Raw genomic sequence first — 72,089 nt, forward strand, 5'->3', positions numbered from 1 at the left:
CGTGGGGTATATTCGGTTGGGGGGGGGGGGTCCTGTCCACAAGTACCTGTACGTGTTGCAAGTGGATAGATAGAGTTTTGAGTCTTTTCTGTGGTAAAATTAATTTATTGTAGTATGTACACCTTTAATGAACAGGCCCGTAGGAAGCAATTTCAGTTAAAGGTGGGGGGTGGGGGGGGGGGGGGCACAGGCATACATTTTCTGTTTTCAACTACATGTACCAAAAATTTCTTGACGAGCAAAAAAAAAGGTCATCAGACGTTTTTATTTGGGGGGCACAAGCATATGGTAGCTATGTTTTCTATAGTATTCTATATATCGGCAAAATAATTGGGTGGGGGAATGGGGGCTTAAGGAAGCTCTAAACACTGCACACTAAAGGGTACTATTTGTAGGGTAGTTTTATTGAGTTAGAGTGATCTGCCCTTAGAAGAATAATAGAATAAATGGGAATCTACAGTTAGCTAATGACACAGATTGTTATGAATTAAAGTATTCTTAATGTTATGTTAGACTAAGATTAAGTAATTAAATACATCATTTCCATTAATTTTTCCGATGTAAGTAAACAACAGCGATTTCTGTTCACAGATAGTTCATTGTCTTTGAACATTTTTCCTGCAGAAATAGGGCAGGCACCTTATGTTGAAAATGAACTAGATACACTGAATATGTGCACCTTTATCATGTTTATATGATATATTTTTCTCAAAATCCAAAAAGCATTTTTGATTAGTGTTTAGAGCTTCCTTAAGTATTCTATATATCGGCAAAATTATTGGGGGGGGGGGGGGGGCATGGCAACATAATGAAGCGCTGCTTTTTAAATCAGAATATCACAATGTTTTCTGTGCATGTAAAATGAAATGTATCCATCCACAAAAGTTATCTTTCCATTATTATTTTTAGTGAAAAAAGATAGTTATTTGATTATAAAAATTCTGCATCTGAAATTTCTGTAACAATTACAAGACTTATATGTTAAGAGATAGACAAATCTCAATTTTCACAGTATAAATGTTTTAGGTAAACTATTATAAGTAATTAATAAAAATATTGGCAATAGAAAATATAGTTGCAGATTTTTTTTTCCGGAGAGCTACAGTTCTGCAACTATAGAAAATAGAAATCATTACTGTACGATAGAACAACTTGTCTGAGCTATACAGTGAGTTTTGCTAATCTTTTTCACTGACAAACAATTCTATAAAAAATGTAGTGTGTAATGGCATGTCTTTAAGACCTACAGCTTATATACGTAGAATTCACATTTGGCAGTACTAGCATTCAGGTACGAAGTGTCGTTTTGGAGGGGGTGGGGATGGGGGGAGCTGTCTCAAGTTAAAAAAGGAAAATGGAAAAATGTCAAAAAATATTATTATATATTATTTTATTTATCATTATAATTAGATGTAGTAATATCGTGTATGTATTGTGCCTTAACGTAGCCATTTGCGCTAGTACCGCATGTAGCTGTGTCTAATCCTTTATAATCGTAGAAAGATCTAGTCCGTTCGCGAAGTAAATGTCTCAGTCGGTAGTTAAATCGGATCAGTTCGTCCTCCTTCTATCGTATTTTGTGGAACAGAATCGTAGTATCCCGCTCCAGCAAAAAATACCACACCCTATGGAAAAATCGTAAGACTGACCTGGCGAATAACGGCAATCATGGGTAATCTTAGCATAAATCGTGACAATGTAACAGGGTCTAAAGAAAATAATAATTTTTGCGGAAATTTGTAGTCCAAACGACACTGCAAGAACCCACGATATAATGCAAGTGTCCTTTAAACCAACAAAATGTTTACAATAAAAAGATACGGAAAAAGCCGTGCGATTACAGCCAAATAGGGCTATATCGATGCATACGTATCGTATGAGTGAATTTGGCGTGCGATCTGCAGGAATAATGCATTTTTTTACAAATGCATTTTAGGTGTTTTTTTTTAAGTAAAATACAAACATATGACGTTTCAAAATCATGAAGAGATGACCCAGAGATAGCAAATTTTTAGAAAAACGTGTTTAAAAATGTAACTTTTTGTACCAAATGACTCATCTACCCAATTCAATATCGGGAAAATATTTCCCTTTCCTACTTGACAGGAACCCGATACATAAAAAATACTAAAAATTTCATTTGACAAATCAATGAAATTTTCACTTTTTAAGTGCGCTTATATTCTTACCGAATGCCAAACGAAAGCGCCCTCGTTCTTTACTTCCAATATAACTCGGTCTGGCAAAATCAAAGGTATGGAACATTTGATTGAATAAATGATAAAAAAAAATTAAACTTGAAGCCTATGCCTATGGCAAGGACATTTAACAGTTTAAGTACCGTACAGTGCAGACCGTCTCTAGGTTTCTACTTTTTAGGAAAGGGAATGGTGGGAGGGGTCTTGACAGCTATCCCTTGAGCCAGGGAATTTTAAATAAATTGGTACAATTTTTATGGGTTCTTTAAGTTATCCTTTCCATTTAGAATCCATGATTAAAATCTAGAAGTGTTGATTTAAACAAATGAATAATCAATTTAATTTAGTTTGTGAATGTTATTTTCGAAAACTACATACACTGTAGACAGACAAATAAATTACACAAGATGACCATTATAACTTACTAAATTGATGCAGTGTTTTCCTTAACATGGGGGAGGGTGTGCAGATCGGTAGCTGCATGTTAAATAACTACGAAAAGAGAAGAAACAAAATGGAAAGAAGAATAAAAAAAACAACAGATGTATACTTTTTCTTCCCCTATCGATTAAAACGAAGGCACTGTAGGTTTCATCCAAGTCTGTTCGTCTGTCTAGTCTGTCTAGCTGTCCCTTTGTCTGTCTGTTAGTCTGTCTCACTGAGTTTTCCGCACTGTTTCCTTACACGCTGGCAGATATTAAGGTGATTGTCTATTTTACGAAGTTACACGTACATGTAAGTTGAGGTTTAGATTTTTTCCACTTGGATGACTTTTGACGGGATTATGACCTTGTTGAGTTCTAAGATTTTATGTTACATCTTCCGGTAGAGGACTAGTATTGCTCAAGGCAATTCTCGGAAGAATATTTGTTTTATTAGAACTAAATGCATCACTATCAATTTCAAGGGCCGTTTGAAATCACTAAAAATACAGTCAATCTTCGAAAGTAAAATAGAAGTGTGGTGTTTGTGTGTGAGAGATATGGAGTATTACTTCGTTGTGGCAAAAGGGCGGTGGGGAAGTGGGAGGGGGGGCAAGGTCCTTATTAAATAATGTTTTGTGATAGGAGGATTTAGGAGCTGCATACCCCTCCTAGACCTCCCATCCCACTGTTGTTCCAACGTCAATGCATGTTCACAATGTTTTTGACACATTTATTGGACAATCTGATATGATTTTTTTTTTTTGAAATGGCAGGCTCATATTGGTTTAACATTTACATCAATAACTAACTAAGATCTGTATTCAGTACAATCAACATTAATTAAATATTGCATATTAGAATAAATCTATTCATTTAACTAAATAGCGAAACTTGGAGTAAATATCACATCAAGATAAGTCAAAATGCGTGTTCTATATAGTGAAATTAACATATTTTATTTGTGAAGAAGTTTATAACTCGAAATTTTTAATCGATAGGAAAAAAATGTTTAATTACTAGTATCTGTACATGTACATGTACATGTATTACCTATAAAGTGTGATACAGAAATTGTGGTTTAACATACGTGTACATGTGTACGTATGTATCGAAAGTTAAAAATTTACGTATTAAATCGTTCAGAATTTTCAAACAAAAAACATTTTTTGTTACATTTTCACCACATTTCTGTGAGTTTTTTATGTACCCTAACAATTTAGAGCGAGGAGATTCAGGATTTAAGAAATATGTTGTTCACTATTGTTCAAAAGCGTAAAAAAGACCCACGAAGACTTTGAAAATTACGGAAGCCGGTAGGTGCCAGGTAGAAAAATATTTTATCTGGCGGCCGCCAGATAAGTTTCTGGCGGCCGCCAAATAATTATCTGGCGGCCGCCAGATAAATAACTGGCGGCCGCCAGAAACCTATCTGGCGGCCGCCAGAAACTTATCTGGCGGCCGCCATATAATTTTCTGGCGGCCGCCAGATAAAAAGATCTGGCGGCCGCCAGATAACTTATCTGGCGGCCGCCAGAAAGTTATTTGGCGGCCGCCAAAAATTATCTGGCGGCCGCCAAATAATTATCTGGCGGCCGCCAGATAACTTTCTGGCGGCCGCCAGATAAATATTTGGCGGCCGCCAGATAACTTTCTGTCGGCCGCCAGATAACTTATCTGGCGGCCGCCAGAAAGTTATCTGGCGGCCGCCACATAATTTCTGGCGGCCGCCAGATAATTATTTGGCGGCCGCTAGATAATTATTTGGCGGCCGCCAGATAATTTCTGGCGGCCGCCAAATAACTTTATGGCGGCCGCCAGATAAGTTATCTGGCGGCCGCCAGATCTTTTTATCTGGCGGCCGCCAGAAAATTATTTGGCGGCCGCCAGATAAGTTTCTGGCGGCCGCCAGTTATTTATGTGGCGGCCGCCAGATAATTATTTGGCGGCCGCCAGAAAGTTATCTGGCGGCCGCCAGATAAAATATTTTTTCTACCTGGCACCAACCGGCTTCCGTAGAAAATAATTAAACAAGAAGGAAAAATATTACACGTTTCATCAGTAGCGCTTAAATTAATATCAGAGAGAGAGAGAGAGAGAGAGAGAGAGAGAGAGAGAGAGAGAGATTTCCTCTACTAATTGCTTGGATTCAGTTACGATGAAAGTAACACTCACTCATTCGTGCGTGGGAGAAACTCCACGACGCTGGTGATCTAATCATACAATCTTACAATTTACACAAACTATCGGTCATGTATCGTCTGTGCGCATTGGGTGGTCAGTGAATTCAAAGTGACCATAACCGCGCAGAATGTAGTAAAGTGGGTTTTTTTTAACGAACTAGACCATGTTGAACAAATTAACTTTTCATTGACAAAACCGAAACTCTCTGTTTCACAAGTTACCGGAACGATGCAGATCGATGCACATTGACGTGCCACGCATTAAGTACGTGCACTCTCTACCTTTAGCAAAAATGAAAACTTTACTGGGTCAAAATGTCAAGCTTCATTGGCTGCTTAAAAAGTCTGCCAATTTGAACCTGCATATCGACTAATTTATGTTTTGGATGCTGCTATTTGTCGTTTTTGCAATTTATTGCCATTGCCCTATAAACTCTTTTTTCCGAATATACGACTTTTGATGCACTAGATCAAAAACATAAATAAGCTATAAAAATCGAGGAAAGAAGTAAATTAAAAGACATATTACATTGTATTTAATAATTGAATTCTTTGGAACATATCTTTGTAAGTTTTTTTTTTTGGAATGTTTTGAAAAAGAGGAAACGAATTTAAAATCAATATCGAAATTATATATATTTAAGGAGTTACCCATTTTATATGGTACATGTATAAAGTGGTTTGGGGCAGTTTACGCTTTAAAAACTGCGAAGCGGTTCATAAAAAAAGCGTAAACTGTTCTAACCCAGTTTATACCGTATAAGTTAGGTACCTATTGAATTCATTCCTCATAATTTAATTTTCATTCATTTGGTGTAAGAAAAAAAGATGATTGTCCTTAAAAAATGACTTCAATTTGTACAAAATTTGAATGTAACGTCAGGAGGATCGATACGTTTTTGACGCAAGTCATTATGACGTAGGCAACCCATTTTATACGATATAAAGTAAATTTTTTATCCAATCAAATACAGCGTTACAACCATTACAACCACAATATATATATATATATATATATATATATATATATATATATATATATATATATATATATATATATATATATATATATATATATATATATATATATATTGATCTATTTTGCTTTTTTCTGTTGAATGCAGTTTCACTTCAAGCTAGGGTAACGCTTGAAATTTTAAGAAAAAAAATAAATATTTAAGATTCACAGTTTGTTTTTAAGTTTCTAGGAGGTGTAATTAAAGAAAAGCATAATTGTGAAAAATCTCATTTATAAACACACAAGTACATTACTTTTTTTAAAAATGTTATGCTCCGTCTAAGCGAGGAATGTGTTGCGCCCATCGATTAATTAACAAACTGGTCATTTAGACGAAATTAACAGCTTGTATTATATAATTATATGGTCGGAGTGGAAATAAAACGAATGTGCAGACTTTTCCAGTGCTGACGCAAGCTTCAAGCTAGGAGCATTAAAACCACCTGTAAGAATAATTTCTGTGAGACCATATCCTATCGCTGTCATTAGGTCTTTTTCACCAACAGGAGAGTTCACTGGTTGCCGATGTGCGGACAAATTAGAACCAAATGCGTGTTACCTAACTCAAAGAAATTTCTTTACACACTCCAAAGTATCTGTACATTATTGTGTATTCACTAATAATATATTTTTTGGAGTGTTTTATGTTATATTTTACTTTTTATAAAGTTATTATGTTACATTTTAAAACCATTTAAAACCAACATTTCAGAATGAGAAACACAAAAGCATGTATCCTCTTCGTAATCAAGATAAGTCGATCTCTGATGCATGTACTAAAGCTTTGGCGGATTCTATTATTTTGCTTGATGAATGGAAATTTATCACAATAAGTGTGTTTTCTTTTGCTGTACGATTATAAAAACATATGGTTAGATCACCAATATGACAAATTAAATGATTTTTTGTACGTCATTCCAGAACATCCTAAATGTGATCATTATTAGCTCTTCAAATGCAAAGACTCAAGGAGTTAATGCAATGACCTGGCGTGCTTGCGTAAGCCCCCTGCTTTGTAATAATCATTATAAAGCTTATGTTAACAAATCCTGATCAATAAAACTAAGGATTGTGTGTTTATGATATCATTAGACTTAGAATTGAATATCTCATTTAAAACCATTTAAGATGTGATTTAAAAGACATTAGAAATACATTTCATTCTTATTATTCTTACAGGCAGCCTAGCTTAATTAGCTATTTATCCAAGTCAACCCAGTTTACTTTACATTAATTAGCGAGAATAAGGAAATACAAGATCCACATCAGTTTATAGCAGTTCCAACTTCTTGCTCCTTGCAATACATATGACTATTTTTTGTGATAATGAATACTTGAAACTTACAAGTTCATTTAATACACTCACACCAAAAATCAGTGGATGGAACATGAGGTATCGTATTCTAGAAAAGAAATGCTCATGATATTACCTCTTAAAATACTTTTAAATAAATTCTGATACATGTTTTTTTTTTATTGTTCAGAAAATAGACTGATTTTGTTTAGGGATCAGTTAATATAACGTTATAGGGGTGTTGAAGCAGGGAATATCTTTTTGAATGCGAAAGCGTATTATATATTTTTGAAGATGGATTGGAAAAAAGTTAAAATTCAATATTCAAACACCACACTTAACGCAATGTATAATATAGTATAAGGTGGATAAGTTTTTTTCCCCTAAATCGGAGGGAGAGGGGGATCAAGAGGTCCTGAATTTATCCATACGATATCAATGACTTCGTGGCGCAGTGATGTGATTGCTGGAATGTAAAAATGGTGATTGCAAGTTCGAACCCCACATTTTTTTCTATTTATGTGTTTTGATTTTTTTTTTCTTTGTGCATCTTTTCTATGCTTTTCTTTATTATGTTTTATAAATGATTACATACATGTATGTCTTGAATTGAAAAAAAGTACATTTATCTGTAAATAGAAACAGGTGATTTCCTTTTAAATGCTTGAGTCGGCCGTGTCGTCGGTAAGGCAGCTATGGCTCTTTTAGCTATTTTGTTCAAGTTTATTTGCTTCTACCCCCTCCCCGTGTGAGACGCAAAAAGGTTTTATCTAAGCAGAAAAAAAGGTTTTATCTAAGCAGTAAATCCGCCGAAACATGGCTGAAATATTGCCCACTCGGCGTTATAAAAAATAAACAATCAATCTAAGCGGTAAATGTATAAACCGCCTTTATTGTTCAAATTTCTATAATAAGACCTCAAATATTGTGTTATGCGAAAAATGCACCGTGAAATAAACAAGACTCGCATCTAACTTTTAGCAACTTTGATCAAATCTGATTTCCTGTTTATATTATAAGAGTGGTATGAAAATGTCTTACAGCTGCTATGTCGCTTGTTTTCTTCATGTTTATCTTTCACACTAAGTTACTGTAACAGTTGACCGGAAAGTTTGTTGAAGATTTTTTTTTCTCCCAAAGTTATCTTAAATATCCAATTAATAGATAAGTAAAAAGATATACTAATATTTTTCAAATAAAAAATATCATTTGTAACATTTTTTATTCTTACATACACACCTTACAGAACATAATATAAATGTACAAAAGTTATAGAAAAAGAAATTTTTTTGAGAGAGAGTGAGAATGAGAGAGATATTGAGTGATTGTAAGAGTTAAGTTATTTACATGTTCCAACAAAATTTTTTATACTGGAGAAAGGGGGATGAAACTAATAGCAATCTCTGTTGACCATCAGAGCCCGCACGTGTTACAACATCATAATTTGAATCGAATGAGAGTTGGAATTACGCATGTAACAGGAAGTAAGGCTGCGCATGGCATTGTTTATAGTAGACATGGAAGATAAAGTTTATATCTAAGCTTTTTGAATGGAATATACTAAAAACACTCAATGACAACTACCTGAATGATGGCAGAGTTACTGTATACATTGGATCATAATGCATGCAGATGAAAAGGACTCATTTAACATGTTTAAAAAGATGAAGGCATTTGGAAGAATCAAAGAAGAATTTGTTGGTGTTATAATGGTAAGTCGCATTTATTTGGAAAGTTAGAAACGTAATATGAAGAATGTGTTTCTATCTTGTTGGATATTTTGTTGAAAAAGAAGTGAAGAACATTTTTAAAAATATCAAGATAAATAAATGGAACAAGTGAAATTTTTGTAAACGAAATGGGTTTATATTTGATGAAGGTCTACATGTACTTTCCTTTTTTTATTTGTGTGCTCCCTCTACTAGTGTTGGTACACACAATTGTCATGTTAGTACGACGTGCGTCCTTTACTTTGCCCATTTGATTTTTTAAAATTATATATTTGAATACTTTTGAATCATAACAACACATTCTATATAATTTTTTGAATTAACGCATTGATACATGTGACAAAAACACTTATAAAATGGTTAAAACAATCCTCATTTCCGCCAGAAATGTCTGTATATTTTTATATTATTATTGTTATTTATTATTGTCTTATATTTATTATTATATCAAGCACGAATATTTTCGGGTTCTAATGTGAGAAAAACGTTTTCAAAGATTAGCCCGCTCTTTTAAGAACAACGCTTTTGAAATAGGATATACTAGTATTTATTTGTTGAACTGGGGCTATAGGGAATAAGAATGGCAACCTTTCAATTTCATGTATTGTGAAAAAACAAAGTACGATCACTTTAGATCATGAGTACTGAGAGTCAAAGTCTACTGTTGTTTACTCTGTAATTGCTAGAATTTAGGACAAAATTCTGGCAAGTGATTCTCATCAAATTATAAAATTTGGCTTCTATTCTATTGAAATAATTGAAGATTTATTGTAAATCAATTTGTTCACAGGTCCTCAGGAGTGAAAATTAAATAACCCAAATTTTAGAACATTAAAATCCAGAACTCAGGTTTTTAGAATCTGAGAACAAACCTGTTGCAGACAGGCCTATAAGATTTTTTCTTAATGTTCTAATATTAAAAAGAAACAAAATAAATCAAATAACAATATTGTGAAAACTGTGTTGTCAAGCAGAGTCATTTTGTCAAGATAATTTTTTACCCCTCTCCCCTACAACAAACACACACATGTACGATTTGAATGCGTTAATTTATGTATATACGTACAGTATTTAGTTACAAAAATCTTCCGTCATCTTGAATTAAAAGCTATCGTATATTAGTATATTAATTATATAAGATTAAAAATATACGATACGCATTTAATACAATCAAAATCACGACACTTCATCATGGTAATATCAAATCATGACCCCTGCCAGTAATGTGGGGTCACAACAGTTGATCAAAGTTATGCAAAGGAATTTAAGGGATAAGTTAAAAAAAATCAAGAATAAGAAAGCCATAATAAGTAAAATTTATTGAGAAGCATCCTCAGGTGATGTAGATACAAATGTGTTCAATGCATCTGCCTGGGGGTAGGGCAATGCAGTGGAGATTAAATGTCGGGACATTTTTTTTATTTAAACTCTTCAATAATTAACCGATTTAGCGATATGGCCTATCGGCCTCTATTTTAAATTCTGTTTACTTGTTTAAATTTAAGATTCTATAGAATATATATATATATATATAACAGAAAATAAGAGTCATTTAAATTTTGTGCACCATTCATAGACTTTGTACATGTACTTCTATCACAGGGCATAAGATGGAGGTAAACAACCCAGCAGGACCGTAACCACCAAGATGTCTGAGGAGTAAAAACAGAAGACACATAGATGTGTAAAGGATACGTTTATATAGAGACCACAGAAAAGTATTAAACAAGAAATCATCGGTATAATATTCTGATGACGCTTTTAAAGTAAATTGGATATATATAGAATAGTGGTTCCTTTGTTCAAGAAACATCAGGGAGTTCAACAGTTCTTAGTGGAAGGATTGCTAAAACGTGTAAGTGAAATTTCATATCAGATGTCAAATGATACAGATCAAGGCCCAACCACTAGGATTTTACCACAATGTTACCCACGAGCTGGAACTAGGAAACCCACCTTACAAACAGAATTTGGAACAGTCAGTAATTTGGACCTTGACGCAAAGCATGTCAAAGTTGTGAAAAGGGATACAAATATATTTCCATCAATCTTAGGAGTAAAAAATGCATAATATCAACTCTTGCATATTGAGATTGTGTTAGACTTGCATGTATCATTTTAATTCTATTTGGAATTCTACATAATCTATAGAAAACTAATACATGATCTATTTTTTTATTCTTAAAGTGTGTGCTGTGTTCATTATTTAAATGGTGATGATCCTCTCAGCTCATTGTTCCCTTTTACATATGCAGTATGAATTCCTAATGTTTTCTATATCTGTATATGAGAATACTAAGTTAATGTATTTTGATTGCTTCACCCAAAGATTTCATCAGGGGAGTGTATGAATTGAAATGTTTAGCTCAAGATGATTTTTGGGGCTCCTATGTCAAAGTATTAGAGCGTTTGCTCGAGAGTCACTCAGTTAAGTGATAATCCTTACGTCATGGTTTCCCACCCACTGCAGGACAAGCAGACTAGGTGCAGGCAAGGAAAAATTCTCCGATTACAAAGGGACGTTAAAAAAACAAAGAAAAAAATTTTTCGTTTGAAAAAATGAGTTAAAAGAAGTGTTTCATTCAGCTGTGTATTGGGGTGCAGATAAAACAGTACATGGAGGGTTATTTTTATATATTGTTTATATACTAGTGTGCCTTATTGGAGGAAGCACATTTGTTTTTGAAATTGTATACACTTTTTTGACATTGTATTTCATATTTATTTTGATCACATGTTGATAGTACCAATTATTGTTGAATTGCGAACCTATCAACATAAAGAGGGGGTAAGATGGAAATTTTCGACTTTTCTGGTGAATCCACCAGCTTTCTGTCCTTGTGTATAGAAACGAACTTAGTCATTGTAAAGGAAAACTACGAATGCTTTTTGATTTTAATGCTTTTGGTGGATCCACCAAACTCCCCACTTTTAATAAATACACAGGCAATGTTGACAATATACCATTTAAGTATTCTTGAGTATTCCTATTTGCATTTTGGTGGATCCACCAAGTATTTGTTAGTGAAATCGAGAATGCCTTGTTATTTGATTTTTTTTTTACAGTTTGGTGAGTCCACCAAACTCCTCTCTGTATTTAAGGACAATTTAGTTGAACTTTGGGTTACATGTAGATTTTTGACTTTTCTGGTAGATCCACCAGCTTTTTGTCCTTGTGTACATAAATGTATTAAGGAAGTCTCACTAGGTAATTGTAAAGGAAAATTATGAATGCCTTTTGATTTTTAGCTTTTGGTGGATCCACCAAACTGCCCACTATAGATAATTACACGGATAATGTTGACAGTATATCATTCAAGTATTCTTGTGTATTCCTGTTTGTATTTTTGGTGGATCCACCAAGTATTTGTGAGTAAAATTGAGAATGTCTTGTTAGTTGATTTTTTGCATTTTGGTGAGTCCACCGACTCTGTATTAGGGACAATTTTAGTTATACTTTCTTTTTTAGTTTTTGGTGGTTCCTCCACTCAGTTTCTCTCAATGGGTTGTTTCAGTGTCTTAACACTGGTGGATTCACCAACGTCGTTTTTAAAGTATCGTCATTATCAAAAGTAATTGAGAATTTCACCAGATTGCTTTTATAAATTTGAGCTGAATTGTCTATTTGTATTTTTGGTAGAATCACCAAGTTTTCTTGAAGATATTTCAGTTGTTTTGTTGGTAAGTTCACCAATTCTTTTAATGAATTGTAGAATTATGTATGGTCAAATTCACTCTTGTTTTCTTGGTGGAACCACCAAGATCAATCTTTATTTGAAGATATTTGATAATTCAAATTGGTGGATTCACCAATCCGTTGACTGTGAATATGGAATACCGATACATTATTGATCTGTTTTAACATAAATATTGGTGACCACACCAATTCTTAACTTACTCAATAACGAAAATGAATAAAAAAAAAATGTCGATTTCTGAAATTGCATTGTCTTCATTTTTCATTTTGAATTAAAAAAAGAGGACACGAATAGAAAATCCTCTTTCTTAATGGAAACAGTTAAACGTTTGTTACAGGAATAGCTAAGTCAGGATAGAAGACGACACACCAACTTGTTAATTATGCAATCTTGAATCCAGAAATGTCAGAAGTAAAACAGAACCACGATTAGAGAGGAACAAAAGGAGAATCGAAATTTACAGGAAGTAAAATACGTTGAGAATCGAAATTTAAAGAAAAAACATTCAAAAGAGTTGAAAGAGTTGGATAATGAGCCCAACTATCTAAATAGTGTAAAACTTTCTGATTCGGACACATCTGGTTCCAAAAAAATGGCCGGATTATACAACATTCCAGATTAGAAAACATTAAATATACCAACTCGTAAATTACATGAAATGGACTCAATAGATCTATCGTATTAGGCAAGATTTCGGAATACATAACATATGGATTAGATAGTTTTATAGTACATTAACATTACATGCATCAAAAGCTGAATCGTCAGTCTAAGAAAGTAAACTAGCCCTTGAGGAAGCTTCAAACATTCTTATTATAGAATGAAAAAAATAATACAATTCTTAAGTATCTGATAATTGGATATCTTCGCAGACGAATTTAAATATTCATATGATAACATTCTTTTGTCCTTAAAACAGAGACATGTTTCAAAAGATGACAAAGGAAGTTGATAATTTCTGGTATCTTAGGATGATTCATCATTCTAGAAAAATTGTGTGAACCCTAACGTTTTGTTATCATGACTATAAAATGGACTAGAACTATTAACGGTATAATTCAAACTACCGTCTTTTCGTGAATTTTAAAGGCAAGTAGTAATTTTGAAATGTCAGACATGGAAATATGCTAATTGATTAAAACAATATGTTATCATGAATCAGTAATACCAATATTAGTGAGTTATTGCCTTAAATGTACTCTCCTTAGTATATAGGTAACTTGAAAAAAAGCAGGAGTTTTGTTCTATAATTACATAAATATAAATGTATCAAATTGAGCATACAATGCTCATTGAGCATGTGGTCCATGGGCTTCATATATAAACATAAGAATCTCATTGACCACATGCTCACTTTAATTTTCCCATGACTCATTCTATACCAGTTTGTGATTAAAGAAGTTATCGAAGCATTAAATCTGTGGAAAAAAAGAAAGATATACATGTACATGTATTTTATTTTTAAGCCCCTATTTGGTTTTAGTGTTCAAAATGAAATTTCCAAACCTTATTGCACAATAAATTGCATGTGCCAAAAATATTAGGAGATTCCAAAATCATATATTAGGAGATTTCAAAATCATCTTTTGATTGATAGTGACCCGTAGATACAAAATAGGTTTTTGTCATTTTACAGTGGTTCCCATGGGGTTAGGAAAGGTGTCGAAAAAAATATTTTTACGAATGCTTGGTTTTCATAGATTCTTATTATTCAGGAAGTTGTCAAATCATATTTGGAATACGATTGGAGGTGTAATATAGATTGCAATTAGGTTTCGGAATTTTTCTTTCTTACCTGAGGGCTAATAGGGGATTCGAAACACAACATTTTTCAATGTAAACCTAGTTCCTGAAACCCCTCTTAGATTTATGCATAATCCATAACGTATTTCTAGGAAATAGGTTTCAGGAACTACTTATATTTTAACCAAAATCGTTTTGGGAACAAGCGTGTTGGTGTCCTCTAAATGTAAATTAAGCTTTCGGAATTGTCATCTTCATCTTAATGGACAGTATAGAGGGTTGAAAATGATGTCTTTCTACGAAAACATGGTTCCAAATCAGATGACATGGGTTCGAAAAATTCTACTGAAATCATGTTATCATACATTTTACCCAGTAGCCAAATCATCATTCGAAATATGAATGGTGGTGTATGACGGTACATATTGTCATTTTTGTCGTTTTGAACATATTGTCGTCGGCGACAATATGTACCTACCCTCACTGCACATATTGTCGTCCATCGGTACATATTGTCGCCGACTGAAAAGTAACATATGTACATATTGTCGCTGGCGACATTATGTACCTCACCCTCACTGTACATATTGTCGCCCCACAGATATTGTTGTTTAAAGATGTCTTTTGTTGTTTTTTGGTAGTTTTGTGAATGTAATTGGCGTGAGAAGCACACTGACGTGTCTCGTATGCTATTTCATGCAGCGTGATTATGACGGTATATTTTGTCGTCCTGTTCATATTGTCGCCGGCGACAATGTGTACCTTCCCTCACTGCGCATATTGTCGTCCATCAGTGTTATTGTATATGTTATGTTAATTATTTAAGTATGAAATTTTTACCTGTGGACTAAGTGTATACAAGTTAAACAAACAATTTACCAAAGCAAAAAAAAAAAAACAAAAAAAAAAAAAAAAAAACAAAGCAAAACAAAAACAAAAAAAAAAAAAATCAAACCACCTAGCGAAAGGGGGTTGCAACATCTGTCTTTGGTGTTTGAGAAGATTTTTAAAGATTTCTGTATATATTCCTATGAAAAACTTTCACCCATTGTGGCCCCACATTAATATTACCCCTGGGGTCATGATATGAACAATATTGATTTTGTTTTTGTTTGTTTGTTTGTTGTTAAAATGTCCCTCTCGAGAATTTTTTATTCATATTGAGATGTCACCACTTACCGGTGGAGGGCTGCAAATTTAGACCTATACTTGGCACTCAGGATCATTGAGCAGAGAGGGATCTTTTTGTGCCAGCACCTCAAAATTGAATGTACGTTATGAAGCTTTCGCATAAGTATCATCTCTTCTGACCCGTAGTTCTTGAAAAGAAGATTTTGAAAGATTTTTTTTTCTAAATATATTCTATGAAAAACTTAAATCACCTATTGTAGCCACACCTATCCCCCGAGGGACATAATCTGAATAAAACTGAATCTACACTTTTTTAAGCTTTTCACACAAGTTTAAATTTTTCTGGTTGTTGAGAAGATTTTTAGAAGTCACTAAATTTTCACTTATTCTTTACTACTTCCCTTGAAAGAGGGCATGGCTCTTCATTTGAACAAACTTGAATCCCCTTTATCAACGGATGCAAGTGTGGCAAGTTTGGTTGAAATTGACCCAGTAGTTCTTGAGAAGAAGCTGAAATTATGAATAGTTTTCAAACTGACGGACGGTCAGGCAAAATGTGATCAGTAAAGCTCACTTGAACTTCCAGTTCAGGTGATCTAAAAATGTTATTTTTTTGCGTTATTCTTTTATTATTATTATTATTAAATTATGTTTATAATATTATATCGGCATATGGTCGTATATAAGAATAACGCAAAAATAATTTCCAAATAATCATTACTTCTCCAAAAAAATATACCTGTATTCAATTTCCATGTATATATTACGAGAAAAAAAGAATAGCTGATTTATCAGAAATCTCAAGAATTACGGTATCTTGATATGCCATAGTGATGTACATCAATCCTGGACATAATTTTCTGACCAAAAAGTTTTCTCCCTACAGTATTGCGAGTAATGCTCTCTGTCTCCCTCCGTGCGTGTGTGGGTTTGTCAACCTCTCTTTCTTTTCTCAAGATAATATTCGTCAAAACAATATATCGACGACAATATATGCCGACCTTGACTGTACATATTGTCGCCGACGACAATATGTGCTGGTGCTTGACTGTACATTTTGTCGTCCATTATGCAGGAGGAAAATAAGGCTCGTCTCGGTACATACTGTCGCCGGCGACAATATGTACCGATGGGCGACAATATGTGCAGTGAGGGTAGGTACATATTGTCGCCGACGACAATATGTACAAAACGACAATATGTACCGTCACATCGTGCGTGTGTGAGAATTGTACAATAAGGTTTCGGATTTTTCATTTGGGAAAATATTAAACCACATTTTTTGCACCATTTCATTTTTTTTTTTTTTTTTTGGTTTCTGAATGGTAATGAATTTAACCTAACATCAGACATGCATAGGCCATATCTTACCTGATCATTCTATCCTCGCTTGTTATATGTATATTTATGCTAATTATAATAAATCTTTGAAGCCTTTCACTAGTTACTCGGGTATGAAGGAGAGTGCATTAAGAGGCAAACACGTGAGGGTATGACTGTCTTTTGGTTTATTTTTGTTTGCATTGCATTGTTTTTTCTTTTGTTTTTGTTATAAGTAATGCAAAAATCATTAAATGTTTTCTATTTGTCTAATAAAATATAACTTAATCCATTAAGCATTTAGGTAAATTAAAAAAAAATATTTGTAACTTTTATTTACTTACTCTTTTTGCCTATTTTCGTGTTAAATCAACTCCCTCTTAACTAGTTTATTTATTTTTTTCCAACATATGCTACTTGATACACTGCATACCAGATGATTCAGCAATTAAAACACCATTACCTAAGGGTGGAGTTTATTTAAGATCTTATTACAGATGTTTGATATAAATTAAAGAATATTGTATTCAAAATATGTACATAAGCTTAATTCCTTATAATATTTCTTCAGTGCACGTCTCGAGGTCAAGAATATTGTCAATGAGAAAATTCAATATTGGCATAATAACTATTGAAGACACTACTTCAATACCAAGAAATGTAGCTTTGAGAAGCACATTAAGAACGTAAAAAGAGGAGCTATATCTCAGCAACCATTTCTGCATAATATTACTAATAAAAATAAATGTAAGACTTTTTTTTTAAATATTTATATTTATAAAAGAATTAATTTTTAAAGATGCATGTATATGTAACGATAGGAATGTTTTTGTTTTATTTCTTTTAATAAGCAGGTAATTTGATATTGATCATAATAACCAAGAGTTCTCCTGAGTAAAAAAAACAGTCATTTTGTCATTTCTTGTGTAAGGATTCCGGTTTCTTATATACGAGGGGCATTTGAAAAGTTCTGAGAACTGCTTGCTAAAATATTAACCATTTCACGGAAGTTAGTAAGTTTGATACCATTGAAAAGAGCTGGAAAATTTGCACTTATATTAATGTAATTTTCTTACATTTATGACGTAATAATTTCAAAAATGACGCCAGAATCTCGAATGTTTGGCATACTGAAAAGCCGCGTTTTTTGTCCACATGAGAGGATTGGAAAAGTGCTGTCAAAGGCTTATTTGAAATGATATTTCAAAGAAAATTTGCATGGAGGTAGAGTAAGACTGTAAAAATGGGACGGTAAATCAGCAATTCCATATTTTATTTTTTTGCTTGATTAATAAGCACGGTAATGTTATCATACGCGTTCATAAAAGATTTTTATTTATATGACATAGCTGGATTTTCAGTCAATTATTTAGCTCTCCACTATATTAAATAAAAGATATTCTATATAAAACTGATATGTAACAATGCTGTTTTCCACAAATGTATCTTGAGTATCAGGACCCTTATCGTTTACGAGTAAGACGTACAAAAGTCTTCCCCCGGACTTGTTTCTGTGCGTATTTTCTCAGATTATTTCTACTTCGGCGATCCAAAACTCACTATTCTTTTTGACTTTCGACTCAAAAAAATACTTCAAAGTTCCATTACCATGTACAATCTTATTTATTTTCCATGATTTAAAAAGTATGAACATATCGAGTTACAGTGGGGTCAGAACTACACCGGCGCCATTTTGATTTTTACGAGAAAATATAGGACACCCTTTGCTTAACCTTTCTTGAGCTTTAATCGTTCCCGCAAAGGACAAGGTATGGTAAGGGCCGAATGTTGCCCCTTATTTGATTTAAAAATCAGAACACAGTTAAAATTGTGATAGTTTGTATTTAAGAACTTAAAATGATGCTTGTTTTAAAACCAGTACTAATTTTGATTCAAGGCTTACATGCAGGCCACTAGAGGGTGCAGAAGTAGAACATTTTCCCGAATTTCCTCAATTCTGGTGGAATTTCGTCAGATTTGAGATACTTTTCACTTCGGGAAACATAGAGCACAAGCTTGCCTATCTAAGATTTTTGTACATAAGATGCATCTGATACTAGTGTATGAAATATATAAATTTGGTAGATAGGCAAGCTTGTGTTCTATGTTTTCTGAAACAAAGTGTGTCGTAAAATCGATGAAAAATTGCATAAAAATGGGAAAATTGGGAAATTGACATATTTTCTGACCTTCCTGTGACTTCTGTGTATCTCATAACTTAGAACCAATACTCATTTTGTGGCAAGGATGACAACAGGTTTTTATTGATAAACTGTTGCATCATTCTAAAAGACACCCCAAACCAGGGGCCAAAAGGGGGTCTTAGCCTATCTTGTCCTTGGTTAAAACAACTGACAAATTAATGCCAGCAAAGTCTGTAACACCATCCACTATTCTCCTGTGATTGTCAACGTTGTAATTTTCTCACAGCAACGTCTTTTTTATCCAATATTTTGCGCGGGATTCGATAATAACATGCTATGTTTGACACACTCTTAAACCATCTCAGAACTATAGGAGCCCCTGAATATAAGTTCATATGATAGACTGTAGTCTATGTAAACATTTTTCCAACTGGCAGTTGTGTCCTTTAGCGTGCATCCGAGTAATGAGCAAAACTGGACTTTAAAATTTTACTTCACTGAAATTGTGTCTCTTGTTACGTCATTTTTATTTTCAGTATTCTAGACATTCGAGATTCTGACGTCATTTTCGGAGTTATTACGTAATGAAAATTACAAAGTGACGTCATAATATGTGTATATTTTTGTGATCTGTCCAATGATATCAAATTCAGTAATTTCCGTTAAATGGTTAATATTTTATCAAACAGTTCTCAGAACTTTTCAAATGCCCCGCGTACATACAAGTATCAAGAAATATGCAGGTACATAGAGATGTGGGGATATTCAATGAATTGGTTTCAAGCTGAATTCTAGCATTAACAATGGTATAATACATGAACGTATAAATAAAGGAAATTTATTTACAATCTATTGGAATAATTGCAAGATTTAATATTCTTGATAACTATAAAAATAAAAACCAAATCAAAAGAGATTTATCAGGACGATATGAAACAATATCTTATGTCGAACGAAGAGCAAAAAACAGACTATCTTAAGAAGCTTTGAATTCTGACCTCATCGCTCTACTCTGTGGAAGTTTAAACTGGGATCAGGAAAACAATCTTACGTGCACTCTACTACAAGCATCAAGCCAGTTATCCTGAATTTTCATTAAAAGAGGAATGTCAAAAATAATTGCTTGATGTCTCATGAACTCGCCTTTGGTCTCCTCAAGCGTTCAAAAATGATGACAGTATTTTCTTTAGGCTAGTATTTGAAGTTCAATGTTATGTTTAATTTTGCATTTTTTTTTCTTTTTTCCAATTTTATTGAATTTAGGAACGTGACTTACATTTTATGGTTTTATGCTAAATACATATACCATATATGTGTGCTATGTACATATAGAGTCTATGTATAATACTTGAAAACATGTTCTGTTATAATCAAATTTTCGTAATGAAATTATTTTGTTTAAAAAATGTTAAATTAACCAATGTGTGGGGTTTGTTTTCAGAATCTTTTAAGATGTGACACATAAAATTATTTTAAAAGTGCAGGTAAAGCTATTTCTACAATGTCTGTGATGAAAAGCTTTAGTTTATTTGGACAAAGAATATTTATTTTCCTAGAATGTTTATAACATACATTGTATCTTTTAACAGACTGTTGAATATTTATCGACGTTTGAATGTTATTAAAGATTATGATTTTAAGAATGTTATGCATAAAAAAGCCTACCTCGCACATTTCCTGATTCACAGTTGGTAAATGACTTTACATCGTTATTGTGAGCATTAATAGAATAATGTATCTACTACATGTACCAAGCACCTATACAAATCAATCTTGTAGTTAAATACCATGTTTATATGGCGTGCTTTACTCATAAGCAAATGCTGGTTCTCGGATGAGCCCATATAAACCGAGGTCCCATGTCGCAGTTGGTGCTGGCACAAAAAAGATCCCTGACTGCGGAATGGCCCTGATTGATTGATTGTTGTTTTACGTCCCATTTGAGATTTTTTCACTCATATAGAGTCGTCACCATACACCGGTGATAGGGCTTCAAATTTTGACCTTTACTCGGCACTCAAGGCCATTGAGCAGTGAGGAATCTTTATCGTGCCAACGCCTACCGTGACATGGGGCCTCGGTTTTTAAGATCTCATCCGAAGGACCCGCTACTTTCACTTCTAAGTGCCGAGCGCATGGCGAAGGAACAGTTGCTACCCAATTTTAATCGACTTAGATCAGTCGCGGCCGAGATTCGAACTCACGACCTCCCGATCACGGAGCGAGCGCTCTACCGATTGAGCTACTGTGAACGGTTACGTAATGGCCCTGAGTGCCGAGTATAGGTGTAAATTTGCAGCCCTCCACCAGCAAGTGGTGGCGTCTCCTTTTAAGTGAAAAATTCTCGAGAGGGACGTTAAACAAAAAACAAACTAACAAACAAACATAAGCAAATGAATTGTATATGTGTAAATACACTCATGTAAGCATATCCCGATGTATAAACACTTTTACTTATGTGCAAAATACTCTTATAAGCATATTTACTTCTAGTCATGGGCAGGTGCAAATCGGTTTACTCATGTGTGTTAAATGATTCATCTATGGTGTTTCTTGATATAGAAAGCTTTCCATTAAGCCTTCCAAGGATGAAAAGATCAGTCTCTTTCTTAATTTTCAAATTTTCCAACCATTGTTCATCATTCAATTTTACAAGAGTATCTTCTCAAACTAGATATTCGATTGTGTGTTTTTTTTAATCTTACGAACAAATAAGCATCATACTGTAACCCCAATGCTTTATTTATACATATAAAAGAATTCTCTTTCTCCAGAATGAAGCCTTTTTTTATTGAAATCAGGATTTAAAAAATGATATTATTTATTCACAGTACTTAAAATCATAGGAGAACGAGTTGTAAATTTACTTTTGCACACAGTAGCAAATTTGCTCTTGAGTAAATATACTCGTGAGTAAATTTCTCGCCGTATAAAAGTACTCGAAGATACTAAAATTTACATGCTTAAGAAGAAAAGCGAGATCAGTTACTACAAGAAGTTCTTATACTTTGTCTTGAAGTGAGGGTTTCATAATGATTCATAAAAGTGACAGGAATATTCCAAAATTACAAAGACCAATCATTCTAAGTAGACGCACCGAAAGAGGGCCTGCTGATTTCAATGAATCATCTCAGAGGAAGCATACAGTATACACCTTTTGAAAAGTTTGACAAAAGAAGTAAAATTATCTAGCTTCACTAACATTCCTAAAATATTATAAAGTAATGTAATGATTTAACCTTCTCAAACTTATTTCATTTGAAGCAATTGGGCGACTTTCTGCTATACAGTATTGCAAGTAATTAGAAGCTGTTTCAAACTTTTCCTACCCTGTATATATACGGGAAGAGTTATTGAAATTTAAATGAGTTGTTTTAATTGCTTCAATTTATAAAGCGTATCTTACAAGTTTATTTTTTTTTTCGTACGGAATTTAAAGATTTTTTTTTTTTAGAAAATCTGTTGAAAATTTTATGTTAGGTGTTGCATTGTATATATTCTTACCATCTTCGTATGTCGGCCCAGAGGAAGATACGTACTAGTAGAAGTAGTAGTTGTTGTTTTTCGTCATTTATTCGTTGAAAATTCAAAATTGATAATTAGTAAAGGAAAGCAAAAAATGCGTAATTTTTTTCTATTTTGATAAAACTGCACACACCTATTTCATCAATGATTTTTTAAGATATCTTTTCATTTTTAACCAATCTGTTACACTACAGTATTTGTCAATCAATTTGTTTGACAGTTCATAATAAGTAACATGATACGTAAATAGATCCAAGCCAGTGTTACTTAAGATTGATTTTAATTCACTATTTGTGTATGTAAAATAGAGTTAATGTCACAGACTTAGGAGGCCGATTTTTTATGATAGTTCTCTAATAAAAATATGTCCATTTCTACCAGTATTGTCATATACATGTATATGTAAGTCCTTATCCCTGTGAAAGTGGGGGAACCAAATAAAACTGCCAAAAATGTCATCGCAACTGTTGTTCCTCTTGTAAGTGTATTTCTGATTATTTTGACAATTTTGGTTAGTTCTATTCGATTTTTAGCATGGGAGTTATAAGGAGAACAAAGAAGAACAATATATATAGAGGATATTCAATGTTTTGTTGTGAAATATGGAATTTATTTCATGAGTGGGACAGGATTTTTTGACATTTTCACGAGTGAGAAGCATAAGTGAAAATATCAAACAAATCCTCTCTCACGAGTGAAATAAATTCCATAGCCAACTACAAAACATTGAATTTTCTGTTTATTACATCTTTTTATTTTACCTTTGCCTATGTCTTTTCTTAATACAAGTTGTGAGATTGAAAACATTGTAACCTCCATAGATTTTAGTAACATATTTGGGAATGAACTGGCAGTTTTAGACTCTATCAAGATGGTTTCGTTACTATCTCTATCAGATTACGGTCAAGAAATTATTTTATACTTATTTTGATATCCTTTCACACTGTCAAAGAATATCACTTTGGTATCCTTTCACACTGTGAGAGAATATCACTTTTATTCGATAAGTTTATAAATCAGAGTATTTCAATGTTGAAAATGTAATAAAATTTAATTATTCTTCTCCCTCAATATGTTTTCTGACTTAAGTTTTCCTCTTAATTTAAAGGAGAAATACAGAGTTGTCGCGCTTATAATAATTTGGCAATGTATTACCTTTTATAGGTTTCATTTTCAACTTTAATTTGTTGCTTTTCATTATTCAATTTAATGACATCAAGATAAACAACAGAAATGAGTTTTCAAACCTGCTGCTCTACATAAATGTATGATTTTTGAATTCTTTCCGATTGGTCACTTGCGAAACAGCATTGAGCCGAGCTTGGTAGAGACACGCCCTTAACGCGTATTTCAAACAATATCATTTATTATTAAAGCTAAACATCAAAGTGTAATTTCTGATAAAACATATTTCATTAAATTTTGTGTAATCTGGTATTTATCATTTACTTTGATAATTATGAATGGGCAGAATTATATCTTACTTTTCTTTTAAGTTAAAGGCATATAAAGATGTTATTATGCGTAGTTGCATCTTATCTAAGCTCTCAGGTTGACATTAATTCGCAAAATGGTGTATGTTGCATGTGGTGATATTGAAAATTTATGTTCGGGTACAAGTATGGTTTCTACAGTATCCCATAAAGCCCTTGTCACCTTTTAAGTATGTGTATCTAAACGCCCATGCTAATAAAATACTATCTATGTAGATAATAACTTACTTACTTGAAAGTAGAAAGTCAACAGACTTTCCTTAAATTTTTTTTATCCTCTTGGACAGTAAAATAATCCAGAATAGGAATATATTTGTAAGCACAGGAATCGAAAACCCTGGTACGAGAATACGTAGCACCGGTTTCTGCTGGAATGCCGATTCTGCCGAGGTGGGGTCAATACTCAAATTACAGACATGCACTGAAAATCAGTGGGGTATGTCCCTTTGTATTCTTGTTAAAAAACTTCGTGATAATAATGAAATATCGTTTTTACGGTTTCTTTCTTATTTTGGCGATGTTGAAGGAAAAGTTTTCCTAGTTGTAAAGACTTGTGTTGATTAATTATCAGAATAGCAAATTAGTGTACCAGTACTTCAATTGAAACAACGTATCCGTTAAATAAACGTACTTCGGGTAGGTCATACACTGCAAACCGAGAGTGTTAAATAGGTCAGAAGTGAACGATCTCTTCATATGAATAGCGGAAGGATGTAAAAGCCGCCGTCCCTGGTCAAAGCATCGGTTCTTTTTACTGTGGAGAGAACTTTACCATTTAAGTCTCGAAATAAATCGTAAATAGCAAGATGCGCAGTCGGAATATAAAAAAAAAGTAAAAAAAAAAAATGCCTTTGTAAAAAATGTAGATCTATACAATTACCGGGCACTTTGAAATCGAGTATACAATGTCAACTTCGATGTACAAAAATATTATTTATTTTGTATAAACATTTATAAATATATACTTTAAACAACAAAATAAGTATGTAAATGCATTTGATTGAATAAAAAAAGATTATATCACGTTTTATATGAAAGGAAGTATTGAGATATGTATTTATATATTTCAAGACACGCACAGATAAAACAATAGTAATCAAACTCTAACAAACTCTAACAAAGCTAATACATAAATGGAATTTGTCAAGTTTACATATAAAATAAATGATAAAACTCATTAATAAGTTTTGTCGATAATTTTTAGCCTAATATATCGTATAATATCTGAACACAATTTAAAACACGAAAAATTATGCAATAAGATTCATGTTTCCTAGAGAATGCTATTTCCAAATCATTTGATATTCCATCCTTTTAATCAGATAGGGGTTCAAATGTTCCTGAAGGTGAGGCATTGCACTTGGTACCTTATGATATGCATCTCAACGAAAAGAACAGGATGAATTAAATGTCTCAGTGTAAAACCAATGCATACAAACGAATAAACTGTTAATGGAATGACAAATCACAAGATCCTGATGATAGCATTTGACTTGGCACATTTATGGAAGAGTATGGATTTCAGATCAATACCCTGAGTCTAAGGGTCAGATTTTTTCTGCAATAAAATGAAATATTTGGTCATTGTGTAATTTCCTGGTCAATAATGAAATCAAGAAGATACCATGCCCTTAACGTCAGCCAAATTTGGTAAATGCAACGAATTTTTTCCCATTGAAATAGATTGTGTATATATTTTTCCAATTTAAATAACAGAAATATTAAACCATACTTAATTTGATAAGATTTTTCTGTAGTAATTCAAAATCTTACATAAAGTGGATGCGGTCTGGTCTCAGCCTGAGGTCGTTTAATTTGATATTGTGTATTGGGATCTAGTGCTTGATACATAAAATCCCAGGAAAAATTAGATTTTGCTCCATTATCATACACTGAAAATAAAATGTTCCATTTAATATCATCTTATATATAATGCTATCAAAACTTTAGAAAATTACCAATAAAATAGAGTGGTTGATCTTTCAAAATTTACAATAAACAAAACATACATGAAGGCTGAAAACGACTTACTGTAGACTTCTCTTCCCCCACGGTATGTATTATCAAATCCATCCCCGCCTCTTCCCCTTCGTTCATTCATATCTGATATACTTGAGTCATCTCCCCAGTTCCGCAGTGAATAGGGACCACGTCTACCCCAGCTGTCAATCTTTGTGGGGATTCCCGACTTAAAGAAGCCCTCTGTGTGCATTGTCCTGAAAAAAGTTTATTTATTAATTTTTTGGTATGTACTTCTCTTGATAAGACTTGATTTACTTTAGCTTATACATGAATTATGAGGATTCCTCGTAAATTAATGGGACACATTTTTTTTTAATTTCTGATGTCCTTCCACAAAATTATCCATAGACATGAAGAGATATTTTATAAATATTGCAAAGAAAATACATGTGCTTGAAATGAAATTTAACAGGTAACAAAAATATTGTTGTAAACGTCATGGTTAGCGGGTACCTGCAGCAGACTTTAAAAATTGCTTGAAACAAACAAACAAAATAAAACATTGAAATAGCAGGAAGAAATATAGTACATTAATTAGTTCTGTATCAAAAAGATAAAATCATGGTTTTAACATTTCAAATGTTCAACCTGTAACACAAATAAAGGAATTGTATTTTGTTTGAAGTGTTGGAATAGTAAATAACAATGCCATGAGACGTTCGAGTGGAGTATGGTGCATTTAAAGCATTTTATGCACGGAAATAATAAATAATAAAAGAGCCGTTGCAAACTAAACAAGGAACACCAAAAGACTATCTGTCGTCTTCTTGGTCCTAGTTTATTGCAGGCATAATTTAGAGATTTAATCTGGCAACTTGTCCGCCCAACGAGCAACCCAGATCTGGCTCAGACTGTCTTCACAGGTTTCCCAAAAAATCAAAGTTGTGCAAATTATAGGTTTAATTACTGTCAAGAATGTTTGGGTGGCTGTTGTGTACTTCGAGAAGGAAAAAGTTTGTCTTATTTTGTCGCTCAGTAATATCAACATCAGATGGATAGCTAGCTGCAGAACTGTAGCTCTCCGCAAAAAAATTGACAGACCGGAGAACTACAGTGCCACCCATAGAAAAAACTGTATATTTATTGCGCACAAAAAATTTGGCTCGGTTCTGGATTTATTTCTCCAATTCTTACCTCACCTGCACAAAAGCTCGATTTCAAAAAAATTCCTTAGACCTCTATCAATTAATCTTGTAGTTGACATCTTTACGAAGCACGTTTGGCCAAATTGTCTAGCCACGCAAAGTGGCAGTATAAACAAGCGAAATTTTGGATTGTCTTAATTTCAGGTCCAGGAGGGCTATTAACAACGGCTATAGGAAATGTTTTGACGTGGGAATAGTGCAAAAATGTGTTAGGAACACACGGTCAGTAATATGTAAAGATTGCAGTTTAAAAATACGGAGAAATAAATCGAGAAACAGCGCACTTTTTTGTGCGCAATAAATATACAGTTTTTTCTATAGGTGGCACTGTAGCTCTCCGGTCTGTCGATTTTTTTTTTCGGAGAGCTACAGTTCTGCAGCTAATGGATAGTGACATCTCAAATCTGCTTCTGGGACATGTTCATCAGCATACAGAAAATACATATATCTGCATTTTAATCGAGTATCATTTTATTTGTTAATAATTTTATGTCTTTCGGCTCTAAAGTTACATGTAATAACATCTCAATAATTTACAGATAAACTGTGTTCAATGATATACATGTATTCATAATTAAGAATCATGAATATTCTTTTTTCTTTGAAAAATACTTAAAATGTCTTTTTCAGGAACAAAAGCAAAGCATTTTGATATACAACGCGTAGTTATGTATCATTTTAACGACATACCTATCTAGGTCATCTTCCTCAGAACTTAATGAGCTCTTTCTGTACTTCCGTCTACGGTAGTATATACAAATAATCGCTAGAACTAGGATAGCTATAAAGAACAGAGGGATTCCTACGCCAAGTCCCACAATCAGCTTAAAGGAGTCTGTCAAAGAAATAGCATTTCAATACTAATTGTCATTTTCTTAAATACATGACGTTTATTATCACCATGCTTTAAAATAGACAGTATAATTTTTCTTCAATATACTGAGAAAAAAATGCCCTTCATATCATATTTTAGCAAAGCAAAACTTTCTTACCGTCACTTTCTATTTCCCTGCAAAAGAATAAAGAAGTATTAAAATCACAAAATCACTCAAACACTCATAGGTGAATGAGTTATCAAATAGACAATCAGTAACTGGCTTTACCTGCACTTAACTAATCCATCTATTTCAGAGCAACGTTGACCAGCTGGACACGTATTGATAGTGTCAAATACTGTACAGCTAGTGGAACTGGACGATATACTAATAGCTACAAAGAAAGACATATGAATAAACAACCAATGATAAGGGAGTGATTTATATAACCTAATGTAGAAATAATTCAAGTGCATTTCACATCAATGTTAAGCTTTACAGCAGAGACAGATAGACTTTATTTATAATTGATTAACATCCATTCCATTAAAGCGAGGATTGACCTGAATTTTTAAGATGAAGTAACCTACTTTTGGTATTCCCGTTAGAGTCTGTGACGTTTATAGATTGCAAGGGGATTTGTGTGCTATTGTATGTTACTGTCAGACTTCCAGTAGCCAAACTATTCAATGTCTTTGCAAAATCGCTCCGTGTCTGATCCACAGATGAACTTGACGTCACGACGCTGTGTTGGACAATCACACTTCCAAATCTACAAGAGAAAGGGAGTAAATTTGTAGAAAGATATGACATATTGTACTTAACCATATACACAATAATTGGGAAATCCATTGGGATCATTTTTATCAATCTAAATCATATATATCGAATTGAAATAACATATTAGTAATTAATAACAATTTTTGCTTCCATTTTCATGTGCGAACCTGTTGCATTGTTTGTGTTTACAGAATGGTATTAACCAAGATGTTTTACAGGCAACTCATGCAGTCTTTATTATTCGGTCTTATAATCATTACCAAGCTGAGCAGACCGTTAAAATGTATTCAATACTATTGTCTACATAACAAATTGTCTAGCCTTGAAGTTTTAAATAGAATTAAAAATCAACATTTATATACTTTACAGGGATGATATTCGATTAAAATTGGTTGTTCAGATAAATAATTCATGCAAATTCTTCGATAATAACATGTAGCAAATTAGCAAAAAATTAGTAATAGCAATTTTTTCCATAAATCATAATCTTAGGTCTAGACAACTCACCATTTTGATCTGTGGAAATTTAAGTAGAAAATTTTTTTATTTTACTTTTCAAATTAAAAACAAGAGGCCCATGGGCCATATCGCTCTCCTGAGCACACTGGCTAGTCAAAAGCACAAATCAGTTCAGTATTGAAAAGATTACTGGGGGGGGGGGGGGGGGCTTGAATTTTAAACTACCTGATGATGCTTCCATGTCAATATAACAAATGGCTTTTTTGTACTTGAGAAGATATTTAAAAAAAATTCCCATATATTCCTTTGTAAAAATTTGATCCCCCATTGTGGCTCCTCCCTATCCCAGGGGTCATCATTTGAACAAACTTGAATCTACACTACCTGAGGATGCTCCATATCAATATGACTAAACATAGCTTTTCTATTCTTGAGAAGAAATCTTTTTTTTATATGTTCTTATGTAAAACTTTCCATCCCCATTAGGCCCCACCCTACCCCTGGGGGTCATTTGAACAAAATTGAATCTACACTACCTGAGGATGCTTCCATATGAAAATGACTAATCATGGTTTTCAGTTCTTCAGAAGAAGATATTTTCCTATATATTTCTATGTCAAACTTTGATCCTCCATTGTGTCCCCGCCCTACTCCTGGGGGTCATGGTTTGAACAAACTTGAATCTACACTACCTGAGGATGCTTCCATATAAATATGACTCATCATGGCTTTGCTGTTCTTGAGAAGAAGATTTTTAAAGATTTTTCCTATATATTTCTTATGTAAAACTTTGATCCTCCATTGCAGCCCCGCCCTACCCCCGGGGGTCATGATTTGAACAAACTTGAATCTACACTACCAGAGGATGCTTCCATATAAATATGACTCATCATGGCTTTGCTGTTCTTGAGAAGAAGATTTTTAAAGATTTTTCCTATATATTTCTATGTCAAACTTTGATCCTCCATTGTGGCCCCGCCCTAATCCCGGGGGTCATGATTTGAACAAATTTGAATCTACACTACCTGAGGATGCTTCCATTTAAATATGACTCATCATGGCTTTGCTGTTCTTGAGAAGAAGATTTTTGAAGATTTTTCCTATATATTTCTATGTCAAACTTTGATCCTCCATTGTGGCCCCGCCCTAACCCCGGGGGTAATGATTTGAACAAACTTGAATCTACACTACCAGAGGATGCTTCCATAAAAATATGACTCATCATGGCTTTGCTGTTCTTGAGAAGAAGATTTTTAAAAATTTTTCCTATATATATTCAATGTAAAACTTTGATCCTCCATTGCAGCCCCGCCCTACCCCCGGGGGTCATGATTTGAACAAACTTGAATCTACACTACCTGAGGATGCTTCCATATAAATATGACTCATCATGGCTTTGCTGTTCTTGAAAAGAAGAAGTTTTAAAAAAATTTCCTATATATTTCTATGTCAAACTTTGATCCTCCATTGTGGCCCTGCCCTTACCCCGGGGGTCAAGATTTGAACAAACTTGAATCTACACTACCTGAGGATGCTTCCATAAAAATATGACTCATCATGGCTTTGCTGTTCTTGAGAAGAAAATTTTTAAAAAATTTTCCTATATATTTCTATGTCAAGCTTTGATCCTCAATTGCGGCCCCCGCCCTACCCCCGGGGGTCATGATTTGAACAAACTTGAATCTACACTACCTGAGGATGCTTCCATAAAAATATGACTCATCATGGCTTTGCTGTTCTTGAGAAGAAAATTTTTAAAAATTTTTCCTATATATTTCTATGTCAAACTTTGATCCTCCATTGCAGCCCCGCCCTACCCCCGGGGGTCATGATTTGAACAAACTTGAATCTACACTACCTGAGGATGCTTCCATATAAATATGACTCATCATGGCTTTGCTGTTCTTGAGAAGAAGATTTTTAAAAAATTTTCCTATATATTTCTTATGTAAAACTTTGATCCTCCATTGCAGCCCCGCCCTACCCCCGGGGGTCATGATTTGAACAAACTTGAATCTACACTACCTGAGGATGCTTCCATATAAATATGACTCATCATGGCTTTGCTGTTCTTGAGAAGAAGATTTTTAAAGATTTTTCCTATATATTTCTATGTCAAACTTTGATCCTCCATTGTGGCCCCGCCCTTCCCCCGGGGGTCATGATCAGAACAAACTTGAATCTACACTACCTGAGGATGCTTCTATATAAATATGACTCATCATGGCTTTGCTGTTCTTGAGAAGAAGATTTTTAAAGATTTTTCCTATATATTTCTTATGTAAAACTTTGATCCTCCATTGTGGCCCCGCCCTTACCCCGGGGGTCAAGATTTGAACAAACTTGAATCTACACTACCTGAGGATGCTTCCATAAAAATATGACTCATCATGGCTTTGCTGTTCTTGAGAAGAAAATTTTTAAAAAATTTTCCTATATATTTCTATGTCAAGCTTTGATCCTCCATTGCGGCCCCCGCCCTACCCCCGGGGGTCATGATTTGAACAAACTTGAATCTACACTACCTGAGGATGCTTCCATAAAAATATGACTCATCATGGCTTTGCTGTTCTTGAGAAGAAAATTTTTAAAAATTTTTCCTATATATTTCTATGTCAAACTTTGATCCTCCATTGCAGCCCCGCCCTACCCCCGGGGGTCATGATTTGAACAAACTTGAATCTACACTACCTGAGGATGCTTCCATATAAATATGACTCATCATGGCTTTGCTGTTCTTGAGAAGAAGATTTTTAAAAAATTTTCCTATATATTTCTTATGTAAAACTTTGATCCTCCATTGCAGCCCCGCCCTACCCCCGGGGGTCATGATTTGAACAAACTTGAATCTACACTACCTGAGGATGCTTCCATATAAATATGACTCATCATGGCTTTGCTGTTCTTGAGAAGAAGATTTTTAAAGATTTTTCCTATATATTTCTATGTCAAACTTTGATCCTCCATTGTGGCCCCGCCCTTCCCCCGGGGGTCATGATCAGAACAAACTTGAATCTACACTACCTGAGGATGCTTCTATATAAATATGACTCATCATGGCTTTGCTGTTCTTGAGAAGAAGATTTTTAAAGATTTTTCCTATATATTTCTTATGTAAAACTTTGATCCTCCATTGCGGCCCCGCCCTAACCCCGGGGGTCATGATTTGAACACATTTGAATCTACACTACATGAGGATGCTTCCACATGAGTTTCATCTTCCTTGGCCCTATGGCTCTTGAGAAGAAGATTTTTACATGATGCCATTATTTTTTCACTAATTCCTAATAATCTCCCCTTGAAAGAGAGCGTGGCCCTTCATTTGAACAAACTTGAATTCCCTTAACCCAAGGATACTTTGTGGCAAGTTTGGTTGAAATTGGCCCAGTGGTTCTTGAGGAGAAGTCGAAAATGTGAAAAGTTTACAGACAGACAGACAGACTGACGGACGCCGGACAAAATGTGATCAGAAAAGCTCAATTAAGCTTTCAGCTCAGGTGAGCTAAAAAACTAGAATGGGAATATCCATTTTGGGTCATCAATCAATACTGAAATTGCTTTCTATACAAAACAGCTGTAAAATAATTCAGAACAGACCTTTTTTCGGTCGCTAGAGAGAGATTTGTTTAATTTTTATTTCTGATATTATATTTTTCTTAAGTTAGACTATACTTGTATATTAATTTTATACCACGTAGAAAGTATACCTGATGTCGATTATAATGACTTTTATGAATCCGGTAATTCTAGCCTGGTAAAGTGCTGTCAGCTATGTAAAGAAAAGGTATAGTATAAAATGAAATATATGCATCTCTAAAAACTCCTATAATTATTATAGAATGCGTTAATGATCCACAATTTTATGTATTAGGTGAAAAACTCACAGCTGTTTTCATCTCTTCTTTAATGGCTTCTATTTCTGCAGCATTTCCATTTATGTTAAAAGTAAATGTTGATGAGAAAACTCTTTCATTGGATGCTGCAAGATTGTGAAAAAAATTTAATGCATGTTTTGTATCAATTTTATATTTTAAATAAACAAATATTTTCAAAATATCTTTGCGTACATTAACCATCTTACCTGGTTGATAAGTGGTAGGTGCTGGAATTTGAAAAAGGCAAAATATTAACTTGCGAAATACTTTTTTTTTGCAGAATATATACTTATTTGTAGAACCTGACCATGCCTTAATTGAAGACAACCGTTAATGTTTCAAGATATGTTAATTAAAGTTGTACACTCTTTAATCGTGTCATTGAAAAAAGAAGGAATAATTTTATTTGAAATTATCTCAATACCTGCTGTTGCCTGGGTTGTTACTGGGACAGTTGAGGTTTCAGTGGTTACAGCTTCTGTTGTTATTGACTGTGTTGTTACTGGGGCGGTTGAAGTTTCAGTTGTAACAGCTTCTGACGTAGTGACAGGAGCCCCACCGGTTGTGGATTGTACTATAAATCAACAGATTTCACTTTGACAACGAAGCACGTATCCTACATGCTCTTTTATAACAGTAAAATAGCATGTATTGGCAATGTGGTTTTGCACACAAATACCCTTTTTTGTATATGTAATCAAAAAGTAAGTATATTAACAAAAATTATTTTCCTTAAAGAATCAAATTACCAATGTTAATAATGAAAGAGACGTTATATGTTAGATACTGACTACCTTAATAGTATTTTGTTAAATGTATATGAATATGTGATACATATAGTTTTCAAAGACTTATTTAGGAGAGAGAATTATACAGTTTTGTTCAGGCCTTCACCAGCGTCATGTTTTACCATGTATATCTTTCCTATAACATCTTAAATAGATAGTTATGTTTAAGAGGTATATTCTAAGAATTAAGAAAAAATTAATCAACAAGTATATATTGATACATGAAAGAATTATGTTAGTGCTACAAGTAACGTAGATGTGCCAATGTTCCAAACAACTATTGGTGTGAAAGAATTCAAAGGGTTCCAGGACAAAAATGTGCAGTTCCTGTACCTTCCGTCGTGACCCCGCCCGTAGAGACAGGCAGATTGGTAGACTGTGGGGTGGAGACTTGTGAGTCAGTAGTAACAGCCTGACTTGATGTCATCTGGTCAGTAGTAACTGGTTGGGCAGATGTAACGGAATCGGTTGTTACTGGCTTTACAGATGTCAATGAAACTGTAGTTGCTGGTTTGGCAGAAGTCACCCCTTCAGTTGTCGGTTGGGCAGATGTGACTGAATCTGTTGTTGGTTGAGCCGACGACATAGCAGTTGAGGTAGGTTGAACAGAACTTCCAGAACTTGTGGTTGACGGTTGTGCAGATGATGCAGCCCCTGTAGTAGATTTTTGCCCTGATGCTGTTTGTTGGTCTGTTGTGATTGCTTGTGTCGACGTAAAGCCACCAGATGTCACCGTTTCGTCTGATGTTGTATCATCAGTGGTTGAAGTAATAGAACCAATTGAAGACGTTGAAACAAATGAGAATGTGGTTGTTTCCTCCGTTGTTGTAGGTACTTGTTAAATAACATTTTCATATTACTGATAAAGCTTAAAACTAAAGCTAAATAGCAAGCAAGCTTGTTAAAGGACAGCTTCAAGCAGTTAAATGTTAAGGCACTTATACATTGCAAATAAATAGAAAGAAGCAATCAACAGATTATTTTGCTTCATATAGCAGACAGCTTCTCCTGAGAGTTGAAAGCACAGCAATTATTATAGATAATTTTCAGACAGCAGAATCTGTAAGTATTTACGATCAAATAAAAGTACATGTACAAATACCCCCCCCCCCTCTCCCCCAATTAAAAAACTCCGGATTTACAATGAACAATATTGTTAAAAACAATCAATCACTTAATACATACTAGTACACTTATAGTTACTTACAAAGACAGCCACTGCCATCTGATCCATACAAACAAACACACGCCGATGATCCATCCGAATTTACACATTCCTCTGTGGTTGAATTACAAATACGCATTCCATTTGAACATTCATCAATATCTAACTCACAATTTGTACCATTCCATCCAGATTTACATGTGCAAGCTCCAGTTATATCATTACAATCCAACGTGTTTGTGACATTGCAAGTGCACGTTTGTGAACATTGTGTGCCGAACGTTGTACTGCTGCAAGCTGAAATTTACTGCTGAATTAGTTTTAATGCTTGATTTATGTTGATCATTTTTTCGATGATTTGCTCTATCTAACCATTATCATTTTTCGTTATTTCTGTTGCTATTTACGAGTTTGGTGATAAACAACAAATTTATTTTTGTAACAAGTCCATGAGCTTGTCAGTCACCTGTGTATCATGAGTTTCTCAGCCTATGACCGCTTCGACCTCGAAAATGGAATGCTAAGCTCATGTGCAAAAATCAGTTTGCTGAGAACACTATGATATCATATTTGTGTAGCTTGTCTCCTAGACGTTCAGGAGTAAAAAATTCAAAGACAAGGTTCACTGAACAATAACTTTCAATATGTATCTGTATTTCCAATATATGACTACAATAGACCCATCTTTGCGCCTGGACTGTGGGTCGGGGAGCTATGCATTTTTCAATTCTGCATTGGAAGCGAGCAAAGCATGTATTATAATCATGGAGACAGTATGCTTGTTTTTCACGAGTAGAGAAAATTTTCAAAAAACTGTAATTTATTTTCAATATACATGTATGACCAATTAAGCCCCACTCAGGGTCTCTAAATCATTGACCCTATTGCTATGAAACGTATGAGTACTTATTATAATCATGCACACAGATTTACTACTGCATGTAGATGTCCATGATTATGGAAGAAGATATTGTACGATTTAATGTATTCTCAATATATAATCAACCTTCTACTATGGAGTGTGAATCCTGAGCCCAGAGGCTGAGATTTCACAATTCTGGTATAGGGACCATTTCTTTTAATAATCATGCCAGTATTCTGACTGACTGATGTCCGACGGTAGAGAAGATTTATTTTGATTGTTTGGTCACACTCCTGAGTGACTATGGTGACGTAAGATTTGAGATATCAATACCTGAACAAGTTTGTCCATCGCCGGAAAAACCAGGATTACAGTTACATGTAAACCCGCCCTTAGTGTTTTTGCATGCTGCATTGCTATCACAGTTCGATGTACCACGAATACATTCATTGGTGTCTGAAATATAAAATATATAGACGTTTGTCTTGTACTAATTATAAATCTTAAAAACATTAATTCTAATAATTATTCAAGAAAGCTAGAATATGCCTGAAATTTTCATGCTTCAAGGCAAAAAAATCTTTAGATTGGTTTTTATCACTAATGTTTGCACGCTTTTTTCTGATATAATTTGAGGCGTGTAAAACGTATATGGCTTCTTTTTTAAACAAAATATGATCGTAATATTTGTCTTCAAAACGACAGTCGCGCTGCAGGAAAGGTACAGGACACATATTTTTACAGACTCATTGTCCCCAAGATTTTATCATTACAGTAACGTATATTCCCACACTTCCATTTATGAAAAGAAGAAAACTCATAACAATGCTCGAAACAGCGGGTTCACGCAGACAGTATCAAGTATCGTAATACTATTTTACGCCTTCTCCCACAAACTTTACTGAATAAGCAACGGGGATTTAAAGTCTGTCATCAACAATAAATAATACCTGTGGCCTAGAAAATGAACATTCTGGAGTATTCATCCTTGCATATCCCTATTTTGGGACATAAATGATTTCTACAGTGTTGCATTTGTTGAAAGTGCTTTAACAATCGAGTAAAAATATTTTAAATAATTATAGTCAGTGCACCATGAATAGTATTGGGGTCTATGAGGAGGTCGTTAACATTTATGCCACTTGTTCCTTTACATTCAGAAACTTTAAATCTGATAAACTATATAGTGGATTCTTAACGTTTGTGCGGAAGGAACATATTGTATTTTTCGCAACAATGGTAAAGCAAAATTGGGTCATTGGTATTTGGATGCAGACCATTCATATTTTCAAACGTTTGTTCTATGTAATCACAACGTAAAACATCGTTTAGTTTGTAATCAGCAAAAGCCCTTCCGTCGACAAAATACAACTCAGTGCGACCATGCAATTGCTACATTATATCACGCTATCGTACCTATGCAATTTCCACCCGAGTCCTTCTCATAGCCTGCATTACAAGTGCAGAGATATGATCCTGTTTGCTCAGTGCAAGTTGAATTATCACCACATATACTGGGATCATTGGTGCATTCTGGGACATCCTCTGTACAGTTGATACCCTGCCATCCAGCACTGCAGTAACATGTTCCATTCTGTTTGTCACATGACTGAGTGTTACTGAACTCACACGTACACTGACTGGCACAGTTCTGACCGTATGTTGTGCTCGAACACTCTACAAACGAACATGTTATATATATATATTTAATAAAATTGCTATACAAATAAGTTTGATAAATAGAGCTATAACATATTTCATACAAATAGTAGATTCAATTTTTTTTTCAAATTTAAACATCTATGAAGGAAGGTCAGTTTTAAATCTCAGATGTTCTTTGATGGGGATGTCAACTATCTAACTCCCTTCAAAATTCTGATACTAGCATTTATAAATCTGGTAGGTTTCTTACTTATTAGTTCAACTTACGAACACATTGTCCACCGACGAGAGAATATCCGGTCTTACAAATACACGAATAGGATCCATTAGTGTTTGAACATACAGAGTTGACTGGACATATTGTTGCATTCTGACATTCATCTATATCACTGGAGCAGGTGGTTCCTTCCCAGCCTGCTTTACATGTGCAGGTTCCGGATACTTTGTCACAGGAAAGAGTGTTCTGGATGTCACATGTACAATTGGTTGCACAATTGAGGCCATACTTTCCAAATTCACAGTCTAAAATATACACGTTTCTAATTTGTTATTATAAATATTATGAATAAACTTTTAGACACTTAAAGTTTTGAAGAAAAATATTATCAATATTATCTGGGATATTTAAAAGTATTTGAATCTAAAGATCAAATATGCTTTACAACATGGAATTTGGTTTTTTTTCATTACTTCTGGGTTGCTTTGACAAACTAGATCCCTGTGTATCTTACCAATACATGTTCTCTGGTCTACATCCAGCTTTTTTCCTGGAGCACAGGAACAAAAGTATCCGGCACCAGGTGCATTCTGGGTACAATTTTCACTGCATGGATTCGGGGAACATTCGTCAATATCTGAAACAAATAAGCATGCTTTATTATCGAACACTTCATGATTCAAAGCGTGTGTGTAAACAGAGGAATTTTACAGGCAACAGGATACTTTACCTGTACTTCTCAATAAATTCTCTAAATACTAAACTCTGTATGTAACGCATGCTTAGAAATGCCATAAAAATTACATAATTGACATCTCCACTGCATTTCAATTCTTTAATGTTTGTTTTATCCATTTAAGTATCAAATAAAAAAGTAACAATAGATCTTTGTACAGGGTATTAACCTCAAACAAAAGATTTTTTTTCTCCTTCTTCGATTTGATCCCTTGCTTTGGACAATTTTTCTTGCATTTCTCTTGCCTTTTTGTCCTTATAAAAAGTTTAACGACTATACATACATCTAAAATATCACAGATATATATACCATCACAGGAGACCCCATCTGTACTATTCAAGCTGTACCCAGAGTCACAGAAGCAATATTCTGATCCGTCTTCATTGACTCCACATCGTTGTGAACAGTTGAAAGTAGTATTTGTGCAAAAAGTTCTTGCTAAAAAAGACAACGACACAAAACTCTTGTTAAATAAGGTAAAATACTTATACTGCGTACTGGATTTTTTTTTTTATGCTGCATGATTCAAAACCTTCAAATTAAAAGGTCTAATACTTAAGCTGGTCGTGTACTAACCATAACATGTAGTTCTCGTCGTGGTGTTCAGAAGGAACCCTGTGTTACACAAACACCTAAAACTTCCTATAGTGTTTCCGCATACTTGATCACAGGGATTCACAGGGGCAGAGCATTCGTCGTAATCCTCACATTGTGTTGTTTCAACCAATCTAAATCCCGCCCTACAACTACAGGAATAACTTCCGGGAGTGTTTGTACAAGTCTGACTACATGGATTGGTATTGCATTCATTGATATCTGAAATGTAAGAAATATTAAATGTCTAAAACAAATTTGAAAAATATCTTGACTAAATATTAAAGATGTGTTGTGAAACAATGATGCCCCATACGGCTGCTGATGGTTTAAGTTTCTCAAATGCAAGTCAAACTCAAAGGTCAAGAGATCAAAAATATCATTAACCAAAGAAATATACTTGTGAAATTTAAAAACCATAGCTCCACCAATCAGAAGTTATGGGCTAGGTTAAAGTTTTTGCGGATAAACAGACAGACAGATGGACAGAGCAGAAACTATATGCCCTCGAATCTTCGATTACAGGGGCATAAAACTTCCTAACAGTTTAAATTGTGTATAAATAATTAAATACGAAAACATTTCGAATATTTTATATTGATTTGAAACATGTTCTTTGTTATAGTGCAATATTTTTTTAATTAATTAACCTTTGCAAACTCCTGGTGAGGTTTCATTATATCCGGTGCCACACAAACACTGATATGATCCTAGAGTGTTCTGACACACTTGATTGGCCCCAGTACAAGGGTTACTAGTAGCACATTCGTCAATATCGGCATCACATTTTGCTCCGGCCCAGCCTGTTTTGCATACACATCCAAGTACATTGTCACAATTTGAAGCACCAACTCCACAATTACAAGGTGTTGCGCAGTTATCTCCATAGTAAAATCCGTCACATACTGTAGTTAAATTCAAATTTATGTAAAAAACAAAACAAAAAAAAAACGTGTAAATGATTCACCAATTCTAATCCTTTATTTCTTTTAAATGATAGAACACTCCATTTGTTGAATAAATTTACACTCTTACTGCATAATTATAATATTTTTTAATAATTCATAAAAATGATTGCTCTCTGATTACTTTCGGTTTTAATATGTGATTTCTTAAGATTTTAAAATTCAATTTTGCGGTTATTAACCCCTATGATTTTATGTACTTCATTTTCTTAATTAATATAATGTTAGTAATAACTAATTAATATAATAAAATAAATCAAATATATATCACCTGTACATGTTCTTCCATCGTTTTCTAGTGAGTACCCTGTTGGACATGTACAATTATAGGACCCTGGAATATTGACACACCTGTTCGGGACAGAACATTTGTTCTGTGTGGAATTTAGACATTCGTTCACATCTGAAAAATATTGGTGATACAGTAATTACTTCAAGTCATCACATAACAATTATTGATCAATAATATCGCTCCACCAACTTACCAATACAGGACTGTTGATCCTGAGCATTAAGAACATAGCCCGCCTCACAGAAACAGTAACCTATGCTTTCGTTATTTTGGTCTTGCTTGCAACCGTAACTACAGTTAAGGGAGGGGAACAGCGAACAGATGTCAGCAACTGAAGAATGCAATATAAAATTTATTTTCTATTTGCAAATAACAAATATTATAATTTATCTTTTTATGGTGTTTCATTTTCAGTATCTGAAGATAAAAAAGGGCTTCACCTCTTTCACACGTCCTCCTGTCATCTCCCAGAGCAAAACCAAACTGGCAGCCACAGTTAAACCCGCCATCAACATTTGTACATGTCTGGGAACAGCCGTCAGTACCAGCAGCGCACTCATCAAAATCTGTAGGATTAAACAATGAGCAAGAATTCTAAAAAGTTTTCTCCAGAGTGGATTAAAAAAATATAAATTAAAACAAACCACTGTCCTTAACATGATAGTATCATTTATTAGTATGGCTCACTCCAATCATATTTTAAGTCATATATCGAAGTTTGATCAAGTATATTATGATTTAATGCAGTCCATATTGGTGTTTAATGATAAAATACAGGTATGTGCAAGAGAAATACTACTATAAGAAACCAGAAAGACTATTTACCTTGACATTCGTACGCGTTCTTCTGAATGTAGCCTGTTGTACACTGACATGTATAACTACCGTCAGTGTTCCTACACGTAGACGTGGACGCAGTGCAGTTATTGGTTCCAGAAGTGGCACATTCATCAATGTCTGAAAAGAGTTGCAAAATGAAACATCACAAAATACGCATTTATCATAATACTTTTCAATTGAAGACCAGTGTAAATCAATATGAAAATTAAGCAGTGTATCAGTAAATCTTTGAGCTGTTAGGTACATGTACATACCAATGCAGTTTGTTCCATTTTTGACATATCCTTCCCTACAGTTACACGTGTAGGATCCCTGAAGATTCTGACATTCCTTGTCTGTACCACAGATTAACGGATTTACTGTACACTCATCTATATCCTTATCACACTTAGTTCCCGTCCATCCGGACAAACAGACACAACCAGTAACTGGGTCACACCTGTCTACCCCCGCTCCACACTGGCACACCTGGGTACAGTTGTCGCCATAATTTGGTGGAATGCACGCTAAAATATTGATAGAAAGTCCAAATACAAAGTCATTCCGATTTATGAGTCAAACACAGATTGACAAAATCAAAGGGACGTAGTAAAATAAACAATAACATTTTTTTAATAATTAAAATCCGTCTTACGTGAACATGATGTTTTGTCTGAATTTAGTGTGTAGCCAGCAAGACAGGAACACGTGAAGGATCCAACAGAGTTGTCACATTCTTGACAACAGACATCGCTTTCACATTCATCAATATCTAAGATAATGATAAAATTTTGTATTTGACACAGTAAGGTTGTAGAACTTTCTTGAATCAATATTTAAAACTACTCCATCGCTATTTTTCAGATAACTCTCTCTTACATAAAAGAAAACTAACGATAAAATAAAATACCCAAACGATACACAACCCCCAAAAACATCTTTGTTAATTACCAATGACTAAAAGCATTAATTGGTTTCACATTTAACCATGCCATACACAATGCAATTATCAAATAATCAATTCTACAGTTAACCATGCCATACACAATCATCAAAAACAACAATCATTCATACAATAATATTACCTATTCTGTTTTCCTGAAGCTAATCATTATCTAGGAAGTGAGATTGTTATACTTGAAATGTTGTCGCATAGTTATGGATAAATATTTCAAGGAACATGCGTTTTCTTTCGATACTCATAATTTAGTTTTTTACTGGTTATTTGTCGTTACTTGTTTCAATTTCATGACGGGTTTCAATGTGATTGAAATTTTTCATACATCTATCACTTAGACGTAATTCATTCATGACTGACCAAGTAATGTATTACTTACTTTATATTTCATCAAAAGAAATCGTCATTTAATAGTTTCATACCTGTACAGTTTTGTTCATTTGTCTCTAGTTGGTACCCCCTAGGACATATACAGGAAAAGGTTCCAGTGGAGTTATCGCATGTGTATTCACAACTCAGATTAAAGGTAGCACAAATGTCTGTTCCTAAGAGAAACATGAAACACAATCAGACGCTGATATTTCAAAGATTATTACTTAATTTTAAGAATACGCTGTATTTGTAAGGATTTACTGAATTTTGTTAATCAATGCAAAGTTGAAAACAGGTGTGAATTCGAAACATTTTTACTGTTGCCTTTTTTCCCTAAATTGCAGGAAAGAAGCGGTATACCTAGTCTGGTACATGTTTTGTTGTCACTGTTGAGGGTATGCCCCACTACACAGGAACAGCTAAATGATCCAGGGGAGTTTTTACAAATCTGCTCACAGCCAGATGTACTTTCTGTGCATTCATCAATATCTGAAGATGTAAAATATTCAAGGTCAATGGAAGCAATGTGACCGAACAGGACTTTATTTAAGAAGTTTATTCAAAGATTTTTATCGTTGGATATTTGGGTTTTATATAACAATATCTACTATGACAAGAAGTCATGAAAATATCAGTACTCCCAGCATCTGTCTGCATATCTGTATGCCTCTTTAGAACCATGTACAATGTAAAAGGTTACAATGTTTTCCAGATACGTTGGATTTTGGTAAAATACAGGATATGGACTGTACATTAATTAAAAAACAAGTATTTCCTAAATATCATTTTATTAAACGATGTTCATTACAAAAAAGACCATGACAGAATATTGAAATTGATGGCTTCAGCCTCAAGCAGTTTGGTTCTCGGGTCCACAAAACGAATGTTGCGACAAACACAATCAATTAATGTAAATATTGGTTAACTTTTCACCCCTTTATATTCTTAAGTTGCACACTGACCATACTGACTTCTAAATGCATATTTTTATCATTTGAACAAGATTGTTTTTAATTAAAAAGATGCTTGAACTCCAAAATTATTAGCCGTAACTATTTATCTTTAATAAAAAAAAACTTCAATGTTTAAAATGTAGAGATCACTAATCCATGTTTATTGTGTCATTTTGTTTCTTTTTAAGCAAGAATGGTTACAAACGATAGATGTCTGTCCATTTCCGCACCTTGACATGTCTGACCGACTTTCCAGTAGCCATCTTTACAATTACACAGGTAGCTTCCCTCGGTGTTTTCACATTGCTGTGTCACGGAGTCACAAGGATTTGTAGTGTTACACTCATTGATATCTGCAAAGATAAATTATCATATTATATCAACTGTAGCAAAAATGTATAAACATTCTTCATCCATATGTTCACTCTTAAAAAGTAAACCTTAGCCAAGAAGTAGAACGGGTTGACAAAACATGCCAAAAGAACATGTCATACGTATGAAACACGATATATGGAAGATTATATCCTTCATGGCTATTATTTTGGTCATGTTTATTTACCTTGGATAGTTCTATGAATAGAAATAGAAAACTATAATGGCACGTTTATTTTCTCTTTATTCTTTAGTACCAAGTACAAAGGACATAAAAGGTTAAAGATGAAATTGGAAGAATTCTGCAGGGTAATTAATTTGTTCGAAATGGTTGACGTACACCGAACAAAAAGAGGTTTCAAGATGACAGAATAATTGTACACTTCCTCGTACAAATCAGCATCGATACTGAAGGAATTAAAAAAAAAAAGGTTTGGTTGTTTTACGGAGGCTGGGTGATCAGCATATTACCCAACAGATCCACTAATAAGAAAACAAGCCAATAAGTACAGTGTATCATTTAGTGAGGGGAAAAATACATGTTCAAGCTATCATTTAATTCAGTTTTCCATATCTTTATATAGAGCTATTCTTTTTCAACTAAGTCTTTAAAATATTTTTAAATTGTTGTTAGTAAATACATACAGTTATGATTTTGATTAAATGCAGAAGATATTACCAAAATGCAAAAAAAGCTTGAATAAAAACCATTTCCAATTAAAATCTACGGTTTGTACCTTCACATTTATTGTCCACATCCTGATAACCGGTAGGACAGTCTGTACAATTGTAGCCTCGACCCAGAGCTACTTCTTCCTGAGGGGTCAAGTCAGTACAGTTTCTGTCCAGAGCACATGGACTCTGAAGGCAGGCATCTTCATCATTCTCACAATCATCACCTTAGAATAAATTGTACATCTCTATCAAAAATAGCCCAATCTAAAAAAAAAATCTATCGTGGCAAGTTTCATAGCAACTTATCAGTTGAGTGATAATTCATCATTTAAAATATGTTTAAATTTTCATTTATTGAAATGGTTATCATTATAACATTTCAATTTTAAGGCGGCTTCTATATCTCACTTGGTTTATTTCACCTTTAAAGCGCTTTATTAATACATTTATTATGATAACATTAGCATTATATGTATTTCAACCGATTTCATCCATCTCTTCACTCTTACAAAATTTTGCTTTAATGCTTATAATTTCCCAAAAGAAATGTAATTTATTATCAAAAAGTATACCAATTTTATAAAGGGATGTTAGTCGTTCAACTCCATGACAGTTATCTCCCTCGTCAAAGAGTCAATGAACATTAATTATGCAATGCCTATTTGATTAGACTTTCACTATATTACCATCGTATCCCGTGTCACACACACAGACAGCAAGATTAAACATGCTGCTAGAACTGGTTCTGGTACTATTGTAGTTACACGTTCCATGGTTGTTACAACCACTACATAATACAATAGCGACATCTACCGGAGAGGCTGCAACATTCTTATCATCAACCACAGTCACGCTTAAAAAAGATGAATTTTACTCAGATCAAGCAATACAAAGAAGAAAAATCATGATGCATTTACCAATATTAAACTCATTAACTTCTCATACTTAGATATTTCTCTCTGTCAAAAAAGGATGAAACATCCAATTAGTTTTTATTTCGCAAGAGTACCAAGTGACGTTTTTCTTCCCCAGTTAAGACTTTAAAAAATTTGGTGAATCACCCTAATAGATGAAATATATGGAGAAACAGTATTGCACATATCATGCACAATATGTCTACCTTATGTTAACAACACTAGTGTCAGTTGGCGTCCATGTTGCTATGCCGGAGCTGGTGTTAAGGCTGAACCCAGAGCCTGGCTCCTGGAGAACTTGATAAGTGTATGTCCCGTCGTCTGAAGCATTGAACTTAATTTCTACAGATCGATTCACCTCCGCCAAAATTTGATCGCCACCTTCTAATTCTATATCTGGAGTTTCATTATCTGACAAACAAAATACATTAGATTCCTTTTTAACCAAAAGAATATATGTATCAGAGCTAACGTTATTGTGAGAAAAAGGGAAATCATCAAGCATATTTCGAAAGGTCCAATTATTGTTGTAATAAACAAGTTCGTTTTTCGTTACCTGCAGTTGCACTCTCGGTCTCGAATGAAGTCTGTTCACCACCTGAGGATATTGCTAGGTTTTGGTCCTTCGTTGCCAGGAAGTCAAATATACAAGCCTGTGTGGCCGATGCACCACCACAAGCAGTAATGGACGCATTTCGTTCCTCCTCAGAAAATTCGTCAATGAAGAATGGGACAAAGTCGGGATGTGAGAAATCTGATTGTGAGTATCCGATGTCATAATGAAACAGTGAAGTACTCTCACTAACACTCCCTGTAATACGAACATGTTCACTAAAATGGAATGATTTGATTTTCGAGGGATCGGTTTGAGGCAACAATCCAAGACTCAAGGAAACGAATTTTTGAAAACTAAATAGAGGATTTATTGGTTAATATAATCACGAAAACAGGATTAAACAAGATTACAAGATTTCAAGACTATAATAATTTGTTAAACATGCATTTTCAATATGCGATAAGCATTATTCCTGTGTTATGAATTTCACTGATAGAGGGCTTGCTGTTTATTATGTTCTCTAAACAAAGTTTGGGAATTGTTTTTACTCTGCTTTAGTCTATTTCTTATTATTATTAAATCATTTTGACAGTTTGTCTGATAGGTTTCCATATTAGAGGCAAGGATTTTAAAATTTTATGCATTTTTAATATTTATCAAACTTAGACCTACAGTGGGACATAAAACCTTAACAGAAGTGTTGTTGATTTCAAACACACAAATTTGGTAGGTGTTTAATTTTTATTACAAACAGGCAAACAGTTTGTCTGTGAAGTCCAGGACTCAAAAAGATCTGAATAATTAAGAAACTTGCAACATACGACCAACTGAATCTACATCCAGTAGTTATAAATATCACAACTTTGGTAGAGAGACTTGCTGCTAATATCACGTCAACAGTTTCTCTAGCTAGATTTTGAGGAGAAAGAACGTTCTCAAAGATAAAAACAATTCCCATCAATTATCAAATTTTTCAAAACGTGAACGACCGCTCCAGGACGATGAACAAAAAAGTAACGACTGGTCTCTTGACTAACTCAGTGGATCAAGGTTCATATATGCATTAACCTCATTAAGGTTTTATATGATAAAGTTTATAACTTACACATTTGTCCGAAATTATTGTAGATATTTCTCTCTGTGTTTACTTTGTCCCCTGTAAGTAAGGTGCCGTTTGGCAATATGAAGTCGTTGTTTTTATCCCCATCAAAGTTTCCCATTAGACCACTAACGTTTCCCTTGTATTCCTCGCTAACCACGCTCTCACAGGTCAGAAATCCGACACCCTTACTGATCGTTACTGACACAGCTAAAACCACAAGTATATAAACATGATAAATAATATAAAAAAAAACTTTTTTTTTTCTTGGTTGAATTAAACGTTATAGAATCAGATGAATACGTACAGCTTTGTAAAAATGTAACCGTAACAGTTTCGTTTTCTCTCGAAATAGAAATATCCTCCGTAAGAAAAGAGAATTCTGGATCATTGTCGAATTCAATTGTCAGGTCGCGTCCATTTCCACGAATATACATTTCTGTAAATAAAATTTTCATAATGATTTAAGTATGAATTTTCAAAACCTCCATGAACATGATTATTTGATTTACTGTAATACTGACTATTTCTGTTTCTAGACAGTTCCACCTGGAAAGATGCATTGGACTGGTCTTTGGCTGCAAACGCACTGAAAATTGTGGCGTTGATTTTAGTTCCATTAGCAGAGAGGGCAAGATCAGTCCGCCCCTGGAGTTCAAACTGAGCACCCCCTACGTCAAACTTCATCATGGTGTATTCACCATAGCCGTTGAATGTGTATTGACCGCCGTCCAATGTTGCAATATGGGGGTCACCGAAAAACCGAGCTATGAAAGAAGAGTAAGAAATAATGTATATAAATTCTTGCATATACTTTAGATCACTGACTTTTCGCGACACCTTCTTTTCTCGAGATTGTTGTTCGGTTTTTATTAAAAAAAATTTCACGAATGTTGATTATTGCTGTATATAATTTCTACAGTAGAACTATACGCGAGAAAGTAATTTTTGCGAGCAGACTTTCTCAATTGCGCAAAAATAAAGTCCTCAAGAATAAACAATGATTTACAGTATATTGATAATCCAATTTGTTTTGAAGTAAATCATATAAACAAAAATAAAATGCTATATTTCAGGTGCTTCCGCATAGAAAAAGGGATAGGAAACTTATACCTGTCTATTCGAAAATAGACCAGTTGCTTATAATTGCAGAGTACTTACCAGGCCTAAATCGTGATCTGCGGAAACATCTAGTTCTGGGTCTGACTTCGTAGTACCAGTTACAGTGCCCAGAATTACAGCAGGTTTCCTTGGCATCAAAATCATTGATATAATACAGTCTTGTTCTGAAAAATGGACTGTATTCCAGTAGACTACCGGCATATGGAATGGCGTTTGTGCGGGCGCCACGGGGTCTTCCACGCCAATTCATGGAGTAGCAGCATTCCTACAGAAAGTATGTAAACAGAATATTGTACCATGGATTCTATTTTAAAACATTTTAATGCATGTTTCAAATAGCATAGTAGATTTAAAAAATAGCTTCAGAAAATGCTTTGTAAATGGATTTTTTCTATATACAAGTACATGTAATAGCATGTTTATATATTCCAAAAAAGTATCATTTTTGCATGTCTATTTAACATCTACTGAATCGGTATTGTATAAGAATAGTCTCAAACCAAAATATCAGCTGTTCTAAAGTCATTATGTTTAGCATTCTTATACAATGCAGAGCATTTTTATATATACCAATAAATTTAAACAAATAACATTTTTGTATCGTACCACTTCACTTAAATGTAACTTACAGCACTTTCAGGAGCAGTCATTGAAGCGTAGCAGATGAGGTTGTTCTGTAGGTCAACTCTATTGACCCTAAACCGGGGAGATAATCTCAGCAGACGACTGTTACATGGACACTGTAACCTACTCCACCACCTCAGACGTTTGAGACGTGTGTCCACTCCCCTCAGCTTGTTTTCTATGTACCAGTTAAAGCATTTTTTCTCCTCTGGATTTAAGGTCACCAGACTTGTCATCTTGTAAATCCAGAAACCATTCAGTTCTAGAAAAATAGATACTTATCCTTAGATTTATATCCCTCTTTTCCATTAAATTTTCATCAAAATATTTTCATTTATAATTGATAAATCAATTGTGTCAAACGAAAAAAAAATGATGATATACAGAATTACTAGTATTTTACACATGTGTACACCATATTACCAGTATTTCCTTGGATCGAACTCATTCTGAAAGCTCCATCTTGGTTGCTGTAGGAATTGCTAACGTAAAACCCTTTGTAACGGTATCCAATAGAAATCTTCAGGTTATTTTTAGGGATAATATCTACATCCATATAGTTGAATACTACAAAAGTATTTTCCCCGTCCGTGATCAAAAGACATTGGAAAGTTAATTTCTGTAAAAAGAAATACTTGTAAATTTCAATCTTTATCTTAAGTTTGATTCATTTTCAATTTTAGAACAAATTTAATCCATTTTTATTTTGCCCGTAGTTATCATTTTGTTCTGTCTGTCCTTTTGTTTGCGAAAACTTTAAATTCACATTTGGCCTTCTATTTTGAACCGTAGTAGGTTTTCAGGTTTAGCATGTCTATTATTCAAATATTAATGTACTTTCAGATGTAATCAGATCAAACCCAATTGTTTAAGCAGTAATTGATATCTATAGCGTTTCCGACCGTATATTCTTATGTTATTCTTAACTATGTATTTTTACAACAGCTTTTTTAAGCTTTCTCTTATAAAAGAAAATGGAGAAAACGAATTGTTTGCATGAAAAAAAAGAATATAAATTAAAATTTTATATTATTGTTGATTATGAATTAAATTGTGTTCAGCAAACACAGTTTGTTTATCAGTGACGTAGATTAACCTTTGAAGTATCAAACTTGATTATCTTGAACTTACTTTTGATTGATCACCGTATATATTCATCTTGTACCAGGTCGCTTTGACCACCCAGATCGAATCAAAGTTCGGATAATCTTTGAAATAAGTTTTCACGATGTTGTTAGCTCTGTCAAGTATTTTCTGGTCATTGTTACCACCTCTGTAATTAAACACAACATTTAATCTAATTAACCTACGAATATACTTGTAATTATGGTATTTCATTTCTGTAGCATAATAATTTTTATCTTCATTATAGATTTACTCTGTATTGATGAATCATCAAATGTATCTGTCCTTACTTGTTGTAACCTCTGTAGTAAACTTTCCCATCCTCTACATTCATGTTTGAGTTCCCTATCAGATCGGCCCAATATGGACATAGGATTTTCCGCCTACTTGTTCTAGAGGAAGAAAGATCCCGAACAGAGATGCTGTTGTATCTTTCACCTAATCCTATTATTCCGTTCGTTCCAATCTAAAAAAGAAATCGATAAAATGTACAAAACTTGTATTCTACTTCAATTATTGCCATCATCCAGATGTCTCCTTATTCATTTAGCACTATATCATAATCACTTTTGTTCATCAATAAAGGGATATGTGAATTTGAAAAAAAACGCAACCTGTACGGAGGTAAATATTCCCGCTGTGCCATCACCAACGAAAACTCCTGTAGGAGCAGACAAAGTCTGGCCAATTCTGTCATCCCCAGTCAGAATAAAGTCTGATTCGGCAGATCCGAATGGCAAAGGTTCTGTGAAAAATTGTTGAAATTTATGTATAAATTTATAAGTATTACTTTTGTTTCATTATATAACGCATGAAGAGAGAACTAGAAAAAGCAATACATGACAATATATAGTAAGGAATAAACAAATATGAATATATTAAAACCTGTTTCGTTTACCGTTTACATTTGTAACTGCTTCAGTAGTACTTTTTGCCGCCTCAGTAGTTGACACTTTTGGAGCCTCGGTGGTAGTAAGTGCTTCTGTTGTTATTGCAGCCTCAGTTGTTGTTACAGCCTCAGTTGTTTTAGCAGGTTCAGAAGTAGTTACTGCTTCAGTTGTTGTAGCAGGCTGAGGAGAGGTTAATGCTTCAGAAGTTGTTGCAGCTTCAGATGTTGTAGCAGCTTGAGTAGTGGTTGCAGTTTGCATTGTTGTTGCAGCATCAGTTGCAGCATTAGTCATTGTTACAGTCTGTGTTGTTGTTGCAGATTCAGTTGTTGTAACAGTTTCAGTTGTTGTTGCCGCTTGCATAGTGGTTGCAGATTCAGTTGTTACAGCTTGAGTATTTGTTAACGTTTCAGTTGTTGTTGCAGCTTCGGTTGACATACTAGTCGTTGTGACTACCTCAAATGTTGTTGCAGTTATGGTTGTAGGAGGTTGTGTTGTGGTAATTCCTTCAGTTGTTGTTTCACTTTCAGTTGTTGCACTTTGAGTAGTAGTAGCTGTTTCAGTTGTGGTTTCTGCATCGGTTGTTGCAGTTTCAGTTGTTGCAGCTTGAGTTGTGGTAACAGCATCAGTCGTAGTTACTGTCTCAGTTGTTGTTGCAGTTTCTGTTGTAAGAGGTTGAGTTGTCGTCACTGCCTGTGAAGTTGTTGTAGGTTCAGTTGTTACAGCTTGAGTAATAGTAACTGTTTCAGTTGTAGTTGCTGCTTCAGTTGTTGTTGCAGCCTCAGTTGTGGTAACAGCGTCAGTCGTCGTTACTGCATCAGTTGTTGTTGCAGGTTCTGTTGTAGAAGGTTGGGTTGTGGTAATTCCTTCAGTTGTTGTTTCACTTTCAGTTGTTGCACTTTGAGTAGTAGTACCTATTTCAGTTGTGGTTGCTGTATCAGTTAATGTTGCAGTTTCAGTTGTTGCAGCTTGAGTTGTGGTAACAGTGTCAGTCGAAGTTATTGTCTCTGTTGTTGATACAGGTTCTGTTGTTATAGCTTGAGTTGTGGTAACTGCTTCAGTTGTTGTTTCAGTCTGAGTTGTTGCAGCTTGAGTTGTTGCAGCTTGAGTAGCGGTAACTGTTTCAGTTGTTGTTTCTGCAATTGTTGTTGTTGCAGATTCAGTTGTTATTACTTGAGTTGTTGTAGTAGTGGCTGTTTCCGTCGTGGTTACTGCATCAGTTGTTGTTGTAGTAGATTCTGTTGTTGCAGGTTGAGTAGCAGTTACTGTTTCAGTCTGAGCCTGAGTTGTGGTTATTCCTTCAGTTGTTGTCGCAGGTTCAGTTGTTGCAGCTTGAGTTGTAGTAACAACATCAGTAGTAGTTATTACTTCAGTTGTTGTAGCAGCTTCTGTTGTTGCAGATTGAGTAGTAGAGGCTGTTTCCGTCGTGGTTGCTGCATCAGTTGTTGTTGCAGCCAGAGTTGTGGTTGTGGTAATTCCCTCAGTTGTTGTTGCAGCTTGATTTGTTGCAGCTTGAGTAGTAGTAACTGTTTCAGCTGTGGTTGATGCATCAGTTGCAGCTTCAGTTGTTGCAGGTTGATTTGATGTAACAGCGTCAGTAGAAGTTACGACTTCAGTTGTTGTAGCAGGTTCTGTTGTTGCAGATTGAGTAGAAGTGGCTGTTTCCGTCGTGATTGCTGCATCAGTTGTTGTTGCAGCTTGAGTCGTGGTAATTCCTTTAGTTGTTGCAGGTTCAGTTGTTGCAGCTTGAGATGTGGTAGCACTATCAGTCGATGTTACTGCCTCAGTTGTTGTTGCAGAATCTGTTGTAGTAACTTGAGTTGTCGTCATTTCCTGTGTAGTTGTTGCAGGTTCAGTTGTTACAGCTTGAGCAGTAGTAACTGTTTCAGTCATAGTTGCTGCTTCAGTTGTTGTTGCAGCTTCATTTGTGGTAACAGCGTCAGTCGGCGTTACTGCGTCAGTTGTTGTTGCAGGTTCTGTTGTAGGAGCTTGAGTTGTGGTAATTCCTTCAGTTGTTGTTTCACTTTCAGTTGTTCCAGATTGAGTAGTAGTAGCTGTTTCAGTTGTGGTTTCTACATCAGTTGTTGTTGCAGCTTGAGTTGTAGTAACAGCATCAGTCGTAGTTATTACTGCAGTTGTTGTAGCAGTTTCTGTTGTTGCAGATTGAGTAGAAGTGGCTGTTTCCGTCGTGGTTGCTGCATCAGTTGTTGTTGCAACCTGAGGTGTGGTTATTCCTTCAGTTGTTGTTGCAGGTTCAGTTGTTGCAGCTTGATTAGTAGTAACTGTTTCAGTTGTGGTTGCTGCATCAGTTGCAGCTTCAGTTGTTGCAGGTTGAGTTGTTGTAATAGCGTCAGTAGTAGTTACAACTTCAGTTGTTGTAGCACGTTCTGTTGTTGCAGGTTGAGTAGTTGTAGCTGTTTCCGTCGTGCTTGCTGCATCAGTTGTTGTTGTAGCAGGGTCTGTTGTTGCAGATTGAGTAGTAGTGGCTGTTTCCGTCGTGGTTGCTGCATCAGTTGTTGTTGCAGCTTGAGGTGTGGTAATTCCTTCAGTTGTTGCAGGTTCAGTTGTTGCAGCTTGAGATGTGGTAGCACTATCAGTCGATGTTATTGCCTCAGTTGTTGTTGCAGATTCTGTTGTAGTAGCTTGAGTTGTCGTCACTTCCTGTGTAGTTGTTACAGGTTCAGTCGTTACAGCTTGAGTAGTAGTAGTTGTTTCAGTCGTAGTTGCGGCTTCAGTTGTTGTTGCAGCTTCAGTTGTGGTAACAGCGTCAGTTGTCGTTACTGCATCAGTTGTCGTTGCAGGTTCTGTTGTAGGAGCTTGGGTTGTGGTAATTCTTTCAGTTGTTTTTGCAGGTTCAGTTGTTGCAGCTTGAGTTGTGGTAACAGCATCAGTCGTAGTTATTGTCTCAGTTGTTGTTGCAGTTTCTGTTGTAAGAGGTTGAGTTGTCGTCACTTTCTGGGTAGTTGTTGCAGGTTCGGTTGTTACAGATTGAGTAGTAGTAGCTGTTTCAGTAGTAGTTGCTGCTTCAGTTGTTGTTGCAGTTTCAGTTGTGGTAACAGCGTCAGTCGTCGTTACTGCATCAGTTGTTGTTGCAGGTTCTGTTGTAGGAGCTTGAGTTGTCGTCACTTCCTGTGTAGTTGTTGTTGCAGGTTCAGTTGTTGCAGCTCGAGTAGTAGTAGCTGTATCAGTTGTGGTTTCTGCATCAGTTGTTGTTGCAGATTCAGTTGTTGCAGCTTGAGATATAATAACAGCATCAGTCGTAGTTACTGTCTCAGTTGTTGTTGCAGTTTCTGTTGTAAGAGGTTGGGTTGTCGTTACTGCCTGTGTAGTTGTTACAGTTTCAGTATTTACAGCTTGAGTAGTAGTAGCTGTTTCAGTCGTAGTTGCGACTTCAGTTGTTGTTGCAGTTTCAGTTGTGGTAACAGCGTCAATCGTCGTTAAAGCATCAGTTGTTGTTGCAGTTTCTGTTGAAGGAGGTTGAGTTGTGGTAATTCCTTCAGTTGTTGTAGCAGGTTCAGTTGTTGCAGCTTGAGTATTAGTAGCTGTTTCAGTTGTTGCTGCATCAGTTGTTGTTGCAGCTTCAGTTGTTGTTGCAGCTTCAGTTGTTGTTGCAGCTTCAGTTGTTGCAGGTTGTGTTGTAAGAGCGTCAGTAGTAGTTACGGCTTCAGTTGTTTTTTTAGGTTCAGTTGTTGTTGCAGCTTGAGTAGTAGTAACTGTTTCAGATGTGGTTGCTGCATCAGTTGTTGCAGGTTCAGTTGTTGTAACAGCGTCAGTAGTAGTTACGGCTTCAGTTGTAGCAGGTTCTGTTGTTGCAGGTTGAGTAGTAGTGGCTGTTTCCATCGTGGTTGCTGCATTAGTTGTTGTTGCAGTCTGAGTAGTGGTAATTCCCTCAGTTGTTGTTACAGGTTCAGTTGTTTCAGCTTGAGTAGTAGTAACTTTTTCAGTTGTGGTCGCTGCATCAGTTGCAGCTTCGGTTGTTGCAGATTGAGTTGTGGTTACAGCGTCAGTCGTCGTTACTGCATCAGTTGTTGTTGCAGTTTCTGTTGTAAGAGGTTGAGTTGTCGTCACTTCTTGGGTAGTTGTTGCAGGTTCGGTTGTTACAGATTGAGTAGTAGTAGCTGTTTCAGTTGTAGTTGCTGCTTCAGTTGTTGTTGCAGCTTCAGTTGTGGTAACAGCATCAGTCGTCGTTAATGCATAAGTTGTTGTGGCACGTTCCGTTGTAGGAGCTTGGGTTGTGGTAATTCCTTCAGTTGTTGTTTCACTTTCAGTTGTTGCACTTTGAGTAGTTGTAGCTGTTTCAGTTGTGGTTTCTGCATCGGTTGTTGTTGCAGTTTCAGTTGTTGCAGCTTGAGTTGTGGTAACAGCATCAGTCGTAGTTATTGTCTCAGTTGTTGTTGCAGATTCTGTCGTAAGAGGTTGAGTTGTCGTCACTTCCTGGGTAGTTGTTGCAGGTTCGGTTGTTACAGATTGAGTAGTAGTAGCTGTTTCAGTAGTAGTTGCTGCTTCAGTTGTTGTTGCAGTTTCAGTTGTGGTAACAGCGTCAGTCGTCGTTACTGCATCAGTTGTTGTTGCAGTTTCTGTTGTAAGAGGTTGAGTTGTCGTCACTTCTTGGGTAGTTGTTGCAGGTTCGGTTGTTACAGATTGAGTAGTAGTAGCTGTTTCAGTTGTAGTTGCTGCTTCAGTTGTTGTTGCAGTTTCAGTTGTGGTAACAGCATCAGTCGTCGTTAATGCATAAGTTGTTGTGGCACGTTCCGTTGTAGGAGCTTGGGTTGTGGTAATTCCTTCAGTTGTTGTTTCACTTTCAGTTGTTGCACTTTGAGTAGTAGTAGTAGCTGTTTCAGTTGTGGTTTCTGCATCGGTTGTTGTTGCAGTTTCAGTTGTTGCAGCTTGAGTTGTGGTAACAGCATCAGTCGTAGTTATTGTCTCAGTTGTTGTTGCAGTTTCTGTTGTAAGAGGTTGAGTTGTCGTCACTTCCTGGGTAGTTGTTGCAGGTTTGGTTGTTACAGATTGAGTAGTAGTAGCTGTTTCAGTAGTAGTTGCTGCTTCAGTTGTTGTTGCAGTTTCAGTTGTGGTAACAGCGTCAGTTGTCGTTACTGCATAAGTTGTTGTGGCAGGTTCCGTTGTAGGAGCTTGGGTTGTGGTAATTCCTTCAGTTGTTGCACTTTGAGTAGTAGTAGCTCTTTCAGTTGTGGTTTCTGCATCGGTTGTTGTTGCAGTTTCAGTTGTTGCAGCTTGAGTTGTGGTAACAGCATCAGTCGTAGTTACTGTCTCAGTTGTTGTTGCAGTTTCTGTTGTAAGAGGTTGAATTGTCGTCACTTCCTGGGTAGTTGTTGCAGGTTCGGTTGTTAAAAATTGAGTAGTAGTAGCTGTTTCAGTTGTAGTTGCTGCTTCAGTTGTTGTTGCAGTTGTGGTAACAGCATCAGTCGTCGTTACTTCATCAGTTGTTGTGGCATGTTCCGTTGTAGGAGCTTGGGTTGTGGTAATTCCTTCAGTTGTTGTTTCACTTTCAGTTGTTGCACTTTGAGTAGTAGTAGCTGTTTCAGTTGTGGTTTCTGCATCAGTTGTTGTTGCAGTTGCAGTTGTTGCAGCTTGAGTTGTGGTAACAGTGTCAGTCGAAGTTATTGTCTCTGTTGTTGATACAGGTTCCGTTGTTATAGCTTGAGTTGTGGTAACTGCTTCAGTTGTTGTTTCAGTCTCAGTTGTTGCAGCTTGAGTTGTTGCAGCTTGAGTAGCGGTAACTGTTTCAGTTGTTGTTTCTGCAATTGTTGTTGTTGCAGATTCAGTTGTTATTACTTGAGTTGTGGTAACTGCTTCATTTGTGGTCGCAGTTTCAGTTGTTGTTGCTTGAATATTGGTAACTGTTTCAGTCGTTGATGCTGCTTCAGCTGTTGTTGCAGCTTCTGTAGTAACAGTTTGGGTTGTGGTAACTGCTTCAGTTGTTGTTTCAGCTTGAGTTGTGGTCACTGCCTCAGACGTGGTAACTGCTTCAGTTGTTGTTCCAGCTTCAGTTGTTGCAGCTTCAGTTGTGGTATCAGCGTCAGTTGTTGTTTCAGCCTCAGTTGTTGTTGCATCTGCCGTTGTAACATTCAGTGTTTCAGCTGTGGTTGCAGCTTCAGATGTAACTGTCAACGTTGTCACGCCTTCAGTAGTTATAGATTCGGTTGTTAATGCATCTGTGGTGGTAGAACTTGTTATTTCTTGAGGTAGATATAAAAGGAATAAGGCCAAAAGAAAAGATGTCCTCATTTTCTGTAAACAATAAATAAAATCATTACAAATATCAGTTATGGATATTCTATTTATAACCGAAAGTATTAAAAAAGTGACCCGTTTTCTTGCTTGCACAAAGGCCATTCGATCAAAACAGTTCTTTTTGGAGGAGGATACATCCGCGGATACAGAATTTTTTTCCAGAGATGGGGGTTTGGTTTATACCTACTATAACCCCCAACCCTAAACTTGTCTAAAAGCAAAAACCTATTTCGGGGGGTGGGGAGGCAAGTGACTTTTCTTACCATTTTACTAGGTGTCCTTGTTTTCTAGGGGTCCGTGTTTTCTAAAATGGGGGACGGTTCAGATATTTTTTTTTCTTACTTTACTAAACAAATAAGAAAATTCCGGAAGGGGGTAGTCCGGACCCCTTAACCCCCATCCCCACCCGCTGGATCCGCGCATGGGATTTTTTTTTTCATTCAACGTAATTTATTCTAAATGATTTTGAATGCAGTAGATGAATGTACAAGTAGGTTTAACAACTACTGTGTTTGGTTGTTTTTGTCTCACTGTGTGGTCTTGTGCGGTTATGAGTATTTACAACGTGGCTTAAGAAGGAATATAAGTTGCTTATTAATATCCTAATCTTATTTTTAACACTTCAACGCGGACTTTATTCTGAATTGTTCAGACAATATTTAATCTGTGTCAATTCCCATGTGTCAGGAATCTTACACATGAAGATATGGCAAGATAACTATGAACTTTAAATATACATAGATCTTATGAGAAGGTCTACGAAACATGACAAAATGTCTTAAATTGTCTGTAAGTTATTCCAATTAATAGAAAATTATCGGGTACTATGAAACCCTAAATTATTTTGAACAATATATGTGAATGAACATATGCAGGTAGTATGTGCTATAAGGGAATTGACAAAGATATATTCTTTCATTGTTAAGAGTTTAGCATATCACCTGGCCCCGGGATCATGAAACATCTTAAGCTTACATGTATAAGTCAAAATCTTTATGTTTTACTACGATATTGTAGAAGTCAAGCAGACCAAAATTAAAATATTTTTTCAATATTGCTTTACAAAAGTGTTGTTATTTGTAAATTTAGAGATTAATCCAATAATTAATGAGGATTTTACTTGCGATTGAAAATTTGACTTAAGTCTAAGTTTGTTTCATGATTCTGGGGCCTGGAGAGTTAAAAATTAAAAATATCTGTTTCTTTCGACGTAATCAGCATACTGGGAATTAAATAAAGCAAGCATTTACTGAGCATATTTATTAATACTTGGCTATGCAAATCTGAGACAGTTTCAAAGATTTCTGGATCATGAAGAGTCTCGATTAAACATCGATTTAACAGACCCGTATTTTCAGCTATGGACGGGGGAAAGGGGGGAGCACATACAACCTAAGATATTCTTCACAAGCATAGAAAGGTCATGAGACTTATTTATTAAGCTATATATTGGCAAAATTGTTGAGGAGGCACAACTGTTAACTACTATAATAGTATCTTTGTTTTATATAGAAAAATATATACTGGTAAAATTATTGGGGCACCACACCCCCTCCTCGATCTTATATTACGGGTCTGTATAACTTCGTCATCTGGATACCTTCACGTTTCCTCTATCTGCACTTTGTACTAAATAAATATTTCTATTGATCTTTGTGTGTCCCTCAGAAACCAAATACAGACTATTTTATTCTAAAGTATTCCATCCTGCTGCCTCTAATATTTTGAATGAAATCTGTCTTAAAAACAAAATAAAATGGTTAGCTTGTGAATTAAAAAGGACTCTACGACGAAAATTATTTCATTATTTTTATCTTCGATTTAATAAAAGGTTGAGATTACATACTTTTATAGTCACCCGTTAAAAGGTATAGAAATGTATTGCTTAATTAAGGTATAGTAATAAAATGAAAATCAATATCTAAAAGTTTATTTTTTTTTCTCGTGAGAATGTCGTTATCAGTCATTTTCACTTCCATGAATCGCAAGTTGAACCAAATAGATGACCAATTTTTAATCGTTCACGAAATATCTAAACTAAAACAAAAAACGTGGTATGTTTTAAAGTGCAAGGGAACAGGGTTCAACGGTTTTCTGAAAGTACATTAAAATGACGGTACGTCCCTTGTTAAAGCTTTTTTTTTTTATTATATCCTATAATCTGATGGCAAATAGTAATAATTCCTGTAAATTTATTGTTAAGATTTCAGATAATAATCTGTACCCATTAACTTCTGTCCATTTCTGGCGGGGTTTGTAGGGATTTTTTTTCCCATTACAGATAAATTGTCTATGTTTATCTTATACGTATATACATATCATGCTTGAGTACAATGTAAACGAAATATACGCCCAAATACCGTAAATATATAGGATGCTTGGTTTCTTTTATTAAGAACAATCAGCATTGAAATTGTTTTGTTGGGAAAAAAAATAATTTGGATTCTTTTCCTTTTTTTCTTTTCAATAACACATTACAATGCTGGGTTAGATTTATAGTAGTTTATGCCTTTAAGCGTTCAATAAAAAAAAAACTTTTATTGGGTTTTCAATTGACATGATTTTAATTATACCTGAAAAATATCACGTAATCCTTTAAATTGGTTTTAAAAGATTTTTAAGACGTCGCATCTCAAACTAAACTTTTCTGAAATAAAGTATCCTTAGACTTGAACGAGTGCATTTTGCACCGTTTATTTTGATTAACACTGTGATGGTTATAAACTATATTGTAAGATCATGCCATCTGGGAGATGTCATAAATTTCTATTGTAAGATTCTGTGTTAGATATGCTCGATATCAGTAAAGAAATTATGCAGTCAGTTTAACTTAAAAAATTTAATCCAGTCCTTTTTTTTCTTTATATATCCTTTTTAAAATTGATGAAATGTAAAAATAAAATTGCTATCGTGAATTTTCTCTTTCAAGCTATCGATATGTCTATATCAGCCTTTGTCTTCTAGAATTCCATCCGGAATTTTTAATCCTTAATAAATAACCTGCATACTATAAAAATCGCTACACGAGATATCCCAAGACTTGTCTGACAGAGGGTAATGTTTCAAAGGGACAATCTGTGTAAAGGAACTTTACAAACTGGTAAATTCATGAAAAATTTCACGGTAATTAACACAATTTATTACATAAAAGGTGTATTGTAAATCGTTGTTCTACCGATAGAACTATTCCTGTAGGAGAAGTTGAAATTTAACGGCAGAGACCCAGAACGGACTGTTAAGTGGCCAAATGCAATTAAACAGAAATTTTGGCAGAATTGCATTGTTAAGAAGTGGTCCTTATAATGTGACGCTATGAGAACAGGTATATAATTTTGTTCAGCGTGTTTTCAGTTTGTCATCACAGAGCTAAAATCTCATTGAATGGCAGTCCACACTTATTAGGATGGTCTTTTAATAACAGTGAATTTGTATAACTTGTTTTAAATTGCTCTTGACAGACTCTACCCACATGAATGGATACCGCAAAAATTTTAAAATTCCTCTAGCAAATCAAACATTTTATTTTTCTATTCATAAAAAATCTATACATTAATTACAAGGAAGGTGGATTGTGTATAAGGCTTACACCAACTGAAGTACAAGTTTACTTCTTTTTTAACTTTATAAGTAGATGTATTATTTTCATGCACATTGTAATGTAGATGCCTTTAAGAGTTGTAAGTTTCCTGATCCAGCTTCATAGTTCTAAAGGGATTTTTAATATTCCTTTGAACCATAATGATCTATTTGAAATATATTTATTCATTTTCTTGAGGAAAAATGCTGATTTGCTCGCACACGTAAACGACCATAGTTTTAGTACATAGTACTGGCATGGAGATATCTGTCCAAATGACCTATCTGTATCATCTGTATAGCAATTCAAGAATTGGTTTCAGACAGTGAATATTTCCTTTTTTATGATGATGATGGCTTTTTGCAATCTACACGTTTTTCGAACGGCAAATTCTGGGTTTTTAAATCATCAGTAAGTTAAGGATATGACAATCCATTAATGCCAAAAAAGTAAGCAAGTAATGAAGATTTCTATATATGAGTTGTCAGCATCTGTTCAACAATTTGTTAATTGATAAATTAAATCGAATAAATATTTTGCTGCATCTTGGATGACTATGTCAAGATTACTTCAACAGCTGTTTAAAGTAAAGGCTTAAACTGAAAGACAGCGTTAATTAAGTCTGGTATGATTTCCTTTTGTTGTCGCATCCCCTGAATAATGAATAATATCATCTGTACCCAGACGCTATTGAATGTGTCCAGTCATAGTGTTTGATAAATTCAGGAACATTTTTATATTGAGGGATCAATAGCCAGGCATTTATGGCGGTTTTACCGCCGAATATCTCAATATCCTCCAGAAAGCAAATCCCGGAATTAAGGTACAGAATATAGCCATTGTAAGGGTCAGTAAAGAATTGCTAGGTAGTTTAGTCCCGTACAGACCAGTTAGACCTTAACTACTTCGTATACCTCATAAAATATTATGAAAATTCAAAGATCAATGCAATCGAATTTGAGACATTCCGTACACATTCTTTTCCTTTCAGAATATCAATAAGATAAAACATTCCTTAATGCAAATTATAAATTGAAATAATCATATGGCTTACCTTATTTCAATGATAAAATTCCATTTAAAATAAAAATTCAATTATAATTCCTAATTTTTAAAAATAATGCGAAATTTCGAGTTAAATCCGAAAAAAAAAAAATCAATATTCCGTTATAATCCACATTTGTCTTTTAGACACATAAGTTTCCGAAAAAATTAAAAGTGAAACACTTGCAAAGACTGACAGATCCTCTTGATATTAAAGTACGATACAGGTTTGATCAAAGAAGTCCAGCAGTTCTTAAAAAAATGTTGTAAGAGGACAGTGGGGCCCTCCAGGGGGTACCCAGTAATTAGTTACGAGGCTTAATAAGTAGCCGTTTGAATTATTTATGTTCAGGAATTCTGAAGTCCTGTTATTGTTAAACAACTAACGAAGATTGGATTGTCACCTTTGATATTATTGATCCTCTTCTCCTAGGTTTCCATTTGGAGGTCTGAGGTTAAGACATGAATTTTCTGATATCCTGTTTGATTAACTGAGTTAAAGGTCATTTTAATACATGGTTATGACCCGTGTAAAATAAATGGATTTTTTTCATTTCTTACTCAAGATTTATAGAACTACATGTTAGAAACTTTTATTTGGTTCATGATGCCACTGAAGCATAATAGTACTTACATTTTAATGACAATACGAAAAAGTAAGTAAATGACGAACAGTTTATCAGAAAAGGCACAAGTGAATATTTTCATTATTCAATAGTATGTGTGCAATATTTCCAATATGAATAGATTTTTTTTTCTTTTTTGGGGATATACACAATTAAACAATTAAACAAAAAAGTAACATTCGTCGCGTAATTCTTCTCTCTTACAAAAGTTTGAAATCCTTTCTGTTCGATCAATCTCCCCCAAAGAAATCTGCCAGAACTTATAAAAAATTACAGGCTTAATGAAACTACATCACGATTAAGACTAAATATCTCTAAATAAATAGAGCATAAGAAAATAAACCTTTTCATTTAACTAATAATTTATTCGAGTATTTCCAATGTTACATTGCTCTACAGCAACAATAAAAATAGTTGAAAATACAAATTAATTATTTCAAAAATAAATTATCCATATTTCATCTAATTATGTAGTCTTCAAATTAAAAATCTCAGTATTTTTTTTGAAGTACAGCACATACAATTTCATCTCACTTACTGGGGGAACATTTTTTCCCAACGTGACGTGGACAAAATCACAACCCTGTGGAGTTCCTCTTACTACAGAGGAGGATTATTGGGGAAGAGTTTTTCATTCATTATATTTTACACGGATGAGTAGGTTCCTGGTCTGACTAAACACTAGCGTATTTATTCAATACAGTTTAAATATTGAACAGAAACCGGCTCATTGGCTTCTAAGGCCCTGCATGTCTATACAAAATTTGTCATATAATGCTGGAATTTCAATACACTCATACAAGTAAGAGGGCAAACAGAAGAACTTGTTACTTTTTCCAATTATACCGCTGTCTCGAGAACTCTAGTTCAATAAGTTGAGTTTGGAAGGTTTCCGAATAGCTGTCAATCCTACAAGAGGAGGAAATGATTTCAAAAAGCCATAGCCCATTATTTCACTGATCGAAATACATGTATCAAATATTCTTTGATAATTAAATGTTGTAATAAAATATAAAATTTTATTTTATTAATCGACGTATTGATTCTGCATCCAATCAAAAGATAATTTACAGGTATTACTTACATGAGTAAGTAAGTAAGTAAAAGATAATTAACATCTTCAATGAAAAGGAACTATGCGAAATAACTGTATCTTTTTGTTTTTTGTTTTTGTTTTTGATTGATCATTAACGTATCTTCTTACTTTTCTATAAGCCATAATTATATATTTCATGACAGTTTTATCCTAAATTCTAAAAGAACTTTTTATTTTCATAAATATTTTTAATAATAAATATTAATAGATATTTTTAGTTCACTTGGGCCGAAAGCTCAAGTGAGCTTTTCTGAACTAATTTGTCTGAGATTTTGTCTGTCCGTCCGTCTGTAAACTTCAGAACTTTTTACTTCTTCTGAAGAACCACCTGGCCAATTTCAACCAAACTTGCTACAAAGCATCCTTGGTTAAAGGGGATCAAAATTGTTCAAATATATGGTACGCCCTCTTTCAAGGGGATGTCAAGAATAATTGAAAATTTAATGGCATCATTCAAAAATCTTCTTCTTAAGAACAAAAGGACCAGAAAAGAAGAGAAACTTATGTGAAAGCTTCATAACTGTAGATTCAAGTTTGCTCATATTATGACGCCCAGTAGTAGGACCATAATGGGCGATCAAAGTTTTACATTGGAATACATAGGAAAGATTTAAAATTCTTCTTCTCAAGAAGAGGAAGATCATGATTAGCCATATATAAATGGAAGCATCCTCAGGTAGAGTAGAATCAAGTTTGATGATATCATGACCCCCGGGGGTAGGGTGGAGCCACTATGAACATTTGAAGTTTTACATGGGAATAAATAGGAAAAATCTTCTTTTTTTTAAACTCTTCTCAAAAACAGCAAAGCCATGGTTATTTATTTGGAAGTATACTCAGATTGTGTAGATTTACATTTCTTCGAATCATGACCCCTTGGGGTAGGGTTGGGCTCAAATGGCTTTTAAAGTTTTATATAAGAATACATATGAAAAATCATATGCATGATTAGTCATATTTATATGGAAGCTTCCTCTGGCAGTGTTCAATACATGACCCCCAGGGGCAGAGTGTACCAGTTAACATAAGATCAAAGTTATACATAGGAACATATAAAAAAAAAAATCTTTAAAACCCATCTTCTCAACAACAGCAAAACATGACATGGAAGCATTCTCTGGTTGTGTAGTTTCAATTTTGACAAATCATGAAGCCTGGGATAGTGCGGGGCCACAAAATGTGATCAAAGCTCTCCATAAGAATATATTTGGGGAAAAAATCTGCTGATGAACAGTGGGGCCATAGTGACTCAGGTGAGTATTGTGGTCCATAGGCAGTTTGTTTTATGAAGAATAATTAAAACATCTATTCGAATCTTTTTGATACCTTTTTTTAGATATTCATATTATGCAATAATTGCAGCATTAATCAAAAGCACTTTTTTTAAACTCTTAAATATTTGCAATTAAAACATCTCCATTTTCTCGGAAAAAATAATGCCAAAAATTATATAGAATACATGTAATTAAAAGCTTATTTTGGTCTTTATATGATTAAACATATTTCAAAAGAGATATCCTAAAGATCCAATAAATAAAAGTTCAATGTGATATTCCTCCTTAAAGATATTTCCGATTTTTTTAGATTCCCTGAAGACCCCCCCTCCCCCCCCCCCTTCGATGTTGCTGCTAATCCTTGGGTTCGAATTTTCGTATTACATGTATAACAAAATTATGAAAAATGATGGCTTTTGTTCTCTAAAAATTTTGATAGTGAAGGAATAATTTCTGTATTTGACTAAATGGTATCATTTTTATAACTGTCAGAAAATTTGTGCAGTCACCTGTCACACTGATATTTACGATAGGTCTTGAATATTACAAAATCATCCTTTTACTTCTTTTTTTTAATCAATATTTAGAAAGCGTGTCTTTTTTTTAATATCTACCTTGAATTCTGTAAACATTCACAATTTCAAAATGTCGTCATATAAAGGATTTCCAAAAAAAAAAAATATATGGGCGTAGGGTTTTTTTTCTTTTTATGAAATTTCAGGTGTATATGATAAAAACATGACTTGTATTTTTTTTATATGTGTCATCAAATATAGTTTATGCTTTGATCATTCCCACAGATCTCCAACATCTTTGTGTTGGCGTAGCTGAAGTACTAAAAAGACAGTAAATGTTAGAAAAATTCTAATTTTGAATTATACGAAATACTAAAGATATAGCACAAATGCAAATTCCACCTCCGCTTTCCACATTTTTTACTGAACTATTTCATAAACAGTTTCTCCTTTTGTCACAGTCTTCTTAAGATTAAGTTACTAATGTATTTTTAAAAAATCTGATTTTTTTAAAAATTATTTTTTAATTTTTCACAAATTCATTCCTGACCTGTCATAATAAATAAATTCTTACCTGTCATAATAAAGTCAAGGTCATTGTCATTGCGGATATATATCTTCTGGCCCCATGTAATTTAGTTATCAAATTAAGCTTAATATTATGTGCTCTATTTTAATTTTTTTTATTGATGATGAAAAAATAGTCTTAAAAACGTCCACTGGAAATGAATAATAAAATGAACAAGCATTCATTATCAATTTCTCCCCAAATACTGCTACTAATTCTATCTGTGGGGACATACGCATGCGTCTTGTAAGGTTGGATTGTTCGTGTGATGCATGTACATTGTATTTCCATCATTTCGTGCAGTGTTTACAAAGTGTGCGTTTCATGAAAGTGATTTTTTTAAAATAAAAATAACCCACACTTATTAAATGCATTTAGATAGCATTTCCTTTGAGGTGCATAGATAGTAGCATTATGTACACTGAAAATCGTTACGTAAATTTTGAATCTAACTTGGATTGTTAGCTAACCCGAGCCAAAGACTAGGCTCAAGTGAGATTTTCTGATCGAAGGGTGTGAGGCGTCCGTTTTTCGAGTGTCTGTAAACTTTTCACATTTTCGACCACTGGATCAATTTCAACTTAACTTGCAACAAAGCATACTTAGGAAAAGGGAATTCAAATTTATTCAAATGAAGGATCACGCCCTCTTTCAATGGGGATATAAATAAGAAAATTAAATGGTGTCTTTTAAAAAGTTTCTCCTCAAGAACCACTGGACAAGAAAACATGAAGCTTATATGAAAGCTTCATCACATTGTGTGGATGTAAGGTCCTCTTGTAGGGCGGAGTCACATTAGGCGATCAAAGTTGAACATAGGAATATATAGGTAAAAAAAAATCTTTAAATATCTTCTTCTTCTAAAGACGTGATTATTCATATTTATATGGGCGCATCCTCAGGTACCGTAGGTTCAAGTATATTCAAATCCTGACCCTCAAGGCTAGGGTGGGGCCACAATAGGCAATCAAAGTTATACATAGGATTGGAAAAAATTTTCTGTACACCAAGGCTATTTTTAGTCATATTACACTGTAATGTGGAAGGTACTGCAGATTCAAGTTTGTTCAAATCAGTATCCTCAGCGGTAGGGTCGTGCTACAATAACAGATCAAGGTTTTACATAGAAATGAATATGTAAGAAAAATCTACATTTTTTCTCTAATGAATCCACGATGAGGTATATTATATGCAAGCATCCTTAAGTAGTAAAGGTGTAAGTTTGTTCAGATCAGAAACCTTGAGCAAAGATTGAGACTACAATAGGAAATCAGAGATTTACTAGAGAGTACATGTACATAGGATGGAATCTTTAAAAAGAGTTGCATGATCACACTATATCTTATTAATAAGCAAAACAAACCTAAGATATGTAGAGTGGCTTTTTTATCATGAGCCTTAGCTTGAGTTAGAGTTGAGCAGAAATCAGAGATCCAGTTCTTACATTATGCATGTGTACAGGAAACAATCTTTTCTAATACAGCAGGACCACGTAATTGTGGATTGTATTGATATTGAAGCATCTCAATGCTGTGTTGATTTAATTTTGAATAGATCATACCTCCTTTAGGTCTATATGTTGGTACACAACATGGAGTCTTATTATTTATGAAATTAAAGAGGGAAAAGAAAAAAATCTGCTGTGCCAAAGGGATTCGGGTGAGCATTGTGACCCATGGGCCTCTTGATTATTAGTCTCATCATTTATTAATGTTATCATATTCTGTGATGTTATCTCGTGTTTTATTTATTACTGTACAAAAACATTCACATCACAGATCTGCGATATGAAATACTTATCAGGGCAACAAACATTATAATTAATAATCAATATCTTAATTAATGGATGCAGTGCTAAAACTTTCCTAGATCATCTAACATAATTAGTTTCCCCCCATGCTGCAGCATTGTACTTCAGTCTTATTTATGGTCTATGGGCTATTGTGACATGCTTATCAATTTAATGATTTAGAAACTGATCTGCCTACTGAAAAACACAATTAATTCTTTCTATATAAATACGCATGCATTTCACTGACTTGATTTAGGGATTTGTACAGATAGAACATAATTATAGTACAAAAAACAGTAAATGCATAAAATACTAACATGATAAAATTTAATAAAGACATGTTATCTATTAATAAGGAGACAGAGTTTATTTTTCTGTAAAAACTGTGAAATGTATGTTTTAAATAACCTTAAAATTTAGGTCGAAGTATGCAATTCTTTCCGTCTCACATATAAAATGTATATCAGAACAATAAAGGTTCCATTATCGGGGCCCAATTTCAAACTCATAGAGTTTCATTATGTAAAGGAACGTACGTTATGCATTCAAAGTGTTCAACAACTGAATGTGTGATACCATCACCCATCTATGCAGAGAATATAACGGTTGAATTAAGCTCTTTCTTGGCTATATATTGGCAGTCAATTATCCTTAACCTGAGAAGGCGTAAAGCAAATCTCTGGGAGACAAGAAAAACAAGCCAATCTGAGCAGAATACGTTTACTAATTAAAACATGACATTGTATCGTAAACCTCTTAAATTACATTTTTGTCTCCTTTTAAGGAGATAAAGTGTTAAAGTGCTCTCATGCATATCCCAGATAAAAATCGACAGCATAAGGCTCTCTACTCTTTACATTTTTGAAAAATCTACAGACTACAATGCACATTCTTGGAAATGGGTCGTGGAATTTCTAATCTTTTTTATCTGTGAATATTGCTTCAGCTAGCGTGATTAACATAATGGAGAAAACAAAATATTGGTTTGATTCGCTAAATTCTGTTTAGAAATGTCAATTTTTTTCTCAGTGTGAATCAAAATGATAATTTTTTTTAAAAAAAATAATAACAAAATAAATAAATAAAATAAAATAAATTAAAAAAAGAAAGAAAGAATAAAAGTAGCAATTTAATTGTCATAAAACGCATTTATTACTTTTTTATAACAAGGGCTTCATTACATTTTACTCTTCCCCGGTATAATATGTTAAAGTTTTACATAACGAATAAAAGTAATTGTGAGTAAAAAGGAGAATGGCAGAAGTTTGTCATATAGGGATGCCCCAAAGTATTCCGTTCATGGAAATGGACACTATACACGCCGAGTATTACATTAAAGAAGGAGAGGTATGGAGCCTTAATCCGGGTGTGGTCACCTGTTTAAACCACCTTACACATCAAAACAATGAATAAAACCGGTACACAAGCTTAAGTATATAATAAGCTGCTTGTTATGAAAGAGATTGGTTTACTTTCCTCCAATCCTTATCACAGCAAACAGAAGTAACTGAAGCAAAGAAAGTGAATGTCACGACTTAACACTGTAAATCTATTCAAAGTATTTCAACCATGTACACGTTTAATTGCAATATATATTATATACTCTGAACCATGGAAGTTTAAAAATCGACTGGTGCGAATTAGTCTGCTCTCGTTTCCTTATATACCCTTTAAAAATAGATTGCTCCGCTGGGGGTATCATGTGACCAACCTCCTGGAATTCTCACGAAGTTCTTTGAGAAAAATTTAAAATCCGTCTTTAAAGAGAAGATTTTAATTATATCATGAAGCCATTTTGTAGCTGCGTTTCATTTTCTAGTTGACAAAGAACAGAATTTTAAATCGGCTTATTTATTTTGCGAACACATTCATACCCTTCGCCCGAAATTCTTTTGCATGAATGCTCAAATAGTTCTTTCTTCTTTTTTGCACCATTAAGTCATGAATCAGGCTGGATTAAGGGCGGGCAGTCTGATCGTTTCTCCAGTCAACGTGATCCTCTCAGGTGAAACTAAAGATCTTATCTGTACAATATTATTGTAGAAAAATACATTTAACAACTGAAATGAAACATGAAACCACCAAGTCAACACCCAGTCATCTGATATACACCAGTTAAAGAAAGATTAAAGTTTATGATGTGTATTGGACATAAATCACAACATTACGTAAATCTATTTCTAAAATTATATAAACACAATCTATGCTACACAGAATATAAGGTGTATTTGTTATATCAAATAGGTTTCTGACCATATCCCAAACACGTGATCACTTATTAATATATCCAATGCGATATGGTCAGAAACTTGCTGTTTGATATAACAAACACACCTTATTCTGTGTAACATACATGTACTAGTATTTAAATAATTTCATATAACTATATATAACTTTTTGAAATCTTCACAATTGGTGAATTCAAATCATTTTAATTTTTTTTTTTTACATCTATGAATGTTGCAACGTTTTCATTTGAGAAACTATCCGACAGAAATGTGTGGGAATTAAGATTTGGGAGCAATTTTTTTTTAAATACTGACAAGGAAACCCGCATTAAAATATTGCAGTCCTTTTGCCGTAACCATTTAAACGAAATATTTTTCACCACACTTCTGACATACAGTGAAGAGGGAAAAGGTTGATCATGACGTATCTGGTATGCATATTTTTCAAACAAACAAATTAGTGTTCCTCTCTGAGAGAGGTGGCGCTCAACCTCCTGCTGCTTCTTTGGCGTTTGAAAAAATGTTTCTATAAGAGAGATAAACTTCACAAGATTGTAAATTAAATTTTGTTCAGTAAAGAAGTATCTCATTAAATATATATCAAAAAGGAGATTTTAATGGGATTTTGAAGACGCTGAATTAGTAAAAATAAAAAAAAAGAATAAATGTTTCAACATAATCAAAGAGAGATAACTCTTAAATGCATATATACAAATGTACAGATAATCCTTCAAATTCGTCATATATGGATTTTCAAATTATATAAATCTTAATTCTAAATATGGTCTTATTATACTTAAAAAAATCCTTGGATTTGTAGAAAAATTCTAAAACTTACATGTAAATGCTAGAATATGAATCAAAGTTTGTGCTATACTGTGTATACATTACAAATGAAATAAGGGATGAAATTAAAAATACGTCAAAAATGAATGTGAACATATGAATTTATATATTTGATTTTTTTTTTTTACTTTAATACATTTCACCATAAAACGTACCAAAATCTGAAAAACCTAATTCGTTTGGGGGGATAGGAGAAGACACTTTCTTAATTAAGTCAATTTTCTTCAAATATACGCATGACCATTTCAAGAGGGTCTTATCCCTTCTAACCCCCTTCTAGATCCGCGCATGAGTGTACGTATTTGTAAGCATGTAAGGGTATATAGAAACCTAGAAAGGTGTGATTGATGTAAAAAGGCACTTCTTTTCTCGTAAGTTTTTTTTAAATTTTATTTATTTATTTTTGGTTCCAAAAGTATTCACTTGCCAGCAGGAAATATTTGTCATTGCTATAAAAACTCACAAATTGTTATTTTGATTTTAGTAAAGCATGTGTTGTAGTTCATTTTATATAATTTTCCCCCATAGTCGTAGCAGATATTGCGAACAATTTTAAGGTTAAAAAAAATGTATTTTCCAACTACAATGGTACACTGTGTTTACCACACAATGTGAAGTTATATTCTTGGAAACTTCATACCAGTTTTTATTAAATCATAAAATGAAATTTTATTCAGTCACACGTGACAGATTTTGTGCTTTTTCAAAATGGGAAATCGGAAATCCATACCTGAAAAACTGCCTCCTCGAAAGAGAATAAAATTTATATGAACAAACTTCGAAACTGTCATTTCCGATTTTTATTTCAAACAGGCATATTTTTAAAAAAGTTTCAAAAATTAAAAAAAATTTATAATACCTCCGAAATGCAAGAATAGTACTATAAATTCCACGATTTTCCATTGTATTGTGTCGGGAATGGTCTAGTGGTTTAACGAGTTAACCGCGGACCCCCCCCCCCCCATTTCGAATGGTATGAACATGTTATAATGGAAATGTAATGAAATATGAGTTCGGAAAAAAAAGATTCTATGCTGATATGACGTATAATTTTAAATTTATTTATTTTAAATACATTAAATTGTTTTCCTCGTTACTGTGATCTCAAGCTTCCTGTATTGAAATGATTCAAATTTATAGTTAGAAGCAAAGCTGTATTTATTGCCATGCACTAGTTTAATCTACATCTTTCAAAATATACTGTTCAAATACTGTTCTACCTTCCTTTTCACTTTCACTTATACAGTATTTATGAGACAGAGTCGAAAATTCCATCTACATATCTCTTAGCAGTCTCAATGTTCGAAAAAATAAACATAGGAAGGACCTGCCTTGTATCTACGTAGCTCTATCTAACTCCTTATGCGTGGTCTAAATAGGGAAAAGTTGCATATTTCTGCAACCAGGGATGGGGTAATTGAAAAAAAGTAATTGTAATTGACTGTAATTAATTACAGTTTTTAATGCGCATTGGATGTAATTTGTAATTGAACATTTTTTCAATTACTTGTAATTGTAC

General features: G+C 34.2%; 1 protein-coding gene across 1 annotated transcript; it reads right to left on the minus strand.

The window, feature by feature from the left end:
* Positions 1–24,977: 24,977 nt before the first annotated feature.
* Positions 24,978–56,998, minus strand: LOC133197141 (mucin-4-like). Its single transcript, XM_061333008.1, has 43 exons — positions 50,764–56,998; positions 50,480–50,610; positions 50,156–50,331; positions 49,872–50,013; positions 49,164–49,359; positions 48,746–49,002; positions 48,156–48,381; positions 47,519–47,761; positions 47,302–47,433; positions 47,001–47,204; positions 45,896–46,150; positions 45,546–45,750; positions 45,112–45,278; positions 44,488–44,649; positions 43,609–43,731; positions 42,786–42,914; positions 42,476–42,598; positions 41,751–41,867; positions 41,371–41,622; positions 41,102–41,233; positions 40,717–40,842; positions 40,470–40,607; positions 40,256–40,387; positions 39,670–39,924; positions 39,002–39,241; positions 38,735–38,863; positions 38,204–38,326; positions 37,740–37,994; positions 37,227–37,487; positions 36,144–36,266; positions 35,955–35,957; positions 34,117–34,617; positions 33,420–33,569; positions 33,202–33,222; positions 33,005–33,099; positions 32,828–32,889; positions 28,472–28,653; positions 28,170–28,275; positions 28,059–28,075; positions 27,757–27,901; positions 25,931–26,115; positions 25,673–25,791; positions 24,978–25,457 (listed from the first exon to the last, which is right to left on the minus strand). The coding sequence occupies exons 1-43, from the start codon at positions 56,996–56,998 to the stop codon at positions 25,440–25,442; spliced, it is 12,993 nt and encodes a 4,330-aa protein (XP_061188992.1). The 3' UTR covers positions 24,978–25,439.
* Positions 56,999–72,089: the final 15,091 nt, after the last annotated feature.

Source organism: Saccostrea echinata, unplaced genomic scaffold (genome assembly GCF_033153115.1).
Source record: "Saccostrea echinata isolate AGI-Se365-2 ecotype Australia unplaced genomic scaffold, CSIRO_AGI_Sech_v1 ptg000001l, whole genome shotgun sequence".
Taxonomy (NCBI): Eukaryota; Metazoa; Mollusca; class Bivalvia; order Ostreida; family Ostreidae; genus Saccostrea; species Saccostrea echinata.

Excerpts from the sequence above, each read along its gene's own strand:
- LOC133197141 (XM_061333008.1), bottom strand. The coding sequence starts at position 56,998 with ATGAGGACATCTTTTCTTTTGGCCTTATTCCTTTTATATCTACCTCAA. Across the intron at positions 42,915-43,608 it reads AGTCGGTCAGACATGTCAAG|ATATTGATGAATGCACAGAA; the intron begins GTGCGGAAATGG and ends TTACATCTTCAG. Across the intron at positions 41,234-41,370 it reads AAATGGAACAAACTGCATTG|ACATTGATGAATGTGCCACT; the intron begins GTATGTACATGT and ends AACTCTTTTCAG.